The following is a 72,089-nucleotide window of genomic DNA, read 5'->3' on the forward strand; positions in this document are numbered from 1 at the left end:
CTACTGTTTACCCATTTATGGGTACTCACCTAAGTCCCATCTAAATAAACTAAAAACTCCATTAAACGCTGCAATAAGAGCAGCACTTGGAGCATTCCGATCCACACCCACACATAACTTACTAATAGAAGCCAACGTTAATACTATAGAGCACAAACGAGACTTCCTTACCGGCAACCTCTTTAAAAATCTATTACACTCCAAAGATACCCCACTTATCAAACTTTTAAAAACAAATAAAAAGAAACACAGATACCCTAGCACAATAGATAGAACAATCCAAATCTGCAAAAACCAAAACATCCCATTCCACCCAATAAAAAAGAACACCTGCAAAAATTTTGACCTAGTTGCAATACAAAAGTCGATCAACACCGATCTAACCAAACAAAACAAAAACTCCACCCCCCCAATAGTCTTTCAACAACTCTTCTAATCCCTAAAATCCACATACCCGAACCACAACTTTATTTACACCGATGGATCGAAGGCAGAAGACAACATCGCGTATAGTGTTACCGATGAAAATAATGTAATCAAAACAGGCCTACTACCTGCCTATTCTACAGTCCTTTCCAGCGAAATAATAGCCATCTACAAAGCTGCACAAATCTGTATTAAAAAAAGAGGCAAGCACGCCATATGTTCAGACTCACTTTCCTCCATCACCTCCATCGCAAACCCTAACAACAATTCCTACTACCCCACCACTATCCGTAACCTACTTTCCAAACACTTTCCCAAAATAACATTAATATGGATACCAAGCCATGTTGGCATCAAAGGAAATGAAACAGCGGACTCTGAAGCAAAAAAAGCAATCAGACAACCCCTCATATACACAGACAATTACAACTCCAGAGACATCACTCAGAACCTCAAAAAATCATTAAAACACAGACACACAGAATTATTAAACAAAACCTCGACATGGTACAATTATCACCACCTAACTTCCCACATAACTTCCCCGAACTTAATAGGAGACAACAAATCGTAATCACCCGCTTGCGACTTGGCCACACAAAGATGACAAACGCACACTATATTGACCGTTCAATACCGAACACATGCCCACTGTGCAACAACGCTCTTCTAGACGTTAACCATATCCTTTCCCTTTGCCCTTCTCTCTCGACACAACGATCCTCATCATTCCCCAATCTAAACCCAACCCAGGCCTTAGCCAATCCCACCAAAGTTAATTCCCTAATGATCCTCACTTTCTTAGAAAAATCAAATATAATCTACACAATATAAACTATTCCTAAGGTATATAAGTTCATCAGAAAATGTATATATATATATAAAACCATAAGTAGAATAATAATATAAAATAAATAATTAAATAATGCTAGTATAAAATACTAAACCACCCTCAGAGCTGAAGGCCTCTTGCAGCTATAGCTCTAACCACAATTTTTGTTAACTCCTAGTTTTAACTATTAGTTAGCATTGTATAAATAAATAAATAAATAAAAAAAATAGAAAAAGGCCCACAAACATATATATGTGGGGTTTTTATTTATTAAGAAAGTTATAATTTAAAAGTTTGATTATTAATATTAATTAACATAGTAAGTAATCTTTGTGTTTGATTTAACCGTCGTTTCGTCGTCACACGTCTTTGTCTTCGAGGGTGGGCCACGGCTTAAGGTACTCTGCACAGGTTGAAGAAATTTTTGGTCCATCTGAGTTGCCGACTTTTTGGACATCATAGGCATTATTGTGCTTCACTTTGGTTATTTCGTAAGGACCCAAATACTTCGGTTTTAGTTTGAGACCGCCGCCAAACTGCGTTCGTTTTATGGCTACTAGTTCACCAATCTTATAAGTCATTGCCGGTTTACGTCGTAAGTTGTAGGTCTTCTTGTTTTCGGATTGGATTTTCAAAATTTGACTTTTTGCCTTGAGTCGAAGGTTGTTGCGCGTGTTCTGAAATAAGGCTATGGACTCGTTGTTGTTAATTTCTTGAAGCTTCTGGTCATCTTTGTTTCTCATTTTGACTCCGATTAAAACCTCAAAAGGAGTGGCGTCGATGCTTCTCGAAAAAGTGGAGTTAATGGCTTGTTGAACTCGATCGACGTGCCTGTACCACTTTGTGGGATTATCCACACTCAGTTTGGATAGAACTGAAATAATGATGGCATTCAGTCTTTCCACTTGTCCGTTAACACGTGGTAGGCCTGTCGTTGATTTCACCACCTTTATACCTTCGTCTTCGCAATACTGAAGATAGTCTTCCGCGGTAAAAGCTGAGCCTCGGTCCGATATAATGCAAGCTGGGTTACCAAATATATAACTTTTACCTCGTAGTTTGGCTATGACTTCGCTGGCAGTGGTTGACTTGGTAGGGTAAAGCCAACAGAATTTCGTAAAGGAGTCGATTAGGGCGAGAATGTGCTTGTAATTTTTGCTTGTGGAGTCTGGTGGACCTAAGAAATCAATGTGATAGGTATGCAGCGGGAAATCCTCTTTATGCAATGGATGTAACCAGCCCTCCTGTTTGCCACGCTTGCGGTTGGTCAAAATGCACGGAATGCAGCAGTCGATGTACTTCTGAATTTTTTCGTCAATGTTTTCGATGAAATACTCGTTGCAAATCAGCGCCTTCGTTTTTTTAACAGCAAAGTGTCCTCGGTCATGTGCTCTACCAATGATCTGCTTCTGCATGTCCTTGGGAACTACAATTAGTTCTAAGTCCTTGAAAAGTTTGTACAGGACACCGGCCTTCAGAAAATAGTCTTCATATGGTGAGTTGGAGTCTTCTAGGATTTTAATAATCGCTTTTAGGTGTTTATCTTTTTCTTGCGCTTGCTTGAAACCAAGGGCAATGGAGTCGTCAACGATCGTCATTATTGGGTACCTGGAAAGGGCATCAACGTGCTTCATACGTGAACCTGAACGGTGTTCAACTTTGTAGTCGTACTCCTGGAGCAAAAGTACCCAGCGTGCAACCCTAGTGCACAGACTTTGCTTGTCTAGCGTCTTCGTGAATGCATTGCAATCTGTGATTATCTTGAATGGAATTCCAACTTTGTTATGGCCTCGATAATCGCTAATACCTCTAATTCGTAGCTTGAATATTTTCGCTGAGCATCCGTTGTTTTCCTACTCATGAAGTAGACAGGGTGAAATTGGCCGTCATCTGGTGATTTTTGCAAAAGCACGGCGCCAAATCCACCGATTGATGCATCAGTATGTACCTCGGTGTCATACTTCGGGTTGTAAATTGCCAAAACAGGGGTGGAAGTCAAGTACTTTTTTAAGGATTCAATCGCGTTCTTTTCTTCTGGACCAATTACGAAATTTGCTTTATTTTTAGTCAGATCAGTCAAGGGTTTCGAAATAAGAGCATAATTGTAGATAAACTTTCTAAAGTATCCGGTAAGACCCAGAAAACTCTCTAGCTGCTTGAGATTCTGTGGAGTGGAGACTGTGGAGTCTTGAATTTCGAAACGGCATCGATCTTCTGTGGCGTCGGGGAAATTGTTTTATTCTCGATGATGTGACCTAAAAACTGAATACGGGTCTGCAGGAAATAACATTTCTTTAGGTTGAGTTCCCATAGTTGCTGCAAGTTCCTATAACTTCTTTGAGGTTCGATACAGCCTCCTTTTCGTCCTTTGCTGGTATAATGATATCGTCAACGTAAGGGAGAGCGATTCCTCTGCGAGTCAGCGTTCGGAAAATCGCATTAATGTGTCTCTGAAACACTCCAGGTGAGTTTGACAAACCAAAAGGCACCTTAAGGAACTGGTACTGCCCGCTTTGGGTCACGAATGAGGTGTACTTCTTGCTGGGATCGGCTACTGTCACATGAAAAAAGCCATTCCTCAAGTCAATCGTGCTGAACATCATAGCTTCTTGTAAGCGATCAAGCTGGTCGTCAATCAGTGGCAACGGAAAATGGTCTTTTATTATTACCTTGTTGATACGCCTGAAATCCACACAAAGTCGTTTGGAACCGTCGTTTTTTTTAGCAAGCACTACCGGGCTTGTAAATTCAGAGTCGGACTCTTCGATTACGCCGTTTGAGAGCCACTGCTCGATCTGCTCGTCAATTATTTTCGTTTCAGCGAATGCAAATCTACGCGGGGTTTCGGGGTTGGGGTTTCGTCGTTTAAAATGATTTTCATTTCAATGTTTGTTGACATCGATGGTTTAGGAATGTAATTCGTTATTAGTTCACGCACCTCTTTCTTTGCATACTCACTGGCTGATTGATTAATATCGAGTTCTTCGTTGTCAAGCACTGCTTCGATTTGCATTAAATTGGATTCCAATTCATCTTCGTCAAGATTGTTCAACTTTCGTACACGCAAACCACTTGGACTGAACGAAACTTCTGCTTGCAAGCACAATTCTTCCCCTATTATCAAACGAGTGTACATACAATCACACGGAACTATGAAGAAGTTCAAGTCATAAACACTGTTGTCAATCGATACTGCTTGCTTACACTGTCCAATCGGCTTGATCTTATTGGCATTGCGATCTTTTCCAAATCCAATTAGATATACACTGCACTCTTTCAACCTTGGCAAAGCTAACTGATTGTATAAGTCAAAATGTTGAACTTGCTGCCCGTATCAAACAGCGCCACGCAATTCTGATTTTGGATTGAAACTGCTTTGCTCGTCATGTCACTGTGCTCACTTAAAACTCGCGCGTTGGGCTTGCTTTCTTCGACTGCCTTTTCACTTTGTGGGCAATTCTTGGAAATGTGTCCAAATTTGTTGCACTTGAAACACTTTCTTCCTTTTTCTTTGTTGCTGCAGCCACCAGAAATATGTCCCTTTTCACCACAGTTGTAGCAAACGACTTCCTTTTTGCCACCTCTTGAACCACTTTTTTCTGCAAAAGCGTTTTTGTCTTTCACACTTCCTTCCAGAACTTTCGATTTTGCACTAATTGTTTGGTTGTCCTTCAATTTGTACTTGAATTCGTTAATGTTTTTAGCACCGTACAGAATTGATTTATTTAAAGAAAGTTCGTCGATACCGTCGATCACATATTGAATAAGAGCTTCGTCCTCAATATTTCCTCGGGATGCAATATCTTTCATGCGATAAAAGTATTCTTGCACATTTTCGTTTGCACGTCGCTTGCTCTCTCCTAGTTGCATATGTATTTGTTTGCTGCTTACTCTCGACCTGAACTCATTTAGCAAAGACTCCTTTAATGCATTCCACGAATTTAATCCCTTTTCGCTCAATATAAACATCTTAGCGACACCTTTAAGTGACTTTTTGGCAAAGATAAGCTTTTGTAGCGCATTCCAACCCATAAGTAAGGCTTGATCTTCAAAGTCGCTTATCCATACCTCAATTGGAATTTCATCACTCCCGTCAAAATGTTTAATTGACTCTTCTATGTCTCGAAAACTTAGAGCAAAACGCGGCATATCAACTTCCTTGATTCGTTGCGAATTCGACTTTCTCTTCCTTTCGTCTGTAGAAGGTATTTCTACACCTGTTGAAAAAACACTTCTAATTTCATCATCATTTTGGCTGTCTTCGTCATTTTCCTTCTCTTCGTCGGTTTCCTCGCTCTCTGAATCGTCCACTTCGTTGAAAAAGAGAAGTTTGCCAAACTGCAGATTGCGAAAAATGTGCAGCTGCAAATTTTCTACGTCGTAGTTAATTCCCAAAACTGCGCATATTGATATCAAGTCTTTGTCTTTCAATTTTGCGTGTATGTATACACATTTGGATTTATAAACTGCGTCATTTTCGTCATACTGAAAGCCAGCAAATTCACGTAAACGTTTGCGATTGTTTCTGTCTCCTTCTCCTTCGAATATGAATTTGTGAAGTGCGCAAATGCTTTCTTTCGATGCACTTTTCAGCGTATTGGAAATCAGATCGTTTAGGCAGGCCATAGTTTAGAAAAAAAATGTTTTTTTCACAGTCGTCTTTAGTCACTTTTCACTTTCACTATCAGCTTTCCTCGGATACATCCCGGACGAGCCCCAAATGTGGGGTTTTTATTTATTAAGAAAGTTATAATTTAAAAGTTTGATTATTAATATTAATTAACATAGTAAGTAATCTTTGTGTTTGATTTAACCGTCGTTTCGTCGTCACACGTCGTTCGCTTGAGCACGTCTTTACTCAACTCGATCTCGTCAGCAACTAATGCTCGTCCTCTCGATATGTTGCTCTGCTCGTCTCCTCGTCGTCACATCTCGTTGTAGTGATCGTCGTCTGCTCGTCTTCCTGGAACGCTCGTCTTCTTGGAACGCTCGTCTTCTTAGAACGCTCGTCTTCTTGGAATTCGTCTTTTGATCATCTACTCGTCTTCTTCGTTTTAGTTGCTTCTCTCGTTGTCTAGGGCGTCATGTTATACGAATGCTGGGGTTTTATGTGAGAGATTCGGGGAATAATACAATCTCACTCCCACATATATATATTTTTTTTTTTTTTTTTTTTATTTGATAAGATATGAATTTTTTTTTTTTTTTACGTTTTGTCTGGTTAACCTCTGCACCTTATGCTGCCTCCGTTGTAAAAACAGCTCTGCTTCGTTGCCAATGCAGTTGGCACTCACCCCTGTATCTAATAAGGCTACAATCTCTTTGCCGTCTACTTTCGTCTTGGCAAAAAGGCGGTTGTCATTTTTCAATAATTTTCTTTTTAGTTCCCGTGCAGATTCCAGGGTCTGGTGTAGATGTCGAAGTTTCTAATTCTTCTGGTTACCCCTTTCGTCTTCTTCCTCTTGTGCTGTATTAACGATACGGGCGCGAGCCTCCTCGTACTCTGCCTTATGCTGATACCATGTCTTATGAGCCGATATCTGTGCGGTGCTTGAGGTCGTCTCTTTTATTGTCTCGGGACGCGTTTTTTGTGACCGGTCGACCCAGCTCTCCGATCAGACCTTTCCGTAAAAAAGAAGGTGAGTCGAGTGATAAGAGTCGTTTTTACCACAATAGTGACATTGCGTTGCATGGAACCGGCCTTGGCACCCTGTTCCGCCTACAATTTTACGGTGGCGATAAAAGTCCGCCGGCTTATTGCACGTATAGCAAAGGTATGTATGAAACGGGGACGTGCATTCTCCTCCGGGTTCTGTTCCCATTGACTTCAAGGTTTTCTTGTCCAAGTTTTGACGAAATGGATTTTCTCTTGCTGGCTTTATCATTCCAGCACCCTTCGGTGGCCGGTTGTTCTGAATAGCCTATACATGGTAGTCATCGGCCTCGTATCCTTCTTCCGATTCATTTATGATCTCGTCAACGTGCCGCGGGCGCGACCTCTTGTCCTTCAACCATTTTTCGACACGTATTCCTTTCCTCTTAAACTCGGTTAATGTAGGTATGCTTGACGCCAACAAAAAGGTTCCCATTTGAGAATTTAGGTTCTCTTTCAATATCTCCACAAGGTTGGATTCTGGAATCTTATTTCTTAGTTAAAACTGCAAATTGTGCATCGCAGAAATATAATCCTCCAAACTCTCGTTATATCCCTGTCGTCGTTCCATTAATTCTTTTATGGTGACATAGTCGTTCTCAGATGTCGAAAATGCTCTGGTCATTGCTCGGGTTAACGAGTGGTACCCAAAATAATGGTCGTCCGCTTTGTCTTCGAGCATTTGCCAATACCATTTGCTGGCGGATCCAGTGAGTAAACAGTGAAATTCTCGGAATACCTGTTCATCTGTGTACCCATACATTGCTTTCATGCGATCTACTCGGAAGAGACAACTTTTTATTGACATCCCTCGGCTGGTCCCATCAAATTTAAGATTCCACGTGACCAATCTAACGTTCCGGTTCTCTGTTGGTCGGTGCTCAGCGCCCGATATTTCCCACGCACTGTTGCAGTTTTATCTGCCAGAGTCATTCTGATTATGTTGGTCCATTGAATTAAGTCCTGGCGGCGGTGCTGACCCCGAAACTCCTGTTTCGGTGTTAAGTTGACGCTCACAGCGGATCGAATGTGCCGGCCGAGAAGTGCTGTTTTGTGCAGGCATGTCTCCCGCTGTTTGTGAATTACCTGATTGTGATTCACTAATTTCTGCCACTTTTGTTTGTAGACTAATTATCTGGGTATTTAACTCAGTAATCTGGGTTGCGACTGTAGCCCTTAACTTGTTGCCTTGCATGATCAGCGCAGACATCATTCGCTCCAGCCTGCTTTCTGACTCCGACTGCCGCGACCGTGCTCCTGTATTAGGTAGCACGCTGGACATTCCTTGTGGTGGTCCTAAGCCATAGTTTTCACCCCCTACAGCTCCTGACGACTCCTCCATGGTGGAACTGTGGTACTCTGCCAGGCTTACTAAATTATCTAGCTTGCTGCCAAAGCTGGCCGACTGTTCCTGTGCCTGTTGATCGCTAGTTGTCACGGTTTGTCTTGCTTTCCAGGCCTGTCTTGCGGCTAAGGTAGAAGCCCTTGCAGTCCTTGCAGTCCTAGTAAGCAGTATTGTTAACGTTACCTTCTTCCTCTTCCCTGCCATTAACTGACCTATCTTCGTATTTCAAGGTCTTGGCTCGTGCCGAAGTAATTAAATAATAAATAAACAATAATCAACCATGATAGTGGCACACGCCTGCCACACTTTTTTTTTTGTTAAATCAGAAAAATATAAAAATTCAAAATAATTGAGGTAAATCTTCAAATTACCAATTCGAATGATGACGATAAAGACACTTGAGCCAAGACGCGACTCAAAAAGACTGGACAAATATATGTGTGTGTTCGTTCACTTTTTATGCTGCTTGATTGTTTTTGCATACCACAGCAGTTTTATTTGACAATTATATTATGAAAAGAATACAGGACTTTTTAAGTCGGGTTCGCTGGCATTGGAAGTTGTTTATGAGTCAAGAAACCGTTCGAAAATAAGCCCCCAAGAAGTTATAAAAAAGGTGCCTAAATAAGTGAATTTTATGATCGGATTCAACTGGTCTCCACCGGTTCCATTCGTGTCGTTCTGACCTCTTCCCAGGACTACAGCCTCCACCGGAGTGCTGATTCCCTGTAGAAGGAACTGTCCGAAACCCCCTCCCGACCAGTCGTCGGAAATAGGTAGACTTGCTCACAGACAGACGAACAGAGCTTTATTTTAGACAGACGAAAGAAATTGCCTCCATGTTTCCTCTCTCTCTGGACTCGAACCTCTAGAGCGACCTGGTTCATGCCTAGTACAAGCGGATAGCGTCGGCCAGAGAGGTAGATTCAGTCCTCCCGCCCTTGTATTGGTGGAATCCGTACAGACTGGAACCTCTCGAACGACCTGGTTCTTGCCTGGTTCAAACGGATAGCGTCGGTTTGTACGGATCTGGTCTGTTCGCCCCCTCCCCCCTCTTAGTCAATCGGTTTGCTCTGGACTCGATCCTCTTGAGCGACCTGGTTCTTGCCTGGTTCAAGCGGATAGCGTCGGCCAGAGAAAACCCAAAAAAAATGTAGTTGGTTCCCTAAAAATGCTATGTCGGTCTTGCACGTGATTTGATAATATTATATAAGGACTATACAATTTTAAATTAAAACGCATTAAATTTTTCTATTAATAAAGCAAAGACAAATGATTTTACTAGATATTGAAAAGAGTCATAAAGTCGCACGGCTATTCTGAGACAAGGTTCCGATTGCGAGGGCTCTCAATTCAGACTGTCGCTGACGTTGGGGACTTTATATGTGCAAAAAAAATTAAATTAAATATACCTGCGAAAAGGAATTTTAGGTGGGGACACAGACTATTTTTGATCTTTGTTCCGAAAAATTGAAAATTATGTCTGGCAAGTAATTTTTCAGATATGCCCTACATCCGGTATTCTGATTTTGAAATCGTAACCTTTAATACGTAAAACAAAAAAAGTCTTAGTTCTAAGGATGCGAAGAATCCTCCGTTGGGCGCCAATTCTGTTACGTCGGTGTATTAGTGCCCAGTCCAAAGGACTTGGGCCGAGGGAGTTGCGTTCTGGGTAGGCACGCTGGTTGCCGGTTCAGCTCGCCGGATGGAGTGGGTTCTTTGGAAACCACTCCCTCCCCTACATAACGAGAAAATGATAGAGATCGTCCAGTTCGTTTTGTCATTTGTCGTCGCTGCCCACAAGCTTCTAAAGTAGCTAGCTCGAGTGCTTGACTGAATTTCGATTACCTCCCGTATGCCGATGGATCGCCGCCGGTCACTACAATGCGATCCCCTATTGTCAATGTCGTCAGTCGAAAGTTACGTCATTGTTCTTGACCCGAGTTTTTCCATTTGCGCCAGCTCCCCCTTTTATAAAAGTTTATCAAGATATTATTGATTTCTGCTTCATATTATAATTTATTGAAAAGATTTTTCATTTAAAAAGCTGCGCATTTAATTGACAAATAAAAGAGTAAATTAGGGTGCCAAATTAATTAAAGTGAGAAATTTTCTACGCGACGTATATAATATTTGTATTAACGTATAATAAAACTGTTGAGAATGAATAAATTTTTAAGGAATAATATTTTGAGTTAATTAAAAAAAAAAAAAAATTTCTTTCAACTTCTAAGGATAGATAATCTAAATAAGACAGTGTTTATATTCAAAAACATTTAAGAACAAATAAACATGGAAAGCAAATAATAACTCGATACATTTTAACAACCTCAACAAAGATATATACAAAAAACTATCACAAGAGCACAAAGAAATTCACTTTCTACAATATGTTAATCGCATTACTTATTTTTATCTCAACTAAATATTATACCAAAGTACAGTTACAGTTACCGGGTACACTGAGTATCCTCCAACCATCTGTCACAATATCAGTTGCTGACACTTAACGGATTAAGATAAATTCGGATATTCTGTTGACAATTTAGTTTTGCAGTTTAACTCAAACACGCCGTTGCTATAGAACTGATTTGTACGATATATGATATAATAAACAACCTTAGGGTCTGGAAAACGATTTTGTTTCTCCAGTTTATACTGTTAGAAAACGAAAACGGGTATAAACAGCTCACTGATTTCTCTGACTGGCAATTGCGACAGCGCTTTATGGACTGTATCTAGACTTATTTTTCTGTGTTCAATGTCGAAGGTGTAATGTTGCATGATTTTGGCTCATAACCCATTTTAAGCTGGCATGATCTGTTATAACTTTAAATTTGAGTCCTTCTACATTAATAAAGCACCCAAACATTCTAATTCTGTGACACAACATTTTAGCTGACACTGGTTTGATTTAAGCCAAGAAATGGAATAGGTCTCTCTATATTATCGTCATCAACAACAATTACACCGCATCAGTGTGTATTGAATGATAATATGCTTCTCAAAATTAGGTGTCACTTATAATGGTGCCTGATTAACCTCGTTTGTCCATTTAAAGTCCACGTTCGTTTAACGTTGTCGTAAGTGACACACTTTTCATCGTCAGTCACCATTCGCTTCAGAAACGGGTCGATTTTGTTGCGATTCAATAGGGATTAGCATACGTCGTGTGGCTCCCAAATTGCTTATAACGGTTTAATGACTAATGTCCAGCTCTTGTCCGATGCTACGGCTGCTAATACGCCAATTAAGCGACCAATTAAGCGACTTCGTCGCAATTTTCGACGACAGACCGTTCGGAGCGTGGCGCGCCTTCGATCACCTCTACACCAGAACAAAACCTTGAAACTATAGTTGTGGGGTGGAAATGAAAGCTGTATCGGTTTCATAAACAGCACAAATTATATTGGTGGCTTGAGATGCATTTGGCTGTAAAATATGCCGGATTTTTTTATATTAAAAAACATTTGAAGTTATGATGACTTCAGCACAACTATGTATATATAAACCATCACTCTGTCCAAAAGCATATTTTGAAAAAATGAAAAAATAGAAATGTTATTTTTTTTACATTTTTTTTTAATTGGGTTTTTTTATGGGAGCTATAAGTTATATTATATTATAATTATATATTATTATTATAATTTATATTATAATTCTGAAATGTTAACCAATACTATTTGTCGAAAAACCAAAAAAAAAATGATAAATGCATTTTTTTTATTTATTTTTCTGATTGTTCCGACTTATGTACCACCTGCACCATCTCCGGGAGATCCATGTTTACTTAAACAGTTCACACGAACATCCAAAAAAATGTTTTTTTTTAAATATTGCTCACAACTACAAACACACTTTATTTTTTGTTGAAGGTAACCACATAATTTAAATATATTGGTTGATATTTATTTAAAACGTCAAAAATTCATTACAACATAGAAAAGTCTAAAGATAATAACAACAAAGCCTGAGAGAATGCCCCGCAAGATCTATTCTTCGTCATCGGGATCATGGGTCCTTAATTTGCATTCAATGCAGGGATTATCGAAAAAGACGCCTTGTACACAAGGTCCATGGTAGATATGACCACATTTAAATACGACTATACTATTGAAAACACTATTTTTCATAAGCACTGGACGATGGCACAATGGGCAAAGTTGTTTGCAGGATACTTGCTGTCCACGTCGTTGAAGGGCCACAGCCTCCGAGTGGGTATCAAAATAGTCTTTCAGCTGAATTTGTTGGGCAGTGGAGAATATTTCCTCTTGTATACTATAGTGCCAAAGCATTTTAATCAGTGATTCCCGCAGGTTAGGAATGGTCTGGCCAATTTTAATCCTACTTACGACTACCTCAGGATTAACATAATCTAAAATGGAAGAGTTAAATTGATCAAAACAAGGACGGGAACTATCTTCAGCAAGCCGAAGATTTAACACCCTTGCAAACTTTGAAAAAAATCAAATTTAGACCGAAGGGTAGAAGGGTAAACCTTTTATTCGTTTGGGCGCTATAGGATATAGGCGCCTGATCGGTACGCCCTTTTAACCTGATCAAGTTATGCATTAAAAATTCGATTTGGACAGATTCATGTCAATAGCTTTTATACTGCGTGAAAATACGATTTGGAAAGCGACATATCTTCAATTCTTGCAAGTTATATCCGTTTGTTGCTATGGGAGCTATAGGAAATAGACTTGATCTGCGTACACATGTTTAAGAACGATTGTACAAGTTTCAGATCGCTAGCTTTTAAACAGAGCTCGCAAACGGTATTAAAACAGACACCCAGACGGACATGGCTATATCGACTTCCCCATTGATCATGATCAAGAATATATATACTTTATGGGGTCGGAAACGTCTCCTTCATTGCGTTACCAACTTCTAACAAAATTAAAATACTCTCTGCAAGGGTACAACTACTAATCAGAAGCTACAGAGCTTACCCACTATGCCGTCCAAGACATTGGAAACAATCTCCGGCTGCTTGGCGGATTCATTAATTAGCTGATTCCATAGGTCGATGTCATCGTGTTCCTTGCAAAAGTCTATAGCCAATTCTATGTCATTCATCTGCGAAATTTATAAACTGTATTAATTATATTATAAACTTTATATATATTTAAGTTTTCCTACGCTGTGAACAATGATATTTAGGGCTTCTGCCGCTTCTACTCCACCCATGCAACCCAGCAAGTAGACCATCTCCGGATAGAAGCCTTGCTGTTTGCAAATGACCAAGGCCTCCTGAATAACATACTCCTTTGAACGCCTAAGAAAGGGCAAAAGTTTCTTCCGATCATACTTTGCATACAAGGACACCAGCTTATTTTGAAAAATATTCTTTGAGTCCACTTTCAGCAATGAGTCAAGATACTGAAAAAAAAAATGTTATTTAATGGTTTCAAGCTGTTATATGAGCGTATTACCCAGTACAGGTATTCTTTGTTGTGTTCCAGCTGATGAACAACCAATTCAGACTTTATCTTGTCCTTGTCTAATAAAATTTCAAAGGCACGTTCACGGTCCAATTGAATAAGTGGAATAATTAACTTTGAAATAACTTCGTAAAGCTTATGACGTTTTATTAAATCGAAGACGTCCTTGTTCTGCAATCTTTGAAAATTTTGTCAATCAGTTTTCACTAGCGATTTAAATACCTACTTTAAATACATTCGTAGGGCGCTTTCGTAATCACCCTGATATGAATAAAGAAGAGCCAGGGATTCCAGCATTTGATTGGCGTGCTGCTTGCGAAAATGATCGTGAATGGCGTTTATAACAGCTAATCCGTCGTAAAGCTGAGATGGCCACTCCTTAATAAGATTTAAAAAGCCATTCACATCGAACTTCAGAAACTCGTACAAAACCATCTCGTACACATGGGGATCAAGTTTGCAATCGTCGGATGTCGGCAGATATGGGCTAACGGATCGTAACTGCTGACACTTCACAAATTTAAAAACTTCTTCTTCCCAAAGGGATTTGTTATTGCCCAGCACCCGCAAGCAAAGTTTTGCCGCCTCCTCGTATTGTTTCAGCGTCAGTAAGTGGTTAATGTAAAGTCTGGGAAGTATTCAAATATACATAATTCTAAAAAATCTACTTCTGTTGAAACTTACCTGGCCACGGAAAGAACAGAAACGCTACCGCCATGCGTGGCTACCAGTTCCATTGATTCCTCGAATTTACTAAATCAAGTAAAAATATTAGAAAAGGACGTTAACTTGAATTAACTAAGTAAATTAAAAATATAAAGAGAAGCATTTTAACTTCTGTCAACTGATATATAATTTGGGCAGGAGTTTGTTACGCAGTAAAGAAAAAGTTTCCGGCCACATAACGATTTATTTTTTATCTATTTCTGACTGTGAAGTCTAAAAAAATTTCAGAAAGCCACCTTTCTTTGGCAGGTAGTATATATATTATAATCAAGAAGATTGGAGAACACAAAAAATAATTTCGTTATTTTTAAACATACTTCGAGATAAAACCATATTAGTTTTAAATTAAAGTTTCATAAAATTAATAGCAATATAATAGACAGGGTGGCAGAGCTGTTGTTTTTGCACTTTATTAAAAACACACGGCTTTATCTTATAGCTACAATAGAAAAAATCGTAAAATCGAGAAAACATCGACATATAGACAATTTCAAACGGTTTTAGCTATCGATTTTTAATTTTACAAAATTCGGTCATATATTTTACATAGCTGCCTAGGCATCACCCCATCCCCGCGCATGCATTTTTCACCTTTTCAGTTTCAGTATTAACCTTGCTTGACACTGACTTCATTGAACTTGTCCTTAAAACTGAATTTCTTATTTTTATACTCTTTCAAAGCGTATTATAACTTAAGTCAAAAGTTTGGAAACATTTCCGACCCTATAAAGTATAAAAGTTATAACTTTGCTGTTATTCATTTTTTTAGTTCTTTGACATATAGTAATGGTTAAATATTTCAGAATTACGGTTTAAATTTCATCAAAATCGGACGACTATAGCATATAGCTCCCATAGGAACAATCGGAAAAAAAAAAAAAAAAAAAAAAAAAAAATAAAAAATTTTTTTTTTTAAAAAAAATAAAAAAAAAAAAATATAAAAATATAAAAAAATCGGACGATTATATCATATAGCTCCCATAGAAATAATAAAAATATATAAAATAACTATCTAATAAATGGGCTGCAAATCATCATAGCTTCAATGTTGTTAAAAATATACACAAGTAAATCATAATTTTAATGTTTTCAAAAATATTTAATTCTTGCAATAGCTGCAAGGGTATATGAACTTCGGCTTGCCGAAGTTTGCTTTCTTTCTTGTTAATATTAATATTTTTCCGTTCAACTCATTTTTACAGTTGTACATTAGAATGCCATTTTTTCCGTTATTGCAGACCTTTAATACTTACACTAAATTAGATCCACAATTATTATATCCTGTATACCTCTCTTTTTATACTGGGCAAAAAACTAAGGCAACCGAACACTATGCCTGTGCCAGTTTAATTTTCAACTTTTAATCTAGGAACGTGCCAACCCTGAAAAGGTTAGGATAATTCTTAAAAAAAATCGTTCTGAATCGTTTTGCAATGAAGCGCACAAGTTCTGTTGCACCCTTGTATATCGGTTTAAGTGCGTAACACAATTAAGTTATATCGATTCTCAAATAAATTTGTCATCCAAAATTTGGTATTTTTAAATGTAAATGTTCTGAATTGAAATTGTAAATAAAGGTTCATTTTAAAAAATGAGAGTCTTTCATCTGATGATTTTATTTTTAATTTTTTAAACTTTCACTTTTTGTTGATTTTCAATCTTTGTTTTTTGACTGCGATCTTTTTTTAAAATTGTCTCGCTTTATCGATAACAGAAGAGTTGTATCTCCAAATTATTTTTTTCATTTTCGGATATTTCCCTTAACAACTTTGTAATTTTTACAAATACTGGCCGTTTTTGACAAAGACTCTAATTTGTCTGAGTTTTCCTACCTAGGGCTAATAATTTAGTATACTAACTTAACGCATTAAGTCAAAGGAACTAGCATTGACGGCCAAAAATACAAAATTTCAAATCTTGTAATTGTAATCACCCGCTCAGCAACACGTTTCGCACAATAGCACATCGTATAATTGAGTACTTATTGAACTTAAATAAAATACATTTCTTACCATATTTAAAAGATCACAAAAGAGCTTGCTCTTTATAAATCCCAGGAAAATAGTTTTATTTTCGTACAACGGATTTACAAAAATACTGAAGACTGGAATTGGAATAACCAATTTTATAATGTAATGCAAATATCATTTGAACGGGTCACCCTTGAGGGAGGCAAGATTTTGCCACAAAAGGAGTTAGAAAAAAAAAACATTGTGTTGCACTCCAAAGCCCGGACATTTAAATTGTTTCAAGTTTAGCCAATAAAGCTATCGCAATTAATTTTTTTTTACCATCAGAACTAGTTATATTTAAATTTCTGTTACGTAGAGTTATTAGTATTCAGTCGAAAAAACAAGGGCCGGGGAAGAAGTATTTCCCGTTTTTAGGCGTATATTTTTTTTTTTTTAATTTTACAATGCAAAAATTTCCGTCTTAACTAATTTTAAAAACTATTTTGGGTAAGCTATCCTTATAACAAGTATAAGAAAGTAAAACAACATTTCATTTCTAGTATAAGTTATCGATGACCCAAATCGATTAATCAGAACTGGAGATAAAAATAAAACGTAAAAAAAAATTTTGGCCTACATAAAAATTGGAGTGTATTTTTCTGAATCAGGGAGTAGGTGCAGAAAAATCAAGGTTTAATCTCAGGACTTAAACTTATAATTTAATTGATTACACAGCGACAAGCATAAAATCTTAACCACTTTGTAAAATTGAAATTCATTGAAAAAACTAAAAATTCTACATTATACCTTTCGCAAAATTGGTTCGGGTTTGGATTTTATGCTGTTATCAAATTTTCGCTTAAACTGGCATTTGAAAACTTTTTCGGTATTTGGACACCGTAAACCGAGAGAACTATTTTTTAAAGTCTTCAGCAAACTTGGAATTGGGGAAAAAAACTTACCAAAACAAAGTCCACCTTGCGCTTTAAAATCTCTAAAATTACTATTTTTAAAAAAATTGTTATTCCGTATTACACTACACATTCACAAAGATACCTTTTTTTAATTCAAAAGAAACAAATGTATTTTATTCATTTTATGGTTATTGTTATCTACAAAATGTATGTATGAAATCAAAATAAAAATAAGTGAGGTTTTCAAAAACTTACTTACAAACAATCCCCAAAGTGCCTGGCTCGCATTAAAAGAAATTTTCGAAGGCGTTTTAGGAAAGAATTGTGTACAACCAGAGTGTCTATATTGTTCTCGGCGACTCAATGCCTTTAGAATGAGTGCTGCCAAGTCCGCAACAGCGTCCCAATTGATTGCGCTGTCCACATATACTGTATAAGATCTTCCGTTTTCAGACAATTCGTCTCTGCTTCCGTGAAGGCTCGTTTATTAAAAAAGGCAGGCAAAAAACGCATGCATGTCATGTATGTCATTCGAACAGTGAAATCGGATCTAATGGTCAAAAATTCCTTGCTCTGGTAATTCTGTTATTTTCAATTTTTAGTCCCGCATTGCACTCGACCCTTGGTGTTGTTCTGAACCTTGAACACCCAACATCTTTTTTTTTCTATTTAGCTTAACCCAATGCGACTTATTCTCAATAATTGTGTTATATTTACAGATTTAAGATAAACTTGGTCAAGGAGGCGTAGGCTCACAGCTGTTATCGTTGGTACTCCTCCACAACTTCCTTCACAAGTTTTTTTTGTTGGATTGCTACCTTTGACACTTATTAGGAGTCGATTCCGCCATTATATGATATGCATCTATTTCAAAATTATAGACTTAGTACTGAGAATCTCCTTGCACTAAGCCCGTTGTCAATCAAAGCTCTTAATGTTTTTAAACCTCCATTTGAGGATTTAATTTGAACGCATGCTGTAGCAAGCAACGCTTGTCCGACATCATGCAGGTATTAACCTTTTCTTTTTCATTAATTTTATTATAATTTATGTAAAGCATGCAATGATGGTTTTTCTTGCAAAACGAACACGTAATTTCGCTTCTGCTTTTTTTTGAGCAATTGTACTCACTTAACTTTTTGCATTCTTTCGATTGGACTTAAAGTCTTAAATTTCTGACATCGGAAAATGTCTTATGCCTCTGCAAATGCGAAAAGTGGTAGGACACAATGTTCTTACATATGTAGCAACTATTTTTTTTTTTTTGCAGGCTTCTCATCCTGAATTGAGCTAATCATAAATAAACGTTGCTCCAAAAATTCAATAACGTCGGATAACCGTTGAATAAAGTTTCTTTGTTAAATTTTCTGATTATTATGTGTGCAAAAACTATATCAACCTCATCGGACAATTGTGCCATTAATTTTATCATGTGAATGACTCATTTATTGTGTCAATAAACATTCTTAGTTGCCTAACTGAGTCAACATCTAAATCTTGAAGCTCAAGAGGTCGATTCAATTGATCTAAAATATGATCTTTTATTTTCATAATTTTCCCCAGATCCCAACAATAAGTGAGAAACCACATTTCTGGCTTCTGCCCTATGTAAGATCATAAGGTAATTAAATTTTAAGGAAGGACTTAGGTTCTCTCTTAAATGAATAATTTTATTAAAACAGGTCCCAAACTTTGGAATCTCCAAAAAAATTTGAGTACCTGAATTGTAGGTAGCGTTGGCAAATCATCAATTTTGTACCTTACTTGACACAATTTCCTACAGTTTTTTCTTCATATTGTTTGTCAGTGTCGAAATGTGAAAATCTAATTCGTTCAACTCTTTGTCATAATTCCTATCAGTGACATCAGTCTGGTCGACTTCTTGAAGCCCAACTACTTTTTCCCAATCATTCGCGCGTCCTGGGCGATTTCGTGCAATATGTCCCTGATCGGGGCTATGTAACAGCTGTACATGGTTACACCATCGATTTTCGCCATGGACGTCATTTGCGTTATCTGTCCCGGGGGCTGCTAACAACTCCATATGGCTGCGCCAGCATCAGTGCTCTGTTGCCAGCAACTTTCTGGTTTTGTCTCGTCGATCACCGTCTGCGAAAGCAGATCTTCAGGTTAAGCTGAAGCAACTTAACCATTCGGCATTTTGTTCATGGCCTTCCGGTTCTCTGGGCACAACCTGCTCAGAATCGAGTGCCTCATTTGACTCCTCTAGAGCATAGAATGCATTTTGGCTTTGTTTTGGTACACTTTGTACTCTGTTGAACGCTTCCTGGGTGGATTTGGATTCCATCCGAGACTCTTTTTTATGCGGCAGACGACCCATCCAATTCTGATGCCAAAAATGGTAAGAGGTTAATTCCTATTGATAAAAAAAATCTGTTCTGAGTTCTGCACTTAGTTGTTTCCCAGCGATCGTATACGGGTACCTGCAATTTCTGGATGTTCTAAAATTCGGGTATTGAGTCGACAATGTAACATTTTCTATATTTCGCGAGTGTGTGTTCGACCGCAGCCGGAGGATGATTTTAAAGCAGTTTTGCGTTATTTGGTGTATGATTTGTATATGATTTGGTTTGTATGTGTAAACGGCATTCATATCCAAAGAGCTCTTTTCGTTATCCTCTAACACTTCCACTGTTCTTTTTGTTGTTTTGTATACTTCGGCAATTGCTTTTGCAAATGGTGTTTATTGGAGTATGCACAACTATTGGATCGCGGATCATTTCATTTACGTATTTAAATGAACATCCATCGGATTGCCATAAAAATTACCACTCGCGAGTAAGTCCATTTTGTATGAGTTTGAGAGTTCCGCATCTGATGTTAGAAAAGTTCATATCAAGCAGCAACAATATGTAGCTTCTGCTTAAAGTGCTCCGATAGTTTTTCAGTTGTTTTTTCTACCAAACAGATTTTCCACAAGCCCAAATGTGTGAGTGCCTACCCACGATAGCATGTACGCTTTTTTTTTTTTTTGGTTTGTACCGAGTATGCGTCAAAGTCCTGAGTTAGTTGTTGAAGTTACGTTTCCCAATTTTGATGATCCTTATTAAAATTTTTCACTCTACTGATTTGGGTGAGTATGGAATCCATCCATCTCTGTTGTTGTTGCATTAACTGCTGCGCAAATCCTTGTTGCTGAGCTAAAAACCTTTGCAAATTGACTTGTGGCACAAATTTTATTAATTTTATTTATCAATCGTCGGCAGAAAATGTTGTGTTCCGATTTAGATTATCACACGATCGGGATGAGGTCAAATAAATAACTTTATTCTGCGGTGTCGGCATCCTTTTATGAATGCTTTGAGTGTGTTAGCATTGGTGTGTACATGAATAAAAAGATGATGCAATAATAATAGGTTGAAGAGTAACTGATTTCAGAGAAGAACTTTAAAGTAAGGAGAAGTATAGTTTGCGTAGAAACGGACGGACGAAGATCGACTCCCCTGGTGATGCTGATCAAGAATATATTTACTTTATATGATCGGGTTGTGTCCATCATTGCATTGCAACCTTCTGACTGAAATTATAAAGATATATAAAGAACTCGTTCGAACTTTAAGGAACTTCAAGTTAAGGAAGAAGAAGAGGATATAATGAACCCGAATGATTTGCAAAACATTATCAAGGGTTTAAAAACCTTTAGCGCAACAGAAAGCTCGGCTCCGAGCAAAATTTAAAGGTGAAATCAGCTCGGTCAACAGGCAGCTACAAAACATTCACGAAAAACGCACACAGGTTTAGGCCTACCAAAGAGTCGCAGTACAGACAAAAGCTTAAGTCAGCTCGGTCAACAGGCAGCTACAAAACACTCGCGAAGAACGCCCACAGGTAGAGGCCTACTAAAGAGTCGCAGTACAGACAGAAGCATTTCCGTGCGACAAACCACTCCACGTGGTTAAGTCAATACCGGATTTTAACGGCGTGCAAGACGAGTATGATTATAGATTGTTGAACGGTGATGCAGTATAAACATTACAAACAAGTGGAGCAACGAAACCAAGCACGATGTTACGGGGCCCTTTTAGTTTAGTGGGCAATTATCGAATTCGCTAGGAAAACACAAATAACATAAAATAGAGACAGTTATAAAAAAAAACTAAAACCGTAATGCAATGTTACGTCGGTGTATTAGTGCCCAGTCCAAAGGGCCGAGGGAGTTGCGTCCTGGGTAGGCACGCTGGTTGCCGATTCAGCTCGCCGGATGGGGTGGGTTCTTTGGAAACCACTCCCTCCCCTACATAACGAGAATAAATTTATCGTGCCTTAGGAACATGATAGAGATCGTCCAGTTCGTTTTGTCATTTTTCGTCGCTGCCCACAAGCTTCTCAAGTAGCTAGTTCGAGCGCTTGACCGAATTTCGATCGGCAGCGTGTGGCTGTTTTACCCTGCCCCTTCATACATCCCGTATGCCGATGGATCGCCGCCGGCCACTGCAATGCGATCCCCTATTGTCAATGTCGTCAGTCGCAAGTTAGGTCATTGTTTTTGACACGAGTTTTTCCATTTGCGCCAGCTCCCCCTTTTATAAACTTTTACCAAGACATTATTGAGTTCTGTTTCATATTATAATTTATTGAAAAGATTTTTCATTTAAAAGGTGCGCATTTAATTGACAAATAAAAGAGTAAATTAGGGTGCCAAATTAATTAAATTGAAAAAATATTCTAAGCGGTGTATATAATATTTGTATTAACGTATAATAAAACTGTTGAGAATGAATAAATTTTTAAAGAATAATATTTTGAGTTACTTTATAAAAATAATAATAGGGATCTTACATGACTGTAAATTTAATGTATCAGGATTCGATATATATCTAAATGTTTAAGTTGCACATAGATCTAGATATATACGCATGTGTGTAAATATATATATATATATATACTTTTGTTTGACAGTAAGTCGAACGCAACTCACTTACCCCTTTTTATTTCCATCGACGAGAGCTCTCTTTGTGGTATTCTGGGTTTGGGAAATTAATTACACACATATGCATAAAAGTATTTATATTAGTGCAAATTCACTTAACATTATTACTACGATGCTGGTCTTATTTCACAAACAGAAGAAAAATAGAAGCTATTCGCTTTATTGCAATACGAATCGCGACGGTTGACGGTAGCACTTCTAGCTGCGGCTTCTTCTGGTGATTCCAATTACAAATAGAAACTTTGGTCTTTTGCTTGAATTAAATTGTTTATTTATTATTGATGGGTGTCGTTGATTGTTTTGCCGAAATTGAAATAGTAATAATAAAGTAATTGTCATTTTTGCACGGGATGATATGTTAGTGCTGGCTCCTTTCTGGCCAATCGGCGGTGTCAGCTATGATTTTTCCAGCTCGTGTCCGTGGTCCCGACGAATCTACACAGATCGCTTGTACATCCGTAGGAGGTTCAGAATCAACATAAGGATAAAGAGTCCAGTAATGAGGCACAAAATATTGTAGACTTTGGTTATGTCCTCCTTGTGGTCTACAATTTCGACGTTGTTCACTATGTTTGCCGTGTTGTCGGATGCTTTCGAGGTTGTAGATCCCATGATATATAAGTTATATTTCTATCGGGTTCTAAGTTCGATCACTCGGATAGGTCCTCCGCGATTACTGTTCTTGCCAGTAGAGGACCAAACGCGGTTCCGCTGTCGTTTCTTTCTCGACTCCTGATTCTCAATTATCTTGGACTATGACTGCCCGATTCGCAATCATCTTGGACTGTGACTGCCCGATTCGTAATCATCTTGGACTGTCTCTTCGAACCTAAGGTGGGGCTCTTTTATAGCGGTGGTATTGCTTCCGGGTCATCTAAGTGTTCCCACTTAGGTACAGCATTTCCCCTTTTTCTGGCTTAATGGCCCACTTCTGAATTCTTCTAGGTTTCATATTATTTGCTGCGTACACATATTGCCTGCTGTATGTTCTCATGAATTGCTTACTCTGACCAATTCGTTACTGCTTACTGTATTGGCCAATTTCGGTGTTTCGGCACCTGCACTTCACTGTGTCTTCTGCCTCTGATTATTGTATTATTTCTTTCTTGTTTTATTTCTTACCCCGCTCCCGTAGCACGCTCGGAAGTCGTCGATGCTGATTCAGCATGGAACGCTTTCGCAAAAAAAACCGATACCATGGGATTTAGGAGTCTCACCCTCTATTGTCTGAGATATCATTAATTTGCCCTCAACAAAAAAATAGAAAAAGGTCAGGTGACAAACATATAAGTTAACACAGGCAGTTCCCACGAGAAGAAACTGCCGAGTTGCAGACCATATCCGGTGGCCTGCACGCGCAGCGAAGAAACCGCTGACCGCGCGTTCCGGGTGCAAGTACCCGGAGTCAGAACAGAGCACTCGCGGAGCGAGTGATCGCCACGGGCAGGGACAAAACGCTGACCTGGCACCTTGGCGACAGCGCTGCAGTCAGGCAAAGGTCTCAAGCTGCAGTTGGATAGGTTCTTTAGTTTAGTCAAAAATTGTACTCCAGAGAACTAACTCTGTATAAAATACCTATGCCCTTACGGGCGTATGGAAATAAATAAAATATAAAATAAATACCCAACGGTTTTATAATTGTCGCCCAACTCAACGATACTCACGCGATCCAAGTGCAAGAAAATGCAAGTGAAAGTAAAAAGTAAAATCAACGAGTGCAATAAGTGCAAGTGAAAATATAAAGTGCGGTCAAGAACTTGCACTAAAAAAATAAACACGAAAATCAAACCGTAATATTTCCCAAAACTATTAACAAAGTGAGGGAAAACTGGAAAAAATTGCTCTTAACAAGTGAAAAAAAACCGTCTGCAACGGGAAGTTCAAGAAATTACTCCCTAAGAAGACAACAGCAGCGGCAGCGATAACGGCAGCAGCAGTGACAACAGCAGAGACAGCGGCGGCAGCGACAACAGCAGCGACAGCGGCGGCAGCGACGATAGCAGCGGCAGCGATAACGGAAGCAGCAGTGACAACAGCAGCGACAGCGGCGGCAGCGACGACAGCAGCGGCAGCGGCAACGACTGCGGCAGTACCAGTGGCGGCAAAAGCCGTCGGCAAAACATAGAACTCGAAGACGAAATAAATATAAGAACATGTGGGTAGGCTTTTTGTCCTAAGTGTTCGCTAATGCAAATATTTCAAAAATAAATCTCATTGACACTTAAAAACGAATAAATTTCAAATTTTCATATAATAAAATAAACCAGTTATATTTTTTGGAGAATTTTTAGTAATAAAAATTTATTTTTTTTATGCCTGATTTCCGTCACAAAAAAATACAAAACATTTTTTTAATAAAACGTTCTTTTTGATATTTAAATTTTGTTGCAAGAAATAATAGGTACAAAAATATTTTTTTAACAAACCTTTGATTGAATTTTGTGGCACCCACGATATTTTTTTTCTGACTCATGTATAGAAATAGCGACAACGTCTCATCGGACGAAGAAGTTCTAGAAGAATACAAAAAACTTTTGAAGACAAGAGTAGAAAGGCAGAAATCAGAACAGAATCAATCTGAAAGTGATTGTCACCCATCGACCAGCAGGGTATCACACATCCGAGACAGTGCTCTTGACTTTAAAAACGCACGAACCCAGAACAGAGAAGAAATGCAGGCTGAACAAATTGCGAGCATGGAAGCTGCCATAGCCTTCGCGCTCCAAAGGCAACAGGAGTTATTCGATGAAAAATTAGACAAAATTATTGGGGAGTTATGCTCATTAAAGGATAAAACTCCGAAAATTCAGACTTTTCTGGAAATAGAAATAGAACCGGGAAAAGAATGTAACGAACCCCTGGATATGGTAAAATCTGTCCCGGAGTTCGACGGGAAGCAGGAAAACTATGTTTCCTGGAGGCAGGCTGCTACTGCAGCATATAGTGTATTTGAGCCATACACACAGTGAGCCATTAACACAGTGTTTAACTTTCATGCCATACTGGCAAGGTTGGATTTTACGTATGCGGACAAAACTCCAGCACACGTAATTAAACAAGAGTTAAGTCTATCAAGACAGGGAGAACTGCCCCTTCTTAAATACTATGACGAGATCGAACGGAAGCTAACGCTTCTTACCAACAAAACAATCATGACTCACGACGCCACCGCGGCGGCAGTCCTAAATGAACAGCACAGAGATGACGCTTTACATGCGTTCATATCTGGCTTAAAAAAGTCATTGAAAATAGCCGTTTTTCCGGCGCAACCAAGAGACTTACCATCAGCCTTGGCATTAGCTCAAGAAGCTGAGGCAAGTAATGACAGAAGCGCTTTCGCAGCCACCTTCGCCCGCCACAGCGAGGAAAAGATATTTAGGCCGAGCAACCAGCGACAAACGGGGTGAAAAAACTATGAACAGAACCAAAGCCAGGGGGCGATAAAAAAGAACCCTCACTTTGTCAGGACCCAAAAGGGAGCAACTAATCAGAGCGGTTCTTTTAAACAAAAACCATATAATAGCGCAGGTCCAAGCCAACCAGCACCAGAACCAATGGAGGTCGACACCTCCTCCAGGTTCAAGGAGCCCACGGCGTGGCAAAGGGGGTCGACACGATCCCAACAAAAAATAAACTTCATGCCGGAAGAAAAAACCGACGATGAGGAATATGACTTCGTTGCGCAAGCAAGCACCACGGAGATAGAGGACGAGTTAGCTGGAGAAGACTCCTGCAATTTTTTAGAATAAAATCCCTGCTTCCTTACATTACACGTACGGTAGCAGGAAAAGAAATAAAACTATTAATCGACACAGGCACCTCTAAAAATTACATTACTCCACTCCCGGGGCTGAAAGGCATCGTGGCAGCGGATAAACCCTTCACAGTAAAGTCGATCCATGGCTTTACTAAAATAGATAAAAAATGTCTAGTTTCAGTGTTCAACGTAAAAACACCCTTTTTCATTCTTAACGACCTTAAGGATTTTAACGGCATTATCGGACTCGACTTACTTAAACAAATAAATGCGAAGCTCGATTTTACTAAAAATGTTCTGCACACTAGCAATGGAACTGAAAAGATCCAGTTTGCTAAAGCGGAAAACGTTAACTTCATAAAAATCGATGACGAGGACGTTCCTCTGGCAATTAAAGCCACCTTCGATAAAATGATTGTAAAAAATCATAAAGCCTTCGCCGATCCTGACGAAGCGCTGCCTTTCAACATAAACACATTGGCAACGATTAAAACAGATGGGGAACCGGTATACTCTAAGTCATAACCTCACCCCATGGGTGTAACCGAATTCGTCAATGCAGAGGTTAAACAACTTCTTGCGGACGGCGTAATAAGGCCATCCAAGTCCCCATATAATAACCCTACCTGGGTTGTGGACAAAAAAGGAACTGACCAAAATGGGGTTAAAAAGAAGCGATTGGGTATCGACTTTAGAAAACTCAACCAAAAAACCGTAGACGATAGATACCCTATCCCTACTATCTCGACAATCCTGTCGAATATGGGCGAGTCGAAATTTTTTACGACACTCGACCTCAAGTCAGGCTTCCATCAGATAGAGCTGGCAGAAAAGGACAGGGAAAAGACAGCCTTTTCAATCAACAACGGCAAATACGAATTCTGTAGACTGCCATTTGGACTTAAAAATGCCCCGAGCATTTTCCAGAGGGCCATCGACGATGTCCTCCGGGAAGGAATTTCAAAGATATGCTATGTGTATGTCGATGACGTTATAATATTTTCCAAAACAAAAGAGGACCATGTTAGGGACGTGGATTGGGCCTTAACGAAACTCTTAGAGGCGGGCATGAGAGTGTCCCAAGAAAAGTCAAAGTTCTTCAAAAAAAGCGTCGAATACTTGGGATTCATAGTGTCTCAAACAGGGCTACGAACTTCACCTGAGAAGGTCAAAGCAATAAAACAATTCCCCCCGCCTAGAACGTTATAAGAACTCAGATCTTTCCTGGGACTAGCAAGCTATAATAGGTGCTTCATAAAAAACTTCGCGACTATCGCAAGACCCTTAACGAATATCCTAAAGGGAGAAAATGGTAAAATTAGCAAATATCAGTCGAGAAAAGTCGACATAGATATGACCAAGGAACAGAGAGAAACGTTTGACAGACTGAGAGAGATCTTGCCATCAGAGGACGTTCTGCTATCCTACCCGGACTTCAAAAAGCCATTTGACTTGACGACTGATGCGTCAGGCTCTGGATTGGGAGCAGTACTATCACAAGATGGCCGCCCCATCACTATGATATCACGAGCGCTGCGGGACAACGAAAAAAATTATGCAACCAACGAGCGAGAGCTCCTCGCTATAGTTTGGGCACTAAAAAACCTCCGGAATTACTTGTACGGAGTGAAAGGCTTGCAGATCTTTACCGACCACCAGCCACTTACCTTTGCCGTCTCGGACAAAAACCCTAACGCGAAACTAAAACGCTGGAAGGGGATTATCGACGATCACGGCGCGAAATTAGTTTATAAACCTGGCAAAGAAAACCTTGTGGCAGACGCGCTGTCTCGCCAGAACATAAATGTCTTAGAAGACGAAATAGAATCAGACGTAGCAACCATACACAGCGAACAATCACTGACATACACCATAGACACGACGGACAACCCAGTAAACTGTTTCCGGAACTAAATAGTAATTGAGGAAGGAAACAGCTCCTCTGTTAACACATTCATCTTGTTTAAAAGCAAGGTGCGACACGTAATAAAAATTTCTAACCGAGAAAATCTGCTTAACATTTTACAAGATTTTGTTAATGCTGAGGTGGTAAACGCAATATATTGCTCCCTACCGATCTTGGCATTTATTCAACATCGACTAGTCGAACTGTTCCCCAGCACGTCATTCAAATATACGAAAAGCTTCGTGCAGGACATAACGGATACAACTGAGCAGAGGGAAATTGTCATAGCAGAATACAACAGGGCTCACCGAGCAGCACAAGAAAATCTTGAGGGACTATTTTTTCCCTAAAATGCTTCGGTTAGCAACAGAAACAACTTTGAATTGCAAGACCTGTTCAATGGCAAAATACAAACGCCATCCATCTAAGCAAGTGGTAGCAGAAACACCGATACCTTCTTTTGTGGGGGAAATTCTCCACATTTTCGACATTTTTTCAACAGATGGAACCCTTTTTCTAACATGCATCGATACATTTTCAAAATTCGGCACGGTGTAGGCTATCGCATCGAGGGCCATAGTGGACGTAAAATCCCCTATACTGCACATAATAAATTTCTTCCCAAAAATCAAAACAATTTATTGTGATAACGAAAGGTCGTTCAACTCCGAAACAATTAAATCGATACTCATGAATCATTTCAATATCACCATCGCCAACGCCCCGCCCCTACATAGCACCTCAAACGGTCAGGTAGAAAGGTTTCATAGTACCCTGGCAGAAATAGCCAGATGCTTGAAAATAGAGGGCAACTTAAGCGATACGACCGAACTAATTCTTTTGGCAACCAACAAATGCAACAATTCTATCCACTCAGTAAACAACAAAAAAACCCATAGAGATTGTTCACTCAAAACCAGCGGATTTCGAAAGCAGAATTAGAAAGAGAATCCAACAGGCTCAAGAAAAATCCCTTGACCAGGTAAACAAAGATAGGACCCAAAAGGGCTATCAAGCTGGTGAAAAAGTTTTCTTAAAGGCAAACAAACGCATAGGAAACAAGCTCTCGCCACTATGTTCGGAAAAAATCATTGAAGCAGACCTGGGGACCACGGTCCAAATTGAGGGGAGGGTGGTCCACAAGGACAATCTACGCTAACCATCTTCGCGAGATTACTGAACCCCTTTTTCTATTATTTTTATATTTTTTTAGGTTAGGAAAATTCGTTTTAGTTTTTGTACTTACGGCTGTCAAGACGGACGCGACAGTAAAGCTTAATGACTACACGAACGCAGACTACATCCCGATAGAAGACAACGAAATTGTCATCTGGGAGTCCTACGGATACCTACAGCACTCAACGAACGTGACGACTTATGAAGACTACGCCGACCAGACGGAAACAATGACGAAGACATTTACAGACGATCACAAGACACCAGTCATAATGACAGACCTTACAAATATTCGCAAGTTGGTGACTACCTTAAAAATCCACCATAGAGCCGCTAGAAGTACTAACATAATCGGGACAGCACTAAAAGTTATTGCCGGAACACCCGACTTTAACGATTGGGAGCAAATAAAATTTAATCAAGAACAATTAATTAGAACAGGACAAACAGAATTAAATATCAAATTTCAGAAACGTCTAAATGAACTCACAAACTCAATGAATCAAATCCATAAATTCGAAACAGATAAAGAAACCCACCTTTTGGAAATTATTCTAGCAAAAAATAGAATTGTAATCACGGATCTAGAAAACATTTTAATCGGCTTAGCCCTGGCAAATTTAAACATCGTAAGTCCAGCAATTTTGGAAAGTTCCGATATTGCCGAATTCAAGGACAGGCAGCTTATTGACGTTAGTTTGATAGAATTATTAGAGGTATCTAGTATTAGTGTTTTTCAAAATTCTGAAATTCTACATTTTCTCATTAAACTCCCTAGCCCTAAATTAATATGTAAAAAGATAACAGTCTATCCAGTTCAGCACCAGAAAAAAATCCTGGACTTTGAAGATGGGAACCTTGTCGCTGAATGCCCAGCGCGAAACCTTAACATCGGTCATTGCAAAACGACGGTCGGCGCCACCTTCTGCAGGGAGCTGCAAAATGGCACCTGCGCGCAGCAAATTGTTTCTGGGGCTATTGCGCACTGCTCCACACTCCCAGGTCACCTGGATCCGTTTACCATTGTGGATCATGGCACCCTCATCGTGAACGATGCCAACGTGACCATAACTGATAACGAAGGGCGAGAGACAAAAATATCCGGAACCTACCTGGTAACCTATTCTGACAAGGCAGCCCTCAACGGAACTTGGTTCGTAAATCAATTGGGAAGTTCAATGAGAAAACCTGCTGTGTCGGCCATGGCCATAGTCAACATCACGGCCCACCAGAACCGGCTGAGTCTCCCATGTCTTCACGAGCTGAGTCTGAGCAATCTCCACCACATCGGGACCCTCAGAGAAGAACTTACACTGGGGTCCTACCTCAGCAACTCCTTTGCCCTACTTGCTACCTTCTTCCAGTGTTCCACCATTTGGCTCGGCTATCGCTATCTAAGGGCCAGAAGTCACACCAAACCAAGAACCGACAACGATGTGGAACGAGCGGGTCCCCGGGACGTCGACCACTTGAAGGGGGGAGAAGTTAACACAGGCAGTTCCCACGAGAAGAAACTGCCGAGTTGCAGACCATATCCGGTGGCCTGTACGCGCAGCGAAGAAACCGCTGACCGGAGCGAGTGATCGCCACGGGCAGGGACAAAACGCTGACCTGGCACCTTGGCGACAGCGCTGCAGTCAGGCAAAGGTCTCAAGCTGCAGTTGGATAGGTTCTTTAGTTTAGTCAAAAATTGTACTCCAGAGAACTAACTCTGTATAAAATACCTATACCCTAACGGGCGTATGGAAATAAATAAAATATAAAATAAATACCCAACGGTTTTATAATTTATATATAAATTTCTTTTTTGTTTTTTTTTATTTGATAAGATATGAATTTTTTTTTTTTTACGTTTTGTCTGGTTAACCTCTGCACCTTATGCTGCCTCAGTTGTAAAAGCAGCTCTGCTTCGTTGCCAATGCAGTTGGCACTCGCCCCTGTATCTAATAAGGCTACAATCTCTTGCCGTCTACTTTCGTCTTGGCAAAAAGGCGGTTGTCATTTTTCAGGCTGATGAAAGACGCAACTAATTTTATTTTTAGTTCCCGTGCAGATTCCAGGGTCTGGTGTAGATGTCGAAGTTTCTTATTCTTCTGGTTACCCCTTTCGTCTTCTTCCTCTTGTGCTGTATTAACGATACGGGCGCGAGCCTCCTCGTACTCTGCCTTACGCTGATACCATGTCTTATGAGCCGATATCTGTGCGGTGCTTGAGGTCGTCTCTTTTATTGTTTCGGGACGCGTTTTTTGTGACCGGTCGACCCCAGCTCTCCGATCAGACCTTTCCGTAAAAAAGAAGGTGAGTCGAGTGATAAGAGTCGTTTTTACCACAATAGTGACACTGCGTTGCATGGAATCGGGCTTCGCACCCTGTTTCGTCTACAATTTTACGGTGGCGATAAAAGTCCGCCGGCTTATTGCACGTATAGCAAAGGTATGTATGAAACGGGGACGTGCATTCTCCTCCGGGTTCTGTTCCCATTGACTCCAAGGTTTTCTTGTCCAAGTTTTGACGAAATGGATTTCCTCTTGCTGGCTTTATCATTCCAGCACCCTTCGGTGGCCGGTTGTTCTGAATAGCCTATACATGGTAGTCATCGACCTCGTATCCTTCTTCCGATTCATTTATGATCTCGTCAACGTGCCGCGGGCGCGACCTCTTGTCCTTCAACCATTTTTCGACACGTATTCCTTTCCTCTTAAACTCGGTTAATATAGGTATGCTTGACGCCAACAAAAAGGTTCCCATTTAAGAATTTAGGTTTTCTTTCAATATCTCCACAAGGTTGGATTCTGGAATCTTATTTCTTAGTTTAAACTGCAAATTGTACATCGCAGAAATATAATCCTCCAAACTCTCGTTATATCCCTGTCGTCGTTCCATTAATTCTTTTATGGTGACATAGTCGTTCTCAGATGTCGAAAATGCTCTGGTCATTGCTCGGGTTAACGAGTGGTACCCAAAATAATGGTCGTCCGCTTTGTCTTCGAGCATTTGCCAATACCATTTGCTGGCGGATCCAGTGAGTAAACAGTGAAATTCTCGGAATACCTGTTCATCTGTATACCCATACATTACTTTCATGCGATCTACTCGGAAGAGAAAACTTTTTATTGACATCCCTCGGCTGGTCCCATCAAATTTAAGATTCCACGTGACCAATCTAACGTTCCGGTTCTCTGTTGGTCGGTGCTCAGCGCCCGATATTTCCCACGCACTGTTGCAGTTTTGTCTGCCAGAGTCATTCTGATTATGTTGGTCCATTGAATTAAGACCTGGCGGCGGTGCTGACCCCGAAACTCCTGTTTCGGTGTTAAGTTGACGCTCACAGCGGATCGAATGTGCCGGCCGAGAAGTGTTGTTTTGTGCAGGCATGTCTCCGGCTGTTTGTGAATTACCTGATTGTGATTCACTAATTTCTGCCACTTTTGTTTGTAGACTAATTATCTGGGTATTTAATACAGTAATCTGGGTTGCGACTGTAGCCCTTAACTTGTTGCCTTGCATGATCAGCGCAGACATCATTCGCTCCAGCCTGCTTTCTGACTCCGACTGCCGCGACCGTGCTCCTGTATTAGGTAGCACGCTGGACCTTCCTTGTGGTGGTCCTAAGCAATAGTTTTCACCCCCTACAGCTCCTGACGACACCTCCATGGTGGAACTGTGGTACTCTGCCAGGCTTCCTAAATTATCTAGCTTGCTGCCAAAGCTGGCCGACTGTTCCTGTGCCTGTTGATCGCTAGTTGTCATGGTTTGTCTTGCTCTCCAGGCCTGTCTTGCGGCTAAGGTAGAAGCCCTTGCAGTCCTAGTAGGCGGTATTGTTAAAGTTACCTTCTTCCTCTTCCCTGCCATTAGCTGACATATCTTCGTATTTCAAGGTCTTGGCTCGTGCCGAAGTAATTAAATAATAAATAAACAATAATCAACCATGATAGTGGCACACGCCTGCCACACTTTTTTTTTGTTAAATCAGAAAAATATAAAAATTCAAAATAATTGAGGTAAATCTTCAAAATACCAATTCGAATGACGACGATAAAGACACTTGAGCCAAGACGCGACTCAAAAAGACTGGACAAATATATGTGTGTGTTCGTTCACTTTTTATGCTGCTTGATTGTTTTTGTATACCACAGCAGTTTTATTTGACAATTATATTATGAAAAGAATACAGAAACTTTTAAATCGGGTTCGCTGGCATTGGAAGTTGTTTATGAGTCAAGAAACCGTTCGAAATTAAGCCCCCAAGAAGTTATAAAAAAGGTCCCTAAATAAGTGAATTTTATGATCGGATTCAACTGGTCTCCACCGGAGACACCAGTTCCATTCATGTCGTTCTGACCTTTTCCCAGGACTACAGCCTCCACCGGAGTGCTGATTCCCTGTAGGAGGAACTGTCCGAAACCCCCTCCCGACCAGTCATCGGAAACAGGTAGACTTGCTCACAGACAGACGAACAGAGCTTTATTTCAGACAGACGAAAGAAATTGCCTCCATGTTTCCCCTCTCTCTGGACTCGAACCTCTCGAGCGACCTGGTTCATGCCTAGTACAAGCGGATAGCGTCGGCCATAGAGGTAGATTCAGTCCTCCCGCCCTTGTATTGGTGGAATCCGTACAGACTGGAACCTCTCGAGCGACCTGGTTCTTGCCTGGTTCAAACGGATAGCGTCGGTTTGTACAGATCTGGTCTGTTCGCCCCTCCCCCCTCTTAGTCAATCGGATTTCCCTGGACTCGATCCTCTCGAGCGACCTGGTTCTTGCCTGGTTCAAGCGGATAGCGTCGGCCAGAGAAAACCCAAAAAAATTTTGTTGGTTCCCTAAAAATGCTATGTCGGTCTTGCACGTGATTTGATAATATTATATAAGGACTATACAATTTTAAATTAAAACGCATTAAATTTTTCTATTAATAAAGCAAAGACAAATGATTTTACTAGATATTGAAAAGAGTCATAAAGTCGCACGGCTATTCTGAGACAAGGTTCCGATTGCGAGGCCTCTCAATTCAGACTGTCGCTGAAGTTGGGGACTTTATATGTGCAAAAAAAAATTAAATTAAATATACCTGCGAAAACGAATTTTAGGTGGGGACACAGACTATTTTTGATCTTTATTCCGAAAAATTGAAAATTATGTCTGGCAAGTAATTTTTCAGATATGCCCTACATCCGGTATTCCGATTTTGAAATCGTAACCTTTAATACGTAAAACAAAAAATGTCCTAGTTCTAAGGATGCGAAGAATCCTCCGTTGGGCGCCAATTCTGTTACGTCGGTGTATTAGTGCCCAGTCCAAAGGACTTGGGCCGAGGGAGTTGCGTCCTGGGTAGGCACGCTGGTTGCCGATTCAGCTCGCCGGATGGGGTGGGTTCTTTGGAAACCACTCCCTCCCCTACATAACGAGAATAAATTTATCGTGCCTTAGGAAAATGATAGAGATCGTCCAGTTCGTTTTGTCATTTGTCGTCGCTGCCCACAAGATTCTCAAGTAGCTAGTTCGAGCGCTTTTACCCTGCCCTCTCATACCTCCCGTATTCCGATGGATCGCTGCCGGTCACTGCAATGCGATCCCCTTTTGTCAATGTCGTCAGTCGAAAGTTACGTTATTGTTCTTGACCCGAGTTTTCCCATTTGCGACAGCTCCTCCTTTTATAAACGTTTACCAAGCCATTATTGAGTTCTGTTTCATATTATAATTTATTGAACAGATTTTTCATTTAAAAAGGTGCGCATTTAATTGACAAATAAAAGAGTAAATTAGGGTGCCAAATTAATTAAATTGAGAAATATTCTACGCGGTGTATATAATATATAATCTGTTGAGAATGAATAAATTTTTAAAGAATAATATTTTGAGTTAATTTATAAAAATAATAATAGGGATCTTACATGACTTTAAATTTAATGTATGAGGATTCGATATATATCTAAATGTTTAAGTTGCACATAGATCTAGATATATACGCATATATGTAAATATATATATATATATATATATATATATATACTTTTGCTTGACAGTAAGTCGAACGCAACTCACTTACCCCTTTTTATTTCCATCGACGAGAGCTCTCAATGTGGTATTCTGGGTTTGGGAAATTAATTATACACATATGCATAAATGTATTTATATTAGTGCAAATTCACTTAACATTATTACTAAAGTGTTGGATTATTATATTTAAAAAAATCATGTTAATTGTCATTTATTGGGCAATTGCGCGATGTTGGTCTTATTTCTCAAACAGGAGAAAAAAAGAAGTTATTCGCTTAATTGCGATACGAATTGCGAGGAAGAGAAGAGTGAAAACGGCACTCGCGACGGTTGACGGTAGCACTTCTAGCTGCGGCTTCTTCTGGTGGTTCCAATTACAAATAGAAACTTTGGTCTTTTGCTTGCATTGATTGTTTTGCCGAAATTGAAATAGTAATAATAAAGTAATTGTCATTTTTGCACGGGATGATATGTTAGTGCTGGCTCCTTTCTGGCCAATCGGCGGTGTCTGCTATGATGTTTTCCAGCTTGTGTCCGTGGTCCCGACCACTCTGCACAGATCGCTTGTACATCCGTAGGAGGTTCAGAATCAACATAAGGATCAAGAGTCCAGTAATGAGACACAACGTTTGCCGTGTTGTCGGATGCTTTCGAGGTTGTAGATCCCATGACATATAAGTTATATTTCTATCGGGTTTTAAGTTCATCACTCGGATAGATCCTCCGCGATTACTGTTTTTGCCAGTAGAGGACTTAACGCGGTTCCGCGGTCGTTTCTGTCTCGACTCCCGATTCTCAATTATCTTGGATTCGCAATCTCTTGGACTGTGACTGCCCGATCCGCAATCATCTTGGACTGTCTCTTCGAACCTAAAGTGGGGCTCTTTTATACCGGCATTGCTTCCGGGTCATCTAAGTGTTCCCACTTAGGTACAGCATTTCCCCTTTTTCTGGCTTAATGGCCCACTTCTGGATTCTGCTAGGTTTCATATTAATTGCTGCGTACACCTATTACCAGCTGTATGTTCTCATGAATTGCTTACTCTGACCAATTCGTTACTGGTTACTGTATTGTCCATTTTCGGTGTTTCGGCACCTGATCTTCACGGTGTCTTCTACCTCTGGTTATTGTATCTATTTCTTTCTTGTTTTATTTCTCCCGTAACAGCAAATATGTTAAAATTTTTGTTTTTAGGACAGGAAAAGAGTTTGAAATGCAAATTTGATTATATGGAATTTAATATAATTATTATTATATAGATTTTAATATAATTATTACAAAGAACTCGAAAGGGTTCATGCAGGCCAAAATTTGAGGTATATCCTAGCAAGTTAAGAGGATAGTAGTTGCGGGTTGGTCTAAAAGGCACATTAAAAGCTAAGCGGCTTACCAATTCTATGAAGAAAATATTACCTCTGACAAAAGATTGTGCATATAAATAGTTACAAACATAATTCTACGATTTACAAGAGTAAGTAAATTAAGCAATAGTAATCTACTAGACTAAGAGGGCATCCTTTCGTTTGTTCCTCAGCGGGGAAATTTTTTTTTTTCCGACTCAATACGATCAATGTGTACTTGATATTGGGGACAACAAATTACACTAGTCTACATTTAATCCTTTAACTACAATAGATGTTAGTTCAAGTATGTTGATAGTTGACCTTCGCTTAAGAAAACCATGTTGATAAGGTTATATTAACGAGGAACACCAATGTTGCAGTTGAGAAGTAGTAATGCGCTCAAATGCATCGTATTGTATTTAGAAATACCTCTATTATTTTAGACATCCGACTTTCCTCCATTTTTTTGGAGTGGAATACTAAAAATATCTTTCCAGATAGTTGGAAAAACTGATGTTGAGGTAGACAATTAAAACAGTTAACAAATCGGTTTACAAATAGTTGAGGCAGAAAACTTAAGCACGCACCCAGGAAGCCCGTCCGGCCTTGGAGAGTATGTTGGTGTTGTGGTCTCCAAATCTCTTAGAAGAGAACTTTATGTTATTACCAGGGAAAAAATTCAATTTGACCTGTTTAAATTGTAAGGGTAAACTCAATTTTTGAGTTTGCAAGAACTTGGCAAATAAATCAGCAATCGCAGAATCAGTAAACGACTTAATTGAGGTCTGGTGATGGTGAAGGTGGAGTCATTTTGCTTGACATTTGCAAACTTCTAAAATTGCTTCAGATCATTAGAAAATTCGACTTCACACTGCACACTGGACCAGAAATCTAATTTGGTTGGCCAAAAATCTGGCATTTCTTACCCTGTACAGCTAGGAAGCTGAAATAAAGAAGATTATCTTCTTAAAAGATAGATATTTTTAACCAACTAATAATAAAATTTTAAACATTTTCAAAAGATATAGTTAATCTAATCTAAAATCGAAAAATGTTTCTAATTTTGCATATTTTATTTCTAGAAAAAAGTAGGAAACGGATTCAATTCATTTTAACATAATTTAAGTTTAGGATAAACCATTAAAAAATATTAAGTGGTTTAAGACTTTTCAACTTTTAAAAATGCCATCTATTGGTGCCCTAGCTGCCAATATTAGTATAATAATCGTCCCAACAAAAATTTCTTTTTAATACCCTTCCAGAGGATATTATAATTTCAGTCAGAAGTTTGCAACCCAGTGAAGGAGACATTTCCGACCCTATATATATATATATATATTCTTGAACAGCATCACTAGGAGAGTCGATCTAGACACGTCCCTCTGTCCGTCCGTCATTCCGTCCGTCTGTCCGCCCGTTTCTACGCAAACTAGTCTCTCAGTTTTCCATGAAACTTTCCCAAAAGTTGATTTTCTATTGCAGGTAGTATATAAGTCGGAACGATATAAGTAGGAACAATCGGGAAAACAAATAAAAAACATCAGTTTGCTGTTTTTACGTTTTTTTTTAGTTCTTCCACATATAGCAATGATTAAATATTTCAGAATTACGGTTTAAATTTTATCGAAATCGGACGACTATATCTTATAACTCCCATAGAAACAATAAAATATATACAAATTTTTTTGTTAATGTAACTTTTCTTTTCTGTAATATTGTTTAAAAATTCTTTTTGATTTATTGATAATTTGACAGTTCAGAATTAGGCTTTTAATTTTATTGAAATCGGAAAACGATTTCATATAGCTCCCATAAGAACTTTCGAATAATTAAGCTGCACATCATCATAGCTTCAATGTTTTTAAACATATACGCACGTAAATCATAATTTCAATGTCTTCAGGAATATTTAATTTTTGCAAAAGCTGCAAGGGTATATAAACTTCAGCTTGCCGAAGTTAGCTTTTTTTCTTGGAGGGTGATTTTGGAGGGTGATTTTGGTAGTGAATTGATCAAATAACATTTTTTCATTTCCAGAGGGTACCCGAAAGGAATTCTAAAGCGAAGTATCCCAATACGAAAAAACCATGATTTTTAAAGTTGTTGTCGATATTTTAAAATAAGTAAGAAATTCTGCTAAATGACATTTTTACTTGACATTTAAGTCAATTTCAATGACCTCACAAGATGTTCGATCAGCTAAGTATTCATCTCTTTTCATTTTATTCAAATTTGCATAAAATTGAATCTTTAAAATTATGCAAAAAAAAAATCCATTTAACAACATTTTTTTAAATGTTGGCATCAATTAGCTTAATGTAAATTAAAAGGGCCCCATACTTTATTTATTAACTTTATTTATTTAAAAAAACGGACTTTTTGCAAAAACTCGGGTACTGTTAAAAACATTAAAATACGACCGACCAACTATATATTTCGACAATCAGATGGCTTGCCCGTCCTTTTGTCCTTTTTGTGTTTGCTTTTAGGTTTTTAAGTCTTTAAAGCCCTCGCGTAAACCACGGGGGTCTTATGTCTTGAAGGAAGACTTTCAGGAACGCATTCAATAAAAAAGTGTTTAAAGCGCTATAGAATAATTCAGTAGCTTTTTCCATATCCATGCAACTGTATAAGTTTGTACAGTTGTATTCGTTTAGCTTATTAAAGTCACATTTACGGAAGCATTTCGTTTTAGTATAATAAACTATATGGGAATAAGTATCAGGGCAGGGCAGGGAAATTGTCAATTCCATTGTGGGATGGTATCGGTCCTCTGGGACAACTAGAGAGTCAATTCTAGAAACAACGACCTCAGACGGATACAAAACAAAAAAGATTGCCTATATAAAGAGTTAAGGATAGAGCTAATCCATCAACAAAGTCATGATCCGACAAAGGAAACTTTAATACTAACAAATTATGTTCCATTGGGGTAAACAGTCTGAATTATCTCCGATGTATGACTGGAGTCAACAGTAATAAGCACCCTTACTCTTCTACGAGAAACGCGATCAGTTTAATAAGTGTTAAAGTTGTTTGGATGAACTTTAGAGTTGGAAATCTCTGGTTTCAATCAAGTTTCTATGAAGACTAAAATATGTTCATTAAAGGCAAAGGAGTCAGCGAACTTCATATTAAGTCCCCTTACACTTTGATAGGCTATAAATATAGAAGTGTTCAGTTTTTTGGAACAGACTCTAAAATCGGAGGCCGATTATTATTTCTTCATCTTTTAGGAACAAATTCTTTTATTATTAGTTCATCATCAGACCAAAAACTTGTACTATTAAAAACATTAAAAGCTTCTGGAGTAACAGATATTTTGAAAGAGGATATCTAGTGAGCGTATGGAAATTTAAATTTAATGTTTGGGAATGGGTATATTTCTTGAATAAATTTCATAACATCATTAGATATGGTTTCGGGGGTAAATCGAAAAACAAATAATAGTTTCCTATGGGAAACAACTGAAAGTTTATTTTAACGACCACCAACACCTTGAACACTTTGAACATTTTTACTCCGATTTTCTGATGAAGGGAGTACTTCAGAGCACGCAGTACCATTAGGAACAGCTGGCTGTAAAACTGTTGATCCACCGGACTGCTCTACAACTTCTCTAGTGACAACTGAAATTAAATAAGCACCCATTTTGATGGACTCGTTTTTTTTTACACTTAGGTGACTCACCTAACAGTTTTTTTTACCACTAAATTATTCTCTTACCGCGTTGAACCCTTCAGTGAGTTGCTTTAATACTCCAAAAAAATTCTTAAAGCCTTCACGAGTCTGCCTCATAAAGCCACACATCTCAATTTCCATGATGGCAGAATCGGAATTAATACAACTTCTAATAGAAAATTCTAAAACGTCGCTTAGACATGAATGGATGCATTTAAAAATTCGTAAGCTTGACGAGCTGAATGAAGAAGTGCATAAGCATGAGCATTTTCATGGCGAACTTAAGTGTTTCCCAGTAAAATCACCATTTAACCAACGACGAAACATAAGTCAGGTAATCCACGATGAAATGTACGAATCGGAAGGCACTATAGCCAATTTAGTTCGCAACAAAATGGTTTGTTGGAATTGTAATCAGAGTGGTCACACTCACGATGACTGCCTAGCACTTCGTAGAATTTGTTGCTTTGGCTGCGTAGCTAGGGTTATCCGTAAGCCGCACTGTACAATTTGTAATCCTCAGGAAAACCGATTGAGGGATGCATAGATTTCCACCGAGTAAGAGCGTCCAAAATAACTTTTATAGATAACTACACGCAAACCGACAATAGTGAATTTTTAGAAAATCAAAATAGCTAAATCAGACAAAAACTTGCCATTTAGTTTATGAATGGAAAATTATTTGAAGATAAGAGATAACAATTTTGGAAATTTACAAGCTTTAAAGTTTAAGAACAAGCTCAAACGTTGCACATTAAGCGTAAGAAAAGGTCATTAAAACTAGAAAGCGTTTAATATCTACCGAAATCCAAGTTGAAGGTAAAACAATAAAAGCACTTCTAGACTCTGGTGCATCAATTAGCTGAATAGGCAATCACTTGGCTAGAGACCTTCAGTTAAACCCAGGAACGCGCTTTTGCTCCGGAAAGATCAAAACTGCTGATGGAAATCTGTGTCATGTAGTGGGCGTAATAAACACATCAATCACGTACGAGCAGTTCACTAAACCCATCAAATTCTTTCTCATACCAACATTAAAGCAGGATGCATATTTAGGAATGGATTTTTGGACAAGTTTTGGCCAAGGCGATCAGATTTTGAGTTCAAATGTATCGGAATTAGACGTATGGGACTCAGACAATGAATCGGACTCGCCTATAATGCACAAACTTTCGTCGGGACAACAGCAACGGTCTTTCCGTCTTGTAAAGATGAAGGTTTGGGAAGGACTAGTGTTATTTCGCATTTAATAGATGAAAATTACGAAGAATTGGCCAGTGTCACCAGCTCGAGAGAAATTAATGTTTAAATAGATAGATAATATATTAGCTTAGGGGTTAATCAAACCTTACAACTGTCCTTGGAATAGCAATTGTGTTTTGGTAGAATAGGAAGGTAAAGTTCGATTATGTTTAGACTGGCGAGAGCTTAATAAACACACTTGCACGGACGCGTAACCTTTACCTCTTATAGAAGGTATATTGAGAAGGTTGCCTCCGGTTCGGTTTATAAGCAGATTGGAACTAAAACAAACATGCTGGCAAATTCCTCTAGAGGAAAAATCACGCCAGTATACTGCCTTTACTATCCCTAACAGGCCATTGTACCAGTATGTGGTGATGCCTTTCGGTTTAACTAATGCGCCCCAGACGATGTGCAGACTTATGGATCAGGTCAATCCACCAGAATTGCGTAACCGAGTTTTCATATATCTAGAAGATTTACTCGTGATGTCAGATGATTTCGATTCCCATTTGCTCTCGTTACAAGAAATCGCTCTTTGCCTTCGAAAGGCAAACATATCGATTAATGTGAAGAAGTCTAGTTTTTGCATGAGGGAAATAAAGTATTTAGGTTTTATAATTCGCGACGGTCAGATCAAAACATCTCCTCAGATAATTTTCTCGGCTAAACTGGATGGTACCGCCGTTCTGTAGAAAATTCATCCTAATTAAGCATTCACTTGACAGAGTTGTTAAAAAAGCAGAAATCCTCGTTTGTACGGACGGAGGATGCACTTATTGCTTTCAACAAATTGAAAAAGCGATTAACCTCCGCTCCAATCTTGTCCACTCCGAATTTCGACTGTGTGACGCAAGTTCGTACGGACTTGGTTGTGTCCTTTCACAAGAAAATGATTAACGTATAGAAATTCAAATTGAACATAGGATCACCGAATGTTGTACCTGATACCCTCTGCAGGCAGGACGAGCCATCAGTGGACGAATTTGTGGATCATTGATCTATCTTCCAATCATTGATCTATCTTCTGAAGCTTTTCGTAGTTCTGAGTATATGGACATAATCGACCGAATTCAAAAGAATAAGGCTATTTTACCGGATTTTAAAGTAATTGAATTTAAAAATTACACATTACAATCAGAAAGTTAAACAAAGAAGCTCTGAACCTATATCAAAGCCATGTTAAAGAATCAAAAGAAATTCAAACGTTTTCTAACGTCATTGAATTTTTGAAGCAGCGGTTATGTACAATTAGATCAATTCAGCATGAAAGGCTAGGAAAAAATATATTTAGTTGCAATGTAAGAACATTTTTTACTAACAATTGTCCTATTAGCAAAGACATGGAACAAAACATTTTCCCATGCACAATTGTTTTTTAAATGTTTAAAGCACTCTTGTCAAAAAAACCATCGTTACATGCTACACATGATTTATAAAAAAATAATAAAAAAGAAAAAGTCAACGCTTGCATGACAACAATTCGCAAAACACAACAATTTCGAAAAAATTTGCAAAGATTTTAAAATTACCGAAAATTTGATCTTAATCGGAGATTAGTGGAGTGTCTTCCACAGGAAAGTGCATATTGAGGCACAAGGTAACGCTTTCAATAAAAAGCAATAATTGCTAGAAGGATTTAACAATGGAAGCACTAGTACTTTCAAAGTTAGCGGGAATCTTATCAAGTAAAATTTCCAATTTTGTCTGTCCAATTTGTCTGAGAATTTAGTTCTGCAAGGATAAAGAATAGGTACAGACTTTAAGTGTTGGCAATTGTAATTATAATCATTTTAACTGTATATTTTATAGGAATAATAAATGTACGAAGGTAATTACTATCCCTAACAGGCCATTGTACCAGTATGTGGTGATGCCTTTCGGTTTAACTAATGCGCCCCAGACGATGTGCAGACTTATGGATCAGGTCAATCCACCAGAATTGCGTAACCGAGTTTTCATATATCTAGAAGATTTACTCGTGATGTCAGATGATTTCGTTTCCCATTTGCTCTCGTTACAAGAAATCGCTCTTTGCCTTCGAAAGGCAAACATATCGATTAATGTGAAGAAGTCTAGTTTTTGCATGAGGGAAATAAAGTATTTAGGTTTTATAATTCGCGACGGTCAGATCAAAACATCTCCTCAGATAATTTTCTCGGCTAAACTGGATGGTACCGCCGTTCTGTAGAAAATTCATCCTAATTAAGCATTCACTTGACAGAGTTGTTAAAAAAGCAGAAATCCTCGTTTGTACGGACGGAGGATGCCCTTATCGCTTTCAAAAAATGGAAAAAGCGATTAACCTCCGCTCCAATCTTGTCCACTCCGAATTTCGACCAATGATTTATCTTACTGTGTGACGCAAGTTCGTACGGACTTGGTTGTGTCCTTTCACAAAAAAAGATTAAAGTATAGAAATGTCCATAGCATTTATGTCCTCAAAGTTAACCAAAGCACAATGAAACTATTCCGTTACGGAATTAGAATGTTTGGCAGTTTTGAAAGGCATAGAGAAATTTCGTCCTTACATCGGTCAGGAATTTTTAGTTTTCATAGATAATGCCTCGGTGCAGTGGCTTATGCGTCAGAAAGGTCTCTCTGAACGATTAGCTCGCTGGTCTATTCAATTGCAAGGGTTTGTTTTTCAAATTGAACATAGAATCACCGAATGTTGTACCTGATACCCTCTGCAGGCAGGACGAGCCATCAGTGGACGAATTTGTGGATCATTGATCTATCTTCCAATCATTGATCTATTTTCTGAAGCTTTTCGTAGTGCTGAGTATATGGACATAATCGACCGAATTCAAAAGAATAAGGCTTTTTTACCGGATTTTAAAGTAATTGAATTTAAAAATTACACATTACAATCAGAAAGTTAAACAAAGAAGCTCTGAACCTATATCAAAGCCATGTTAAAGAATCAAAAGAAATTCAAACGTTTTCTAACGTCATTGAATTTTGGAGCAGCGGTTATGTACAATAAGATCAATTCAGCATGAAAGGCCAGGAAAAAATATATTTAGTTGCAATGTAAGAACATTTTTTACTAACAATTGTCCTATTAGCAAAGACATGGAACAAAACATTTTCCCATGCACAATTGTTTTTTAAATGTTTAAAGCACTCTTGTCAATAAAATACGTTTTCGGTTTGAAAAAAAACCATCGTTACATGCTACACATGATTTATAAAAAAATAATAAAAAGAAAAAGTCAACGCTTGCATGACAACGATTCGCAAAACACAACAATTTCGAAAAAATTTGCAAAGATTTTAAAATTACCGAAAATTTGATCTTAATCGGAGATCAGTGGAGTGTCTTCCACAGGAAAGTGCATATTGAGGCACAAGGTAACGCTTTCAATAAAAAGCAATAATTGCCAGAAGGATTTAACAATGGAAGCACTAGTACTTTCAAAGTTAGCGGGAATCTTATCAAGTAAAATTTCCAATTTTGTCTGTCCAATTTGTCTGAGAATTTAGTTCTGCAAGGATAAAGAATAGGTACAGACTTTAAGTGTTGGCAATTGTAATTATAATCATTTTAACTGTATATTTTATAGGAATAATAAATGTACGAAGGCAATTACAAGCCATAGCCAAACCAAGCGGTATGCTCGATATTTGAACATATAAATACTATTGTAATACATAAACTAATATGAAATTGTAATTAAAGTCAAGCAATAAAACTTTGGCTGTTGCAAAGGTGTTAAATCAATAAGTAAGCTGCAAAATATTATATTATCGAAAAATAAAGATATATGTCACTATTTTTATTTGGAATGCTAACAAAATAAATATGTATATCATTTATGTAATTAATATTCCATACACCTAATCTTGCCGACCCTTGCCAGAATGTTCAGAAGAGCACAAATTAAAATAATGTATAAGATTTTATGAGCTCTGGGCACGTCATGTTAATCAATCTAGAGCCATAATTTATGATTTGTTACTCAAACAAGATATGGGTGGAGTTCTTAGTCATTTAGTACTTGAACTAACAAATGTTATAGCTTAAGATGTGTCTCACACACTGCACCAAGGGCCGCTGTACGGGGGAAAAAAGGTAAATCTGCAGCTCAGGCAAATTGATGCGGCCTCTGCGTTGGTCATAGATAAGTGTTGAATACGAAGCTTGGAAACAATATTTGGAAAAAAAAACAGTTTCAATTCAGAACTCAAAGTAAAAGGTTGTTTCATTTATTTGGCATCCCTAACAGCAGACATTTCGGTTAACATTTGATTTTATAATTTTCGTCTTGGAACTTTCAAAACATTTTCGCAATAGTAAGGGTGTACGACGTTGTCCTTGCTCAAAGAGGAGAAACAATATATTTCAAAATGCCATTTTAACGCAAGAGCAGGAAATATATATGCGAATCGAAGCATAATAACAAAAGTACATTCACTACTAAAAATCTTGAATAGACTGGAGCAGACTTTTGTGCTCCAGAGCAATGTTGTGATGATGTTCCTAATAGTTTCAATGATTTAGTGAGAGAGAGTGAGAATTCCAAATAAAAAAGTTTCAAATCTCGCCTAGCGCAGTGTATTTCTGAATATAATATTAGCAAAAGACTATATAATGATTTGCTTCTGTTGTTATCCGAAAAATTCAGGATTGGCAAGAGATGTTCGAAATTTAAAATGCACAGGAAGCAAGGTTTACTACAATGTAACAGAGGCGCTGATTTTCTTAACAATATTGGTTATTAATCTGATAGCCTGAGCCTGAACAATGATGTGGACGGAGTTCCGTCCAAAAACATGTCATTGACACAAAGACATTTCTTGTAGCTGGGATTAAAGTTGGTAATTCCAAGCCTAGCGATCCCAATTTTTATTTAGCATAATTCGTAGGCGAGCTTTTAGAATTAAATAGGGATGGAATAATATTTCAAGGTAGAGATCTTGACTTTAGCATTAGGTCTATCGATGCAGCAGCACGTTTATATATTTTGGGTGTTAAGCATCACTCTGAATTTTATGAGAAAGTTTTCAAAGGCGAATGATTTTTTTAAATTTCAGAGAACGTCTTTCGAACAGATTACAGTTTTCGAAACCGCTTTTAGAAAACTGGGTAATTGACTTGAATAACAATGTTTCCCTTTGGCTACTACTAATGGCTTTTGGGTAAAGGTCATCAATTATCTTTAAATCTGCGGACAATCAGTTCAATAAGTTACAAATTGATTTCGTTTCGAACATTTATTCCTAGAGAATACAATAAATGCCGAGATCTCATGATGATCTTGAAAGATTTAAGGCAACTGAATTGAACATTGAATTGTGTATACTGGGACCCTAAAAAAATCCAAGCACAACCAGATAAAACCCCTTTTTTTATCACTTATCCTTTGCATGCGTCTGCTTCTTCACACAGAATAGTATTATATATATATATTATATTATCTCCTCAAAAGCACAATTCTTCCCGTTTTCTTAGTGATTTCGTAAAACAACTTACCTCATTATAAAAGTAATCAATGCTTACATTAAATTCCCACGGTCTAACACATATTCCCTTTCCTTCGGCCCTTTAGAGACGATAACCTCTTTTCCGTTTGAAAATTTTCTTGGACAATTGAAAATAACGGTACACAAGAAAGGAAGCAAAAATTTGTATTTTTTTCATATATCTTTTCGAATATTCCGATTGTTTCATGGGAACAGAGCTATATGAAATAGCCAATTTTTTTTAAACAATTTTAAGCCCTAATTCTAAAATAACAAATACATATATATGTATATCGATAAACTACAAAATATATACTACAAAAATATAAAAAAAAAAACAGCAAAGTTATGATTTGAATTTTTTTTTCCGATTGTTCCTATGGGAACTATATGTTATAGTCTTCCGATCCGGCTCGTTCCGACTTATTTACTACCTGCAGTGGGAATACAACTTCTGGAAAAGTTGCATGCACATAGATTAAAAACTGAGACACAAGTTTGCGTAGAAACGGAAAAAAAAACAGTTTCAATTCAGAACTCAAAGTAAAAGGTTGTTTCATTTATTTGGCATCCCTAACAGCAGACATTTCGGTTAACATTTGATTTTATAATTTTCGTCTTGGAACTTTCAAAACATTTTCGCAATAGTAAGGGTGTACGACGTTGTCCTTGCTCAAAGAGGAGAAACAATATATTTCAAAATGCCATTTTAACGCAAGAGCAGGAAATATATATGCGAATCGAAGCATAATAACAAAAGTACATTCACTACTAAAAATCTTGAATAGACTGGAGCAGACTTTTGTGCTCCAGAGCAATGTTGTGATGATGTTCCTAATAGTTTCAATGATTTAGTGAGAGAGAGTGAGAATTCCAAATAAAAAAGTTTCAAATCTCGCCTAGCGCAGTGTATTTCTGAATATAATATTAGCAAAAGACTATATAATGATTTGCTTCTGTTGTTGTCCGAAAAATTCAGGATTGGCAAGAGATGTTCGAAATTTAAAATGCACAGGAAGCAAGGTTTACTACAATGTAACAGAGGCGCTGATTTTCTTAACAATATTGGTTATTAATCTGATAGCCTGAGCCTGAACAATGATGTGGACGGAGTTCCGTCCAAAAACATGTCATTGACACAAAGACATTTCTTGTAGCTGGGATTTAAGTTGGTAATTCCAAGCCTAGCGATCCCAATTTTTATTTAGCATAATTCGTAGGCGAGCTTTTAGAATTAAATAGGGATGGAATAATATTTCAAGGTAGAGATCTTGACTTTAGCATTAGGTCTATCGATGCAGCAGCACGTTTATATATTTTGGGTGTTAAGCATCACTCTGAATTTTATGAGAAAGTTTTCAAAGGCGAATGATTTTTTTAAATTTCAGAGAACGTCTTTCGAACAGATTACAGTTTTCGAAACCGCTTTTAGAAAACTGGGTAATTGACTTGAATAACAATGTTTCCCTTTGGCTACTACTAATGGCTTTTGGGTAAAGGTCATCAATTATCTTTAAATCTGCGGACAATCAGTTCAATAAGTTACAAATTGATTTCGTTTCGAACATTTATTCCTAGAGAATACAATAAATGCCGAGATCTCATGATGATCTTGAAAGATTTAAGGCAACTGAATTGAACATTGAATTGTGTATACTGGGACCCTAAAAAAATCCAAGCACAACCAGATAAAACCCCTTTTTTTATCACTTATCCTTTGCATGCGTCTGCTTCTTCACACAGAATAGTATTATATATATATATATTATATTATCTCCTCAAAAGCACAATTCTTCCCGTTTTCTTAATGATTTCGTAAAACAACTTACCTCATTATAAAAGTAATCAATGCTTACATTAAATTCCCACTGTCTAACACATATTCCATTTCCTTCGGCCCTTTAGAGACGATAACCTCTTTTCCGTTTGAAAATTTTCTTGGACAATTGAAAATAACGGTACACAAGAAAGGAAGCAAAAATTTGTATTTTTTTCATATATCTTTTCGATTATTCCGATTGTTTCATGGGAACAGAGCTATATGAAATAGCCAATTTTTTTTAAACAATTTTAAGCCCTAATTCTAAAATAACAAATACATATATATGTATATCGATAAACTACAAAATATATACTACAAAAATATAAAAAAAAAAAACAGCAAAGTTATGATTTGAATTTTTTTTCCGATTGTTCCTATGGGAACTATATGTTATAGTCTTCCGATCCGGCACGTTCCGACTTATTTACTACCTGCAGTGGGAATACAACTTCTGGAAAAGTTGCATGCACATAGATTAAAAACTGAGACACAAGTTTGCGTAGAAACTATTTCTGTGGAGTTTTATTTTCATTATTTTATTTTATTTTTTATCGAAAAACGACACTCGTTACATTTAAGTCTTGCTTATTATACCTTCTTTCACCGTCCGTTGAATGGATAGTCCAGAAGGTATAGCCGTTTCAAAAAATTTTCAGTAAGTCCGCCGTTAAAACTCTACGGACTTTGACGTACTTATTTATTCGATAGCTAGCCTTTTTTTAGAAATCTCTTCCCAATCCCTCTTTCCACTCAGTCCATCCGTTGAACACGGCAGAAATTTTTCGAAAAAAAAAGTGAAACTCAGATTTCCACAGAGCACATCCACCACATCCACAATAACAGCTGATTTGAACAGCTGTGACTCATTCAAACATAAAAAATATGGTTAACATTGGATTGGATTTGGATTTGGATTTCTTTATGTCATGGGAGCAACAGCTGTTCATTTATAGTCCACCACCACACAGACTGGTGTTTCCACAGAGCCACCATCCACCAGTCATCAAAAGTCACAATGGCGTATGCAGAATTTTTGAGGGGGCCTTAAACTGTTTCAAACTCTGTAAGAAGTACCTTTTCCTGCTTTTATTTTATTTAAGCGCTATAGATTAGTGGTTAAATAGATATAGCCCAGTCCCACAGAGCCATCCAAGTGTAACGGTAGATTTTTGATGGATGGTGGACAGGTGTTCCCACAGAGCATCCACACAGCATCCGCCATTTATAAAAAGTCACAGCGGCGTCTTTAACTCTATAAACTCTTTTCGAAGTACTGCTTTCATTTTATTTTACTGCTTTGGATTAGTGGTGAAATGGTTATCTGAACTTTTAGTAGTGACCTAATCTCTGAATTCAACTTGCTGCCTGGAGGAGCGTTGACCTCCCAAGCCCCTCTTCCCTATCAACTACGCCTCCGGTTAACAGAAACAAAGATGGTCGCCATGTCAATTCAAATTCAATTGTGCCAAGACTTAAGCGTTGCACCGAAAAAACAGAAACAAAGATGGCCAAGACTTAAGATTTGCACCGAAAAAACAGCGTCTAAATATTGGTCAGAAACGTTCGGTTAGGAACGTAAATTCCACCGACAAGGAATGACCGGGAAATTAACGGACCATCTTTGAAAGAGATGATGGATGGAAGGACTAGGCCATTACGACTTTGTTTACCAATTGTTGGTCCACTGGGTTGCGCCAATGGAATCAGGCTATTACGTTTTGTAATTATAACAGATTTACGTTTTGTAATTATAACAGCCGCCAAACAACATAACAAATTCTATTGTTCCTCAATCACCTCAAATATTCTCTTCACACACACTCCATTCGTGGGAAACAGTTGGGATTTTTGAGAAGTTGGTAGAAATCTGTCCAAAGGGCCAACTCAAATTCGAAAGTCCGATTTTCATGGGCCTTTTTGGCTGGGTTCCCAAGAAAATGACATTTGAACGGTTTTAAGAAAAAGTTTTATGGAAGTACACAGGCCTTTAAAAAGCTCATTTAGTTCCCTTTTTTCAAAAAGTAACACTTTTTAAATGACTCCTGAGTGCTGAGAGGTATTTTTTTGACCTTTTCAGCTATTTATGCTTAAATATAATTCCTTTTTACAAAAAGATGTTAAATACAGATTTCTTGCTGATCTTAAAATTAACATTAGCTAATTTTAAATATAATGCAATATCATAAAGATATTTATATAAAAATACGCGGTAATTTTGTAAAATAAAAAGTGATCTTAATTTACCTGTTGAGTTCCTGTAACATGCGTAAAACTTGGAATATCTCAAAACCGTCCAAATTGTATTATTTTTTTTTAACCTAGTTTTAAGAAAATCTGACCATTGAATTTGAGTTTAACCAACTAGCAGATTATTACCCAGATGTGAAACTCCGAGTCCCACAGATCACAACCACCATCAGCCTTCCGATAACATTTGATCAAAACAGACTAATATTAATAATTTATCAACCGACTTAGCTGTTATACAACAGCAAAAGCTCAGGTTGTAGCAGATTTTATTAGTAGTAAATTTAGAGGAGTTGAATGATGATTATAAATATATTAATTAATTAAGATGTTTACCGTGTTGCGTCGGCGCCCTCCGTTTTGATCATATTTACGTAGTGTGTGCTCAAATTTGCATTGTCAAGATGAAAATTTTTTGTTGCACCGAAAAACATAGCTTATAGCCAATTCACATTACTGTATTTTTGATTGGAACGAAGAGGAGACGGTGACAAAGCGAAACTCCAATTCACACTGCCACCAGACGTGGCTGACGGTGGCAGTTTGAATTGAAGTTTCACTTTTTCACCATTCTCTCATTGTTCCCCCAAAATATGCTGTAATTATTAAATTAAAATTTTCCCGTTATTTAGGCCCGTCATTTAAAAATTGTATATGCAACATATTGAGAAATTAAATATCTATTGAAATATGTTTGATCTAAGAATATTAGACGCCTGAAAGTTTTAAAATATGCATTTGAAAAATGCATAATATCGACGCAGTCCTACTCGACGCGGTTTGGTCTTTTGCGTTCGCGTTTTTTTGAGCGCTCCACATAGCCCCTCGCGACCACTTCGTCAACAACCTCCTCCCTGCCTCGTGTTCCTTATTCATAAAAACAATTTATTTCTGAGACATCTGTCTACTTAATCGACTTTTAATAATGTATAAATAAGGCCCCTTTTAATAAGAAATAAGAAAGCCATATTAATTAAAATAAAAGTGAGCGTCGAAAATAGTGCGTTTTTATAAGGATATTGTGGTGAGCAGTTGGCAAAATTGGGGAGACCTGATTTTTCAAATGCATATTTTAAAACTTTGAGACGTCTAATTTTTTTAGATCACATATATGTCGTTAGATATTTTATTTCTAATACTTTCGCATTTACAATTTTTAAATTACTTGCTATATAACGATAAATTTAAAACGAAAACAGCCCCCTTGTTCCAAGTTCCATTGTTTCCCGATCGCCGCTAACTCACCGACGCTAATTTGACGCACGTTATTACTATTGCATACATAATTCCGTCAAATGTGAATGGCGGACCAAATGGGAAATTTTCGGAACGGCAATATTTTATGAACCATCCGTTTAACGAATGAATCTCTGTGGGAAGTGGGTATAAGTCACCAAAGTCAATTTGACTAAAATCTTGTAATGGTATGCTCACGGCATCCTAAAATTAATAAAAATTAAATAGATGGTGAATTTTTTATAAGCACACATCTTTTTTTATTTTCCACACGGTCACACTGCTTCAAAGAAATAATAATGAGGCGTTATAATAATTTAGTAACTCTTTTCACGGCCATAACTGCCTTTTTTTGGAAGTTTTATCACGAAAATACTTAGTTCGGTAGACAAAAGTCCATCACACTGGAGCGAAGTATCAGACTTAAAATCGCATCCGAATCTGTTTCTCATGGTACTGGTGTTAAGTACACCACGCAGTGCTGAGCAGAGGAATGCCATGCGGAAAACCTGGCTCCAAACTGCAAAGAAGTCCATTCAGCAGCCTTATTACCCCGAAGAGCTTATCTATCTTCCAACCTACGGCCCCAATGGCCTCCTGCAGTTGGAGTTAGTTGGATCAGCAGGCGAATCGCCTGAAACAGTATATGGACTGGCAGAAAAGTCTCCTGACTAGAATCCCTCTATTGGCGCAGAGGCAGATTAAAGTTAAGCACCTGTTTGCCATTGGCACTATCAAGATAAGCAGCTCCCTGGAGGCGGAGCTCCTAAGAGAGCAGAATCAACATAACGACCTTCTGCTGCTGCAACGCCACCATGACACATACGGCAGTCTTACAGAGAAGCTGCTGCAGGCCCTTAAAACTTTAATACACAACTATGAATTCCTCATATATCATCAAAGTGGATGACGATACCTACGTTAAGCTGGACAGCTTACTCAATGAGCTTGTGTCTTATGATCGAAAGTTACTTCGTAAAATATCCGAATATGGCCGTAATCCCATACCCCAGCTTTATTGGGGCTACTTTAATGGTCGAGCAAAAATAAAAGGGAAAGGCCATTGGAAAGAGACTAATTATTACCTAAGCAAAAACTATCTGCCCTATGCTCTTGGCGGAGGATACGTATTATCTCGAAAAATATGCGAATATATTGTCAATAGTTCGCAACTGCTAACGCCTTATGTGTCCGAGGATGTCTCTATAGGCACTTGGCTAGCTCCACTTCGTCACGTATATCGCTGGCACGACCCTAGATTTGACACGGCCTACATGCCTCGAAAATGTAAGCCATATCATATTGTTTTGCACAAACGAAGTCTAGAAATGATGACTGACATCTACCATGGCAAACTCTGCAGTGGCACCGTTTCGAGCTCATTACCCGAATACTATTACGATTGGACGAGAACAGCAGACAAATGTTGCGATAGTTTAGTAGTGTAGCCATGTCATGGAATTGTTAATAACCATAGAATAGAAATTATTATATTGGCTTACCTGTGCTTAATTAACCATTCTATCCGGTCGTCAGTTTCAATAAGACTAGCTACTACAATGTCCTTAGGGGCCACAATATAAAAACGATTCTCCTCGATTATACAACCCAAGCTATAATCGTTTACGGTGTACTCCTCATATCCACGCAACGTCAAACTGTCTGTGCAGATCTCCTCGCTGCTGTTCATTTTGTACTCAATAACGCAAAGCACGGGACGTAAAGCTTTAAAATATGCGCTTCTTTCTTTGCGATAACCAAGCACTACTAATTGGCTGGCGGTCAGAGGGGCAAGTCCACAGATGTAAAAAGTAGTTTGAAATGTCGAGACTGCAATTAAATAATAAATATTGAAGTTTAATAAGCAATTGTCAAAATTCATATCTCTCACCTGGATCAACAATGTAACCCGGAAGATTGCTACAAGAAGCTTCAGCTAAATTTCTTTTCCGAATAACACAAATTCGTATAGTGTCTACCCAGCCGATTAACAGAGTATGCTTGTTTGACCATCGCATGTGGCAGCGAAAGTGATCTAGCCGCTCTTGGGAAGGTACCTCCCATTTCATTAATCCAAGCGAACATTTTTGATTTAAATCATACACACGGACTCCTAGGTGACTAGCCCAGGCAACAAAGATTCCATGCCAGCAAATGGTTAAAACATTGCCTTCGACTGAGCTAAGCTCAATTGGTTTAAGCTTCTTTAGAAGATTTCGTTCGTACAATATGAGTTTATTTTCACCTAAGGAAAACCCTTTTAAATATTAACGAACAGGAAATGCTGCATGTGTTTACCTACCTACAATGAATCGTCTAGTGTGAGTTGTAAAATCGGGGTCCATGGCCACAGCTTTTATAAATTTTCCGAAACTTAGATTCTGATTGTTCTCACAGCTGAACAAACCCGTTATGTTTACCTGTGGTATAAGAAGTTAGCCCGACTCAGCAGCACTAAGGCCAGAGACTCACTTTTCCGTCGTCTGAGCATGTGGCCACAAACTCGCCCTTGGTATCCACATCAATCTGGTTAACTGCTACTTGATGGTTGTGATGTTCTGTGTTGCTCAGATTCGAGTTGACAGAGTTTCCTTGATGATCCAACAAGTGGACGCGTCCTCGAAAAGTGCCAAGTATAAGAAACTAGTTACATATAAGTAAAGTTGCAAAATTAAAGCTATTTAACCCCACCTTATAATGCACAGCTGCGCAAGTGACAACATCAGTGTTAAGTATATTTTTTAAATCGTTAGCAAGGCGTTGGTACTTAAATTTTGGCTCCACTTCCTCATCTTTGTTCTCGGTTCCAGAGCCCTTCAGAATAAAAATATTGAATTATCATGCCTTTTCTGGCGCAAATTAAACTTACACAGCTTGTTTGTACATTTTCAGCCATTTTAAAGGTGTTACAGAATATTTAATTTTTTAATTAAAGAAATTTTTAGACTATTTCATATATTCACATATTTATATATTTAATAAAATCTTCGTGGGCTATAGCTTCCTTACACTGATTCATTATTAGGTAATACCCTCTTTCCACACAGTCGATCCGTTGGAAACGGTTGGAATTGTCAACAAATGTGAAACTCCGACTTCCACAGAGCGCATCAACCTTCCGATTTCAGCTGATCTGAACAGCTGTGACTCGTCAAAACGTATGCAATGTCAACAGGTCAACCATTTTAATTTATGTTTTGATGAGCTACAGTTGTTAAGATCAATTGAAATCGGAAGTTGGAAGGATGATGTGCTATGTGGAGTTTCACTTTTTCAAAAATAAAAAACGTTTTTTAAGGATGGACTGGGATTGCGACCATCTACCGTCATCCGAGTGTTCAAAACAAAGTGAAATTTAACCAAAAATGGACAAATTTATTGAATTAGGCAAATATTTTGTCCAAAATAAAAAAAAAAAAACACCAAAGTAATTGTCTACATTATACTACTTTTTGGTTGAATTGCACTCGGAAGAAGAAGACGTTTATGGTAGATGGTGTCCGTGTGAATTGGAGTTTCACTTTTTTATTGTCTCTCATAGTTCCCCCACAAAAATACACGAGATAACATATAGGTCAATGTTGACAGTGTATTTGTTTTGTTTGTTTTTAAAAGGTTTCTGCAAATCAAAGTCTTTCACCTTCTTCACACAGCCCCTTGAAAGAATTGTAGCTCACACACAATAGCAGCTGATTGGCTTTCGAGATGTAAACACCCATAAAAAAGAAGCAGAAAATAACACAAAATCAATAAAATGGTTATCAACAACAGCTAAATACAATTTAGATATTTGCAAATGGAAATTTTTCGTATCTAAGAGAAGTAAGCCAATAAAAACCATCTACATAATAACCCGTTTCCACAAAGATCCATCACTTTTCCAACATCCGTTCCAACATACAAAAATTTGCCAGTTAGTCCGCGTAAAAATTTAACGGAGTTTGACCGAATAATTTATGCGGTAGTTAGCCGATGTTTGTTCGGTGTGTTCCACACAGCCTTTCTAGAGAAAATTGAAGCTCTGGTTTCCACAGAGCACATCAACCATCCACCACGGATGGACTGTGTGGAAAGAGGGCATAAGTACCTCAAAAAAACTGATTTACAACAGAATTGCATCAACGAGTTGTACCATATTTACCACGTATCTTTCCAGCATATTTGTTTCTTGTGGATGAATAAGACGGTCTTGCGAAATTTTAGCGCTTTTGCAGGAAAGACGCCTCTGTGTATAGGCTTTTAAATCCGCTTCTTTATAGGTGGAATTGTCGTGAAGTGGTTAGTGTACATGTCTATGAGGCAAAATAAACTCCAGACAAGTTGTATAAGAATTATTGTTTTTTATATACCATAACTTTTTTACTTATTAACTTGTTTACTTTTTTTTTGTCTTCTTTGTTTCAATTTTGTTTGCCCTTGGGATTTATTTGTCATAAGCTTCCGAAAAGCCCCAACACCCGACCATTTTTAATTTTCAGGACCCATGCATTTTGGGGTCCTTATTACCGAATAAGTAGGTAAATGTTTGCGAAATGACCGATTTTTTAGAATCTAACGGTAAAATCCGTTATTTTATTTTTTGTTTATAAATCTTAAAGCATTAACTTTATCGAACGCTTGGGATATATCTATAAATAGGGAGCAGCAATATTCCCTGTGCTTGAAGGCCGCGTGTATTTTAGATGTTATGCGGATTGAACTGCTCGATCGTTCCATGCTTCTCTCTAAAACCAAACTGGTGGAGGGTGAACGAATAAGTGTTTTTAAGATGTGTTCGTTTATGTGATAAGATAAGTGTTTCGAACAGATTTGGCAGGCAAGGGAGGATGATTGGTCTATCAGGAAGACAGTTGAGTTTTACCTTTGCCTGGTTTGGGGATCTTTGTTTCCTATAACTGCATATTTAGGTAACTCGATTAAGATTTTGGGCGAAATAAAGTCATAGACAGGAGCTTTTTTTAGTATCAGCTGTTCTTTAATGGTATTTTAAATTGTGAATTTTTGAACAGTAATTGGGAACGAAGGACCTACGATTAGGAAATTCGGAAAAATTGGTTCGATGGCGGATGGGACTTAAAGACATTTTGTAAAAGAGAGGCAAAGATTATAGCCTTTTTTTATCGCTGCGCACTCATTCACCTGCTTGGGAATTTAATGGCAAGTCGGGTTTCATTGGTGGCTGTATGTCTGAGTGTGCTCTTTAGAGTTCTGGTCGCAGGTGGCAAAAAGCTGTTCTACATAGGCACGTTAAGCTTTGTTTAATTTTTTAATATGTGCAGTCTTATGCTCAGCAACTCTTGCAAGGCCATCAGTTCCGAAGATTAGCTTGGTCACTTTAGCTAAAGGCCATCTAAGTGGGATGAGGTCTATATCAGCGAAGCAAGTCCAGGTTGATTAGACCTCTATTTTGACTTCTCCTGTAAAAGGGTGGGGTACTCTTCCTTCCAGCGGGACCAAAACGACTGTTGTAGATAAGAAACCCTTTGCTAACGATCAAGTCTATTGAATTAAAATGCAGTGACGTCTGGAACGGCCAACGACTTGGGTATAGGGGGTTAGCACATCCAAGTCGCCTGGATGCTCTGTAATTGAAATTAATGAACGTGAGTTTACGATTGCAGTAATATGGCAAACTAAAGTACATAAATCCTCAAAACTGATCACAGAACTGGAAGCGGAACGATAAAAGAGGTACTTGGCGGTTTATACCGCAGTCTCCCAAAGCCCACCAAAGTGCGGAAAGCGACGGAAAAATTCCACAAAAGTCTTGTACTGCCTTCTGATACTTATCATTCAGAAATAACTCCTTTAAGCGCCTAAGCTCGTTGCTGGCGTCCACAAAGTTTGTCGCGTTGTTCGACCATATTTCTCTGGGTCGACATCTTGTAGAAATAAGCCGCTGAAGAGCACTGAGGAAGGCAAAGCAAATAATCACACAAATGTAGCATTGGTAGGTAGCCTGATAAGAACTTTGCTTTGTAATAAAAAAGGGCCAAAGAAGGGTTCTCCAGTGATCTTAAGAGTGTACAATGAGTCATCCAATCTTTCCTTGGGGAGGTCTGCCATTATGTGGTGCAGTTGCTGCAGCTGATGCACTTGCTTACCACGCTCGCGACTAATTTCCGGCCGCCGATAGGCCAATACTGCTGATGAATTATTGCAAGCAAAGGTACGCTGTAATTTGTGAAAAGAGCTTGCGAGTTTAGGCCCTTCCGATAGATCCGAAGATGAACATATTGCGAGAAAGACTCGTTTACGAAACTCTGATAGTGGTTTCTTTGAAATTACAGATTCTTGCCAAGACGTTTGATCTTTAGCTAAGAAAGCTGGCCCTTGGAACCATAATTCTGAGTATATGAGCTCTGAAAGTAGAGCTTCAATCGACAATATGTCTGCCGTATTTATATTAGTTGGTATGTAACGCTGACCAACAGTGAAAATTACCGGCAAATATTTGCATGCCTGTTTTTCGTTAATTAGCTGAATTGTGATACCCTTAAGAGGTGCCATACGAGACCTTGAGCACAGTAGATGCGATTGAGTTTTTCGTTACGCCCGGATTAACCTATCCCAAATGGTCATAGAAGCGAACAATTGTGGACAGAATAGAACGTTTCGTTGGCCTAGAAGACGTCGTCTTGGGCGAGACAGAGAAAAGAAATTTATCTGAACCGGGGTCCTAGGATAGGCCAGGGGTCTTTGTGAAGTCTTCTTCATCGTGAAACTCTAGTGGCTTCTCCTTATCCTGTTTAGAAATTTCACTTAAGAGTTCCGATGCGTTGAAGCACAACTATGTAAATTGAAAATGTTCTTTTTTCAACATGGCCATGATTTCTGCCACTTCTTCTGTAGATTCGCCTCCTGTCATTAAATTATCGTCGTAAAAATCACTATTTAAAACGTAAGAGCCGATTGGAAATGCATCTTGCACGTCCTGAGCCAACTTTTGCATGCAACGTATTGCAAGAATGGCATCTGGTTCCGTAGGTGACTGTATCGAATCTGTAAATTTGTATTTTCTCTAGTGAAGAATCTCTCCGTACATTGCTATACTGATATCTTACAAATGTCCACAGTTAATGCCACTCGAATGTTCGAAGCCGCAACAGCGTATGCAATAATTTAGCTTGAAGGGTGGTAGAAGTTGCTGCAGAACCGTCGAATACGACTCTGAGCTTTATGGTCGAACTGTCTTCTTTAAGAACGCAATGATGCGACTTGTAGTATTGACATCGTACTTTTGATTCGGGACTCACCAACGCCATGTGAGCCAAATCTCTATATCCTTTGATGAATGCTGCGTACTTTTCCTTTAGCTGAGGATGCCGATCCAGTCTTCTTTCTAAACAAGAACATCCAAGTTTAGTTTTAGAGGCAACTTTACTGAGAACTCTCCAGTTGAGAGGCAAGCAAAATTTGATTTGAAATGAGTCTTACAATCTACATGTTCTTGTTTGACTTCCAAGTTTACGCCACAAGATTCAATATCCCAAAAGCGCTTTAGCAGTATATCAATTTTTTCAACTGCCTCTTGTTCACCCTCTCTAATTGTCTGCTACCTCCTGAAACCACCCAACCGAAACGAACCAACCCAAAGTACTGGTAGCTCTGGCGCCAACTTTATTTGGCCGTCTGAGAAATGTTTGCTCCTATGAGAAGGTCTATGCGCTGAGGCCTGAAGACTTCTGGATCCGATAATCGTATATTTTTTGGAATATTCCAACCCGCAGTATCTAAAGAGAAGCTTGGCTGGTGATCTGTCATTTTAGGTGCAACTAGAGCGACAATATTTGCCTGATGCTCTAAGGCTCGAGAATGCAGGCTTAGATTTATAGTGTAGCCATCGACAGCCAGAACGACATCCTGATTTAGATTTTGGGGTCTTCTATTTGGGAAAGCGGCTCGGCATGTTGCAGCACGCTTATCGAAGCTAGTACTGTGGTGGCATCTGGTGTGTTGAAATGAAGTAATGTGTGATGCCTTGTGCCATAGAAGCGGCACTGTTGGACTTGCATGCTGTAACCTGGTAGGGGGGCCAGTTTATACACAAATAAGTTTTCTTCACCTCTCTTCGTCGAGCAGACGGCAAAAGGTTGCCGAAGGATGCGCAAGAGTATGTAGAGGATTTCAACAAAACCCATAACGCAGGCATTAGAATTAGTCACTTCGAATACATTTCTACTGTTGTTAAATTTGTTGTTCTTTCCAACTAGCTTGCTAGGCGCATATGTGGCCATGGCATGTTCCATAGTTTACAGACGCTGGCATCGTGACTCTAAAAACGAAGTGATACCTACGATCTTGGGTATTTCCCTCATCGTCGCATGCTCTTCCCATTAAGATAGCGTAGCTCTGTCCATTTTTGAAAAAAACGTACAAACAAAGTTCCTCCAAACTGCCCATTCCCAGCAAAGCCCGCAAGAGTGCGATTAGCTTATCCGATAATTTACGTAAGTTTATTGCAAACGCCACCTCCACCTTATCAAGCCCAAATATCTCACTGATGAGTGCCTGTATTACAAGACGTTTTTTACTACAACGTTTATTTAATAGTTCCAGCGCTACGAAATAGTTTGCGCCAAAAATTTAAAACGCTCTGATTATAAATCAGGCGCTACCAAAATCTGCGAACTTCTTATAGCCCAAGAAAAGGTTTGCAATTTTACTTCCGGGACGCGCTATTGATTGGCCATAACCAATGTTGGCCGATCCGATGAGAGCAAGGCGGCTGCTCAGGCATACGAATCTGCAGCTGGCTGCGAGCACGAACTATAATTGTCATTACGCACTTGTCAAAAATTTCACGATATCGATTTCATTGTATTAAATCTTGTAGCTATTTGATTTTGCTATAGATTCTTGCGAAAGTTCATTACTTATACTTTGCACTCGCTGAACAAGGGCATTAACCTTGCGCTTATTAAAGGACACCCCTGTTTTGTATCGGTCTATAACTTTCCACTTTTTCATCCGACAAAGTTCACCGTCATGTTCTGTTGGCACTCAAAAGTTGCCGCGTGCGAAAAGGTGGAATGGGAGGGCAGCTGATAAGAGCATCTGAAGTGAAACCAGTAAGCGTGTATTTGAAATCGTTCACTGTATGTGGGTATGTATATGAACGAGAACCGTTCACTGTGCGTATGGGCGAAAATACGGAAATTAAGCCCACACTAAAGTTTGTTAGTTAATTGTTAATTGTACAAACTCTATTAAACTCTTTTAGAAGTAATTGTTGTAAATGTAAATTGTAAATGTAAATGTAAATTGTAAATGCAATGGATTAGTGGTTAAATGGATATTTTTCTGAACTTGGTGCCTGGGGGAGCGCTAAGCTCCCATGCCCTTCTTCTCTTTTGACTACGCCTGGAGAACGGTGGGCCTACCATGCTCTGCGTAGTCGACGCTTTTTCAGTAGGAGCGAGATCATATGTCTATTTGGGCGTGTGTTTCTTGTGATGATGTTTGAGTGTTTTTCAGCGGTAGACATAACTTCTATGAATTCTTCCAGTGAGTTTTTAATATCAGCCTCGCAGGATATTTTGGGTTCGAGCTCAATATTGGAGCTTACTTACACCTGGGTGTTTTTTTTTTTTGGATCTGTGGGCCAGTAAGTGGATCTACCCGGTAAAACAAACATTAGCTTATTGGCTGGAGTGGTAATAGCTTTGTATAATTGACGACCTTTAGGGTTAGCGAGACGAGAGCCCCAGTATTGATGTTTTTCATTATAGTCACCTGCTGCTATAAAGCTGTAACCTAGAGAGTTATAGAACTCCATGAACTTTGCTTATCTATTAAAGCATGGGGAATTTTGCGAGTGGCCCGCTAGTTATTCGCAAGGAGGTGGCCTGTAGGTAATTAGTAGCAAACCGTTCCATAGGATGATGATTGATACGCTGCTTTATTAGGATGCCAGTGCCGTCAGACTGGTTGATGTCGTAAAAAATGTAACCGGTGAGATCGAAGTAATTTTTGTTAATTAGGTTTCCGAGAGATGCATGATATCAATGTTATGAATATTAAGAAACTGAAGAAATTATTAGAACACTTGAAAATGGGATCTGCTTTAACTTATTTAGCGCTCCAGAGCGGAGCGGAGACTTATGTGAGAGTTGGAGTGGGAAAGCGTAGGAACACCGAATGGAGACCATTGGAGGAATACAAACGCCGACGACAAAGGAGTCTTTTCTCAGCACTAAGCAACGGAGGCATTTTTATAGAGGATGGATCTTTTAGGAAACTCGGTTTTGGTCCCCAATAATAAGAATAACCTAAATTGCGCGAAATAGTACGAAATTCAATTTTGGAATGAGAGGATTACGGACCTTAAAGGATTGGATAGAGTCGGAGTCCTGGATGAAGATATGCTTGGATGAAACAACAAGTGGTACCGACTACGGTAAGTGAAACAGTTACGGAGCTTGTGCAATTGCCAAGTTGGTTTCAAAACACTTTGTGCACCGCTCGATCCAAGTAGGAATTTACTTTTTCAGAATTGCTCCCATAATGAGAGCGCGAGCTTTAGAAGTTTTGTGGAACACATGTAATGCCGAACTTTAATGCCGGAAATTTCGAAGGATGTTAAACAAACTTGGATGCTGTTTTAAAGATTTTTCAAGGCTGGTGCAGGTTCCTGTGCAATGAATTACAAATATTTTCTTTGTTCGATTTCAGTACACAGAATATGTTTGATCGTATTTCGAATATGGGATGAATAACGTGCTTGCGGCATCTTCGACCGCAGCCACAATACATTCGGAACATGTATATACATATGTTTCCTCCGCCTTATCCCACAATGATATGATATGGTCGGGGCGTACCTTGCAGGTACATAATGTTGCAGTAGCCCCAGCAGAATTGTTGCCGCTGTCCCTTAAATGGCTTAGACGGTTGGAAATAGAAATAAACTTTTTTAAATCGGCGCTTGCCATTGCGAATATAAATTTATTATGATTGGATTTAAAATATAAGAATTGGATTCCCGTCTCAATCTCTGAAAATTAATAATCTTTGAAGTTTAAGAACGACATGGAACTCGCACGGATATACGGAATTTATGGATAAATTTGGAATTTTGGAACCAAAGGAAATTCGTAAGAATATACGGCCACACTGAAATGTGTGGATGAAGCTTAATTTAATAATTCGGAATATTTCCTTACATAAATATTCTAGAATGGACGCAAAAAAAAAAATTAAGTGAATAAATAGTGGGGAACTGAACAGTATATATGGTCGCACTGGCGCACGGACTGATATTTATGACCGTTATCAAACTATACTAGGAAAATATTAACGAATATTGTTACATGGACGTATCAGTGCCCTAGTCCGAGTATTGCCCCGCATGAACTCACCGGATTTGGGTGTGATTCTTAGTAGCTTATTCCCTCCATAACATAACAAGAATAAATAATAAAAGTGCCTGCTAAAAGTCAATGAATGTAAAATTCAGTCAGCCATCAGTCCACACTACCCAGCAAGCTTAGCTGTCGCTTGATCGCAATACGATCGGCTTGTGCTTCGGCTACATACCCTCCCATCACATGTGTTCGGATAAACTTACCCCTCTTATCCGTCCATGGAATCTACACCTGCTGATGTTTTTATTCTGACCGATAAACAAAGTGGACTATAATGTATGTTTCCTCTATCAGAAACGGAGCCTCTCAAACGCCCCTGGTTTTGTGCGTGGTCTGGAGTCGGCAGCGTCAGTCTGGAAAAGTAAAATCATCATCCCGCTCAAGTAGTTGCGGATTCTATACCATCCGATTCTCAAAAGAAGATCGAGCATAGTCTAACTCATCCGGCATCATAAGCTGTATGGTTTCTTGTCAAAGTCGTCCACCCGCTCAAGTAGTTACGGATTCTATACCAGCCGAGCCTCAAAAGAAGATCGAGCATAGCCTAACTCATCCGGCAGCATAAGCTGTATGGTTTCTTGTCAATTCCCCAAGCCCCCTTCCTTCCTGGATTGACAAATGCATAATATAAACGCAACTCATTAGATCGAAGTAAATCCTTCCTGGACGCGTATTCAAAGCGTCTGCGTTCCTGCTTTTTCTGAACCCGAGTCTCACAAACGAGCAGGGTATTTGTGCCCGGAAACGTCGGCAGCATCAGGCAGAAAGTACAGCTAAATTCGATTTACGTTATTTTAAATGTTGTCTGCGCGTGATTTTGTAGTTTCATAAAATTACCTTAACATTTTTTGATTAAAGCGTATTCATTTTATCCATTAATACAGCTTTTCTAGATACTTTAAAAAGAGTATTAAAGTCGCGCAGCAATTCTGAGGCAAGGTTTTGATTAAGTGGCCTCTCAATTCTGACTGTCGCAGAAGTTGGGGACATTAACTTTTTTAGGAAGTATGAATAATTTAGTTAAAAATGCGTACTATCATTGCTCTTTGCCCTTATAACTAAAATCTATGCCATTTATTGTTTACGGATATGACCTACTTCCGGTACCTCGATTTTGAAACCGTGACATTGAATACGTGAAACAAAACTACAAACTGCTAAACTTCTAAAGATTCAAAGATTCCTCCGTATTGCGCCAATTCTGTTTCGTGGGCATATCAGTGCACTTGTCCTGAAAGGATTATTCATTTTACTTAATTTAAAATTGCAAATTTATGAAAAAAGTTTGAATAGAAAAGATATTAAAGAAAACAAATATAATCGTAAAAAAATGTAGGAAATTATATTGATTTATTCCTTCTTTTTTTAGAATCATAAAAACTATCAAAAAATATTACTGATCTGATTTTAATTGGTTTTAAGTAGAGTATTATTATTTTGATTAGCTCTGCTGCACGCATATATATAAATATAAATGGAACTTCTGTTCTGATAGACTTACCCCTTTTATCCGGCGATAAGATCTTGACGCTCTGGATCCTGGGCTTTAGAGAATTTAAGATTACATATATTTACTAATTCACAATCAAACTTAAATCAACAAAAATATAAAAACTGCCACATATTTTTATATTATATGTAGGGCGGCTTGAAGTTCACCTTGTGCTTATTAAAGGACCCCCTGTTTTGTATCGGTCTTTAACTTTCCGACAAAGTTATGTTCTTTTGGCACTCAAAAGAAACCAAATTCAATTTTGAACCACGCTTACATAAGAATCGCTGCAGTGAAATCGGTATTCGTGTATGCGTGTATTCGAAACAGTTCACGGTATGTGCGTATGTATGTGGGCGAGAACGGCGAGAACCGTTTACTGTGCGCATGTATGTGGGCGAAAATTCGGAAATCAATTGTTAATTGTTTATAGCCGAATTGCGAATCTGGTCGAGATCACCAAAATGTTGCGGCTAGAGTGAGCTTTTTTACTAGTACTTTTGGCAAAAAGCGGCGCTCGCAAAGTACAGTTTTAAGCAACCAAAAATACAAACAAATTGTCCAAAAATAACAAAATACAAGTACTTCGCAGTTTATTGGCAATTAGTTAATGTTTTGAGTTGATTTTAAATATTAAACTCTTTTAGGAGTACGTTTTCCTGCTTTTTGTTATTTAAATGCTATGGGTTATTGGTTAAATGGTTATCTAAACTTTTAAATAATGCCTTATATCTCTGAACTTGCTGCCTGGGGAAGCGCTAGCGTCCCAAGCCCCCTTTTATTTCGACTACGACTTGGGGCAGAGTTGGAGTGGTAAAGCGTAGGATGGAGACCATTGGAGGAATACAAACGCCTACGACAAAGGAGCCGTTTCTCGATCTTATGAAAACGGAGCATTTCCATAGAGGATGGATTTCTTAGGAAACGGCTTTGAAACCAAATAATAAGAATAACCAGAATTGAGCGGAGAAGGACGAAATTCTATTTTGGAATGAGAGGACTACGGACCTTGGTGTATTGGATAGAACCGGAGTCCCGGAATGAAGTGATGCTTGGATGAAACAAAGAGTGGTGCCGACTACGGCATGTGAAACAGTTACGGGGGTTTGTGCAATTGCCAAGTTGGTGGCCGGTTGCAAAACAATTTGTTCGACGCCTCTATGAACAAAGCTCGAACTAAGAAGGAATTTCCGTTTTCGTGTGTAGGGATTGCTCCCATAATGAGAGCGCAAGCTTAGAACGTTTTGTGGAACACATGTAAACTAGGATAGGGTCCCAATTTTAATGCCGGAAATTTCGAAGGATGTTAAACAAACTTGGATGCTGTTTTAAAGATTTTTTCAAGGCAGCTACTGGTTCTTGTGCAATAGATTACAAATATTTTCAGTTTGCTATTGACTTGCATCAGTTTAATTTTGAAATGTTCAATTATGTCATCCCAATCTAAGCAGAGCCTCACCTTTAGTTTTGGCATTAAAAAGAAACAGCTTAAACAGTATATCACGCTGAAAAGGTCTCGGAAAGTCATCTAAGTTACTCGCCCGTGAAAACCAACGTATCGATAGGAGGGAGCTGACAGCTAGACGCATTACTATTATGCTAAAAGACTGCGTGAGATGATTGGGAGAATCTTTGTTCGATTAGTTCTCTGAGCTGAGCGGCAAGCTTTCAGTAAAAAGAATATGTTTGATCGTATTTTGAATATAGGATAGATAACGTGTTTGCGGCATCTTCGCCCGCAGTCACAATACATTCGGATCATGTATATACATATGTTTCCTCCGCCTTATCCCACAATGATATGATATGGTCGGAGCGTACCTTGCAGGTACATAAAGTTGGAGTAGCCCCAGCAGAATTGTTGACGCTGTCCCTAAAATGGTTTAGACGGTTGGAAAAAGAAATAAACTTTTTTAAATCGGCGCTTGTCATTGCGGATATATGTAAATTTATTTATGATTGGATTTAAAATATAAGAATTGGATTCCAGTCTCAATCTCAGAAAATTAATAATCTTTGAAGTTTAAGAACCACATGGAACTCGCACGGATATACGGAATTTATGGATAAATTTGGAATTTAGAAACCAAAGGAAATTCGTAAGAATATACGGCCACACTGAAATGTGTGGATGAAGCATATTTTAATAATTCGGAATATTTCCTTACATAAATATTGTAGAACGGACGCAAATAGAAATAAAGTAATTAAATAGTGCGGAACTGAACAGTATAAATGGTCACACTGACGCACGGATGGATATTTATGACCGTTATCAAAATATACCAGTAGGAATTTTTCGGAAAATATTAACGAATGTTGTTACGTGGGCATATCAGTGCCATAGTCCTGAAAGCACTCGGGCCGGACTATAGCATATAGCTCCCATAGGAACAATCGAAAAAATAAATAAGAATCAAGAAAGGAATAAACTTCGGCAAGCCGAAGTTCATATACCCTTGCAGCTATTGCAAAAAATTAAATATTTTTAAAACATTAAAATTATGATTTACTTGCGTATATGTCTGAAAACATTGAAGCTATGATGATTTGCAGCTCAATTATTAGATAGTTATTTTATATACTTTTATTATTTCAATGGGAGCTATATGATATAGTCGTCCGATTTTGATGAAATTTAAAACGTAATTCTGAAATATTTAACCATTACTATATGTCGAAGAACTAATAGAAAAATTTAAAAACATCAAAGTTATACTTTTTTGTATTTCTTTCCTATGGGAGCTATATGATATAGTCGTCCGATTTTTATGAAATTTAAACCGTAATTATGAAATATTTAACTTTTACTATAAGTCGAAGAACTAAAAGAAAAAGTTAAAAACAGCAAAGTTATAATTTTTTTTTGTATTTTTTTGGGATTGTTCCTATGGGAGCTATATGATATAGTCGTTTGATTTTGAGGAAATTTAAACCGTAATTCTGAAATATTTAACCATTACTATATGTCGAAGAACTAAAAAAAAAAATTAAAAAACAGCAAAGTTATAATTTTTTTTGTATTTTTTTTGGGATTGTTCCTATGGGAGCTATACGCTATAGTCTTCCGATCCGGCTCGTTCCGACTTATATACTACCTGCAATAGAAAGACAATTTTTGGGAAAGTTTCATGCAGATATCTTTAAAACTGCGAGACTAGTTTGCGTAGAAACGGACGGAAAGACGGACGGACAGATGCACAGACGGACATGGCTAGATCGACTCGCCTAGTGTTGGTGATTAAGAATATATATACTTTATAGGGTCGGAGAGGTCTCCTTCACTGCGTTGCAAACTTCTGACTGAAATTATAATACCCTCTGCAAGGGTATAAAAATTATAACTTTGCTGTTTTTTAATTTTTTTTTGTCCTTCGATATATAGTAATGGTTAAATATTTCAGAATTACGGTTTAAATTTCCTCAAAATCGGTCGACTATATCATATAGCTCCCATAGGAACAATCCCAAAAAAAAATTATAACTTTGCTGTTTTTTAATTTTTTTGTAGTTCTTCGACATATAGAAATGATTAAATATTTCAGAATTACGGTTTAAATTTCCTCAAAATCGGACGACTATATCATTTAGCTCCCATAGGAACAATCGCAAAAAAAATACAAAAAAATTATAACATTGCTGTTTTTAACTTTTTCTTTTAGTTCTTCGACATATAGTAAAAGTTAAATATTTCAGAATTACTGTTTAAATTTCATAAAAATCGGACGACTATATCATATAGCTTCCATAGGAACAATCGGAAAGAAATACAAAAAAAATTATAACTTTGATGTTTTTAAATTTTTCTATTAGTTCTTCGACATATAGTAATGGTTAAATATTTCAGAATTACGTTTTAAATTTCATCAAAATCGGACGACTATATCATATAGCTCCCATTGAAATAATAAAAATATATAAAATAACTATCTAATAATTGAGCTGCAAATCATCATATCTTCAATGTTTTCAGACATATACGCAAGTAAATCATAATTTTAATGTTTTAAAAAATATTTAATTTTTTCCAATAGCTGCAAGGGTATATGAACTTCGGCTTGCCGAAGTTTGCTTCCTTTCTTGTTTTAATTTAATTCAGAACAAAAAATCAACTTAAAATAAATTCGATTTACGGTAATTTGAAAGTTGTCTGCGCGTGATTTTGTAGTATTATAAAAGCCCCTTTACATTTTTTGATTAAAGCGTAATTTAGTTCAAAATGTGTACTTTCTCTGCTCTTTGCCCTTATAACTGAAAAATATGCCATTTATTGATTACGGATATGAAAATGCTTTTGCAACCGTGACCTTAAATACGTGAATCAAAACTATAGATGTAAAAACTGTCCTTGTTCTTAAGAATGCAAAGAATCCTTCGTATTTCGCCAATTCTGTTACGTAGGCATATCAGTGCCTTCGTCCTGAAAATATTATACATTTTACTTAATTTGAAATTGCAAATTTATGAAAAGGTATTAAAGAAAAAGAAAAGGTATTAAAGAAAACAAATATAATCGTAAAAAAATTTTAGGAACTTATATAGAATTATTCCTTATATTTATACCCTTGCAGAGGGTATTATAATTTCAGTCAGAAGTTTGCAACGCAGTGAAGGAGACATCTCCGACCCTATAAAGTATATATATTCTTGATCAGCATCACTAGTAGAGTCGATCTAGCCATGTCCGTCTGTGCATCTGTCCGTCCGTCTTTCCGTCCGTTTCTACGCAAACTAGTCTCGCAGTTTTAAAGATATCTGCATGAAACTTTCCCAAAAATTGTCTTTCTATTGCAGGTAGTATATAAGTCGGTTGGTTAGTTCTTCGACATTTAGTAATGGTTAAATACTTCCGATTTACGGTTTAAATTATATCAAAATCGGACGACTATAGCATATAGCTCCCATAGGAACAATCGGAAAAATAAATGAAAAAAATTATAACTTTGCTGTTTTTTAATTTTTTGTTTAGTCCTTCGACACTTAGTAATGGTTAAATATTTTCGATTTACGGTTTAAATTATATCAAAATCGGACGACTATAGCATATAGCTCCCATAGGAACAATCGGAAAAATAAATGAAAAATATTATAACTTTTCGGTTTTTTAATTTTTTGTTCAGTTCTTCGACTTATAGCAATGGTTAAATATTTCAGAATTATGGTTTAGATTTTATCAAAATCGGACGTCTATATCATATAGCTCCCATAGAAATAATAAAAATATATAAAATAACTATCAAATAATTGAGCTGCTAATCATCATAGCTTCAATGTTTTTAAACATATACGCAGTACATCATAATTTTAATGTTTTCAAAAATGTTAAATTCTTGCAATAGCTGCAAGGGTATATGAAATTCGGCTTGCCGAAGTTTGCTTTCTTTCTTGTTTTAGTCTCATTTAGTGTCAAAATATATTGCTGATGTAAAGTAAAATGTTTTATAATTGATTTTAAGTAGAATATTATTAATTTGATTGGCTCTGCTGAACGTGTATATATATATACATATGAATGGAACTTGTGTCCTAATAAACGGACCCCTTTTGTCCGGCGATGAGATCTCGACGCTCTGGATTCTGGGCTTTAGAGAATTTAAGATAACATACATCCAGCAATTTACAATCAAACTCAAAACAACACAAATAAGAAGTTCTGACTTTTGCGACTTTGCCTCTCAAATAACGTTGCTCACTGCACTCCGTTTCTATATATAATTTTAGTTATTATTATTATTGTTTATTAATTTGTATATCTAATGCATTAACATCTTTGCTCATTTATTATTATTAATCTATTGTTTAAGCATGGAATGTCTTCGCATAAACAAATCTGCGCCCGACCACCCATTATCGCTATGAACATTTTATTTGGTCCGCATATAAGTCGCCAACAAACGTTTAGCTTCGACCTTTGCCCTGTAATTAATAGTCTCATGTTCTTTCGACCTAGATTCCCGGGCTGTCACCAATAAAGAGCTACTCCTAGTTGATGCTAATATTGTTTTGGTGGGAGCCGCGTCCTTCTCCAAGGTCTGTGTCTTTTCTCTTTTCTGACCATTGCTCGATTTCGTTTACTTGCTGGGCTTTGGTGCGTTTTCAATTAAATCATCGGTCAACCCAGGTTGCCTCCCATTTGAACATCACCATTGTTCAAGCAGGAAAAGTTAAGAAATAGGCTCCCATCTGAGAAAAAAAAAATTGTTTTTAAGATGCTTACTAAATCTTCTTCTGGTATCTTTTGTTGCACCTTGAAATGCAAATTGTGCATTCCGGTGATATAATCGTCGAAAGGCTCTTTGAAACCTTGGCGACTTGTCCATGCTGCTCTGGAGTGTTCGTCATTGGTTGGTTTGTCGTCTGGGAATTATTTATCCGATACCAGTTCATGTATTTGGGATTTAACCTTCTGCATGGTCAGTCATTACTCAGCGTGATCAAAGCACTCATCGACATTTTAAGACTATCCTCGGATTCAGGTTGACCCGCTGGTCTACGCATATGTTGCGGAATCATACTCAACCTGCTTTGTGGTGGTCCCTCCCACAGCTTCTTCCGTATCTTCCTAGTTGTCAGTCCGACTTTCGGAAATTTTCCTTTCTCGATGATCCTAATTTTTCTTCTACCACGGTTTTTATATATAAGATTTTGAATTAAGGGGTAATTCTCTTGGGTCAAGGATCCGACGAAAATGTAAGCCCCCATATACAAAAAAAAAGACAAGAAAGGAAGCAAACTTCGGAAAGCCGAAGTTCATATACCCTTGCAGCTATTAAATATTCTTGAAGACATTAAAATTATGATTTACTTCCGTGTATGTTTAAAAGCATTAAAGCTATGATAATTTGAAGCTCAATTATTTGAGTTCCTATGGCAGCTCTATAATACCGTTTACCGATTTTAATACAATTAAAAGCGTAATTCTGAACTGTCAAATAATTAGTCAAATTAGTCAAATAGTCAGACACAAACGTCGATCGATGAGACGGCGCATTATCGTGCAATAAACGCCAATTCGGGCCGAACACGTCGAATACGACGCACCAAACGCTTCAAAACTGCAAGGTAGAATACCGCATTAACGTTTTTGCCGGGTGGAACAAATTCTTTGT

The 72,089-nt window shown here is 38.1% G+C and overlaps 1 protein-coding gene and 1 pseudogene across 3 annotated transcripts; one reads left to right on the plus strand and one right to left on the minus strand.

Annotated features, from left to right (window-relative positions):
* Positions 1-12,143: 12,143 nt before the first annotated feature.
* LOC108136485 (vacuolar protein sorting-associated protein 41 homolog) lies at positions 12,144-55,102 on the minus strand. 3 transcript variants are annotated; one of them, XM_041709762.1, is made up of 12 exons: positions 54,992-55,100; positions 54,814-54,936; positions 54,595-54,765; positions 54,425-54,542; positions 54,014-54,367; positions 53,625-53,952; positions 14,388-14,456; positions 13,930-14,331; positions 13,695-13,881; positions 13,402-13,641; positions 13,212-13,338; positions 12,144-12,631 (listed from the first exon to the last, which is right to left on the minus strand). In XM_041709762.1, the coding sequence occupies exons 1-12, from the start codon at positions 55,016-55,018 to the stop codon at positions 12,249-12,251; spliced, it is 2,529 nt and encodes an 842-aa protein (XP_041565696.1). In that variant the 5' UTR covers positions 55,019-55,100; the 3' UTR covers positions 12,144-12,248. The 3 variants fall into 3 exon arrangements, with proteins under 3 accessions (XP_041565696.1, XP_041565698.1, XP_041565697.1); XM_041709764.1 differs by lacking the exons at positions 12,144-12,631; positions 13,212-13,338; positions 13,402-13,641; ... (1 more) ...; positions 13,930-14,331; positions 14,388-14,456 and adding exons at positions 38,766-43,082; positions 44,638-44,839 and having other exon boundaries at positions 54,992-55,102; XM_041709763.1 differs by lacking the exons at positions 12,144-12,631; positions 13,212-13,338; positions 13,402-13,641; ... (1 more) ...; positions 13,930-14,331; positions 14,388-14,456 and adding an exon at positions 44,614-44,839 and having other exon boundaries at positions 54,992-55,102.
* On the plus strand, positions 52,407-53,698 carry LOC121467666 (annotated as a pseudogene).
* Positions 55,103-72,089: the final 16,987 nt, after the last annotated feature.

Source organism: Drosophila elegans, unplaced genomic scaffold (assembly GCF_018152505.1).
Source record: "Drosophila elegans isolate 14027-0461.03 unplaced genomic scaffold, ASM1815250v1 contig_492, whole genome shotgun sequence".
NCBI lineage: Eukaryota > Metazoa > Arthropoda > Insecta > Diptera > Drosophilidae > Drosophila > Drosophila elegans.

Excerpts from the sequence above, each read along its gene's own strand:
- LOC108136485 (XM_041709762.1), bottom strand. The coding sequence starts at position 55,018 with ATGGCTGAAAATGTACAAACAAGCTGT. Across the intron at positions 14,457-53,624 it reads GAATGGTTAATTAAGCACAG|TAAATTCGAGGAATCAATGG; the intron begins GTAAGCCAATAT and ends TACTTGATTTAG. Across the intron at positions 13,339-13,401 it reads TAAATATCATTGTTCACAGC|ATGAATGACATAGAATTGGC; the intron begins GTAGGAAAACTT and ends TAAATTTCGCAG.